This window comes from Panthera onca, chromosome A3 (genome assembly GCF_046562875.1).
Source record: "Panthera onca isolate mPanOnc1 chromosome A3, mPanOnc1 haplotype 2, whole genome shotgun sequence".
Taxonomy (NCBI): domain Eukaryota; kingdom Metazoa; phylum Chordata; class Mammalia; order Carnivora; family Felidae; genus Panthera; species Panthera onca.
In genome coordinates, this window is record NC_138341.1 from 114491975 (window position 1) to 114561389 (window position 69415).

Consider the following 69415-nt stretch of genomic DNA (forward strand, 5'->3'; position numbering starts at 1 on the left):
GATTAGCTAATATTTTGAGTGTAGCATTATTATTGACATCCAGAACTCTGATCAGAGGATGAAGACAGCAAGATGGTGTGTGTGTGGGGGGGGGGGTGCCCCCTAACCTTGACACTGGGAAGGGGCCAGAGTGGGCTTCACAGTGGGCGTGATGTCTTACTGAAGCTGGAGAGTCAGTAGGAAATAACTTAGGTAAAATTGCAAAGACAAGGAGGCAGAGGAGCTAGCATGTGCAAAGGACCTTTGTGTAAAGAGCATAGACTTGGAACTAAGTGTGACTTGCCAAATTCCAGCTCCTCCACTCACTGGCTGTGTGTTTCTGGGCAAGTTGCTCTAGCTTTCTGATCTGGGTTGCCCATCTGTAAAACGGCAGATGACCACATCTACCTTAAAGGAATGTTAAGTGTAAGAGTAACAGGTGCTTATCAAAGATGATCCTTTTCTCTCTGGGTAATTCTCACTCTTGTTCCTCCTGGTGTCAAAGTGTTAAGACAAGATGCTTCAGCTTTGGAAACTTGTTCTCTTGTGCGGCCTGCTCACTGGGACCTCGGCATCTCTTCTTGGAGACCTTAGCAACGACCTGAATAATGTTGTGGACAAGCTGAAACCTGCTGTTGAGAAAGGACTTGAGACCATTGACAATACAGTTGAATGTGAGTTATCAAGATGATTGGCCTAAATTCTATGCCCACATTACCAGAGGCTGCCACCAGGGGATGCTCTTTATGAGTGGTTTGCTGAGAAAGGTGGCTCTTCAGTTCTAGTTCATTCACTTATTTTTCTAGGAATAAGCAATGCTCAAATGAATATCCCTTTACACACTACATCATGGCAAACTTTTCCTAATATACGCGTCAGATAAATTCCTAAAAGTGAGATTTCAAAAGTTCAAAAGGTATGCACATTTTAGGGGCGGCTGGGTGGCTTAGTCGGTTAAGCGTCCGACTTTGGCTCAGGTCATGATATCGCAGTTCACGAGTTCGAGCCCCACGTCGGGCTCTGTGCTGACAGCTTGGAGCCTGGAGCCTGCTTCCGATTCTGTGTCCCTCTCTCTCTGACCCTCCCCCCATTCATGCTCTGTCTCTCTCTCTCAAAAATAAATAAACGTTAAAAAAAATTTTTTAAATAAAAAAAAGGTATGCATATTTTACATTATAGTCGTTGTTGACAAATAATCCCTTACATTAACATTCTCTCCGTTAGTCTTGGGAGAGCGCCTTCCCCTCCCCCACCCTTGGCAGCACTAGTATGGGCCACTTAAGTGTTTTGCTAATGTCATAGACAAAAGATTATGACTCATTTCACTTTGCATTTCTCCAATTATGAAAGAATCCACTCATTTTTTCCATATTTTATTAGCTGTTTACATATTTTAGCACATTTTGTTCATATTCATAGCCTATTCTGCTACATTGTTCAATGTTCTTATTAATTTGTATTAGTTCATTGGAAATTAGCCATACTTAAGCCCTCAGCCTAGGTAGCTTTTTTTTTTAAGTTTCTTTATTTATTTTGAGAGAGAGAGCACACACACACACACACACACACATGCACACACACACGTTTGAGTGGGGAGGGGAAAAGGGGCAGAGAGAGAGGAGGGAGAGAATCCCAAACAGGCTCCGGGCTAACAGCAATGCTAACAGCTCCAAAATGGAGCTTGATCCCACAAACTGCAAGATCATGACCCGAGACAAAACCAAGAGTCAGATGCCTAACCAACTGAGCCACCCAGGCACCCCTAAGCCTAGGTAGCTTTAAAGCTACCTAGCTTTATATTTATTTAATTTTGTCTCCTTTTTTAATTCTGATTTCTTTTTGTTTTTGTTGTTTTGTAAATGTTTATCTATTTACTTTCAGAGAGAGAGGGAGAGTGGGAGCCGGGGAGGGGCAGAGAGAGAGGGAGAGAGAGAGAATCCCAAGCAGGCTCTGTGCAGAGCCCAACTTGGGGCTCGATCTCACAAATTGTGCTCTGAGTCGAAAACAAGAGATGGACCCTTAACCAACTGAGGCACGCAGGCACCCCTTTACGAATGCCTCTAAATGCCTGCTGCCAAGCTCTCATCCTCGAACTCCCATTTGCCACTTTTATGAGTTGGAGCCATACTTTTCCCTTGATTCTGGATTTTCCATTTCTTAGTTTATTCTCTTCATTTTGTTTGACCCAGTTTCTGAAACGTGTGAACATCTCATTCAGAGCAATAGACCACCCCCCCCCCCACCTCAACTAGAAGCTGGTGTACAATCGATATCAATTGCCTCGTTCGTTGATCGATTGCTCTGGGTACGAATGATGAGTATGTATTAGTATGAAGGCAGCACGGAAGGAACAAAGGCTCCCCAGCCACACGACTTTAGGCACATTTCTTAACCTTTCGGTCCTTTATTTCCTCATCTGAAAATGCAGATAATAACAATATCTACCTCATTTGGGTTGTTAGGAAGAGTAAATAAAATAACATAGGCAAATGGTCTTACCTAGCGCCTCGTACATGGTCACTGCTCCATAAATGGCACACAACTCTCAATGGCAATTGTTTTTGTCAGCTATCCTTCAGAAATTGAAGGCTGACGTGGCGGTGCTTCAGGATTCCAAGGTTTGGCAGCTGGCCAAGCAGAAGCTGCAGGAAGCTGAGAAGTTGGTGAACAATGCTCTTTCGAAGGTCCTCTCACTTAAGGATGGGACTTTGAGGTGAGTTGATGCTTCAAGGTGGAGAGCTTTGCTTCAGGAAAAGGGAACACACATCTTTGGGGAGGTGAGTTTAAGATCAAAGACAGAAAGGTGGATAAACCTTGCTCCTCCTCATAGAGCTGAGGCCGTCTGAGGCCAGGTTCATCAGGGCTTGGGCAAATTAGAAGCAGGGCCGTGGGGCCAGTCCGAGCAGCTCATGGGTTGGGGCTTCCACATTCTGTAATTTCGGGATCCCGGTGAAGGTCCCTTTAATCCTCACCCCCACCTGCTTGCTGGTGCCTGAAGTCCCTCTTCCAAGGAATAAGACCTTTCTTCTCCAAATATAGCTGAGGGTAAAAGTCTGGATCCCCTCAGGAGAGAGAAAACTGGAATTCATACCACATAGCTGGCTCCACACATAGAGTTTTGGAGTCAGACGGTTCTGGGTTCAAGTTCTGATGCTGACACTTATTGCCCCCCGGAACCTGTGGGGGAAATGACATCCATCTGAGTGCCCGTTTTTGCTACGCCCCAACACGGAGAGGATCAAACTTCCGAGCAGGGCGACCGTGAAGGCCAAAGAAGGCAGGAGTGGTGAGGCCCAAATGCTCAGAGTGATGCTGGCGTCAGGGAAGCATGGCTGTCACGAGGAATAACAAAGGCAAACCGTGGTTTTTGCACAGCGTGAACATCCTTAACTCCCGCATCCTGAATATCAGAATTGAACTGACTCCTGATGGCGAAGGCATTAACATAAGGGTCCCCGTCACCGCTAATGTCACCCTGGCTCTGTGAGTATGCATTCGAATCTGGGATTGGGGAGTGGCAGTGCAGCATGGCCAGGGGATTCCCAAATTGGAACCAGGCACTTTTCCATGCTGCTATGTGGCCTTGGGCCTCAGTCTCCCAATCTGTAAATGAGGGGGCCTTTCCAGCTCTAAGATCTGAGCCCTTAAAATGTTCCGGTGAACTTTGGCCATCACCAAGTCTCTTTTAAAAGAACCTTCCAGGGGCGCCTGGGTGGCTCAGTCAGTTAAGCGTCCAACTTCGGCTCAGGTCATGATCTCGCGGTTCGTGAGTTCAGGCCCCGCGTCGGGCTCTGTGCTGACAGCTCAGAGCCTGGAGCCTGTTTCAGATTCTGTGTCTCCCTCTCTCTCTCTGACCCTCCCCCATTCATGCTCTGTCTCTCTCTGTCTCAAAAATAAATAAACGTTAAAAAAAAATTTTTTTTTTAAATAAATAAATAAATAATAAAATAAAAGAACCTTCCAGGGGCGCCTGGGTGGCTCAGTCGGTTAAGCGTCCGACTTCAGCTCAGGTCATGAGTTCGAGCCCCGCGTCAGGCTCTGGGCTGATGGCTCAGAGCCTGGAGCCTGTTTCCGATTCTGTGTCTCCCTCTCTCTCTGCCCCTTCCCCCATTCATGCTCTGTCTCTCTCTGTCCCAAAAATAAATAAACGTTAAAAAAAAATTTTTTTAAAAGAAACTTCCATTAAATATTTCTGAAATCGTAACATTTGTACGATTGTAAAATTTGTAAATTTTACAATCTAATTGTAAAATTTGAAAAATTGAGAAAACATGAGCATTCACAACTCTTTGGCAAAATTTCCTCCAGCATTATCTGCTCTCTTGAGACTCTCTTTGAATAGCAGGGACCACTGTGCCTAATGCATACAGTATTGTACAGTATATAATGAAGGACGTGTGTGACAAATACAATTTTAAGGTATATTAATGACTTTAAGAAAGATAGCTAGGAGAATGAGCATGTGTGGAAGCAGATAAACGGAGGACACGGGGGCTCCATCATTCATTGGCAATGAGATCTTGGGATGGTTGCTTAGCCTGTACCAGTATTTCCCCATTTTGAAAATAGAGATAATAGTGCTTTTCCCTCATGGTGTTTGTGTAATGACATGGATTAATCCAGGCATTTTAGAAATGCCTGGCATATAATTTGCCCTCGATAACTGTTAACTATTGTTATTATTTTAATTATTACAGTGGTGCTATATAAAAATGTCGTATGAGCCATATCCACGTGGCTAGGCAAAGACGCCCCTAACATAAATATGTCAGTCTCATAAGGAATATAGATGACACTGACATCAGCCATAGACATCTGGGTAGTGTGTACCCAGTGGAGGAAGCTTAGCAGGCCTTCTCGACTTGCATTCACTGGGAATCTTATTTCCTACAGGCCTCTCCTTGGCAAGAAGGTCAACCTGAAGGTTTCTTTGGACCTCCTGACTAGCCTCAGACTTGAAACCGATGCCCAGACTGGCATCCCCAAAGTGGTCGTGGGAGAATGCCTCAGTGACTCAGACAGCATCTCCATCACCTTGCTGGACGGGTAAGGCCCTTGTTCCACCTCAGCAGAGCTGGGCTCTCAGGGGAGTTGAGGACCCCTAATCTCAGCCCTATTCCTATACCCACGAGGCAGCACCATGTGGCGAAAAGGAGTTTCGGCTCTGGAGTCAGACAGATCTTGGTTCAAATACCGGCTCTGCTACCAGCTTGTAACATTGTGACCAACTTAGCCCCTCCGAGCCTCAGTTTTCCCTTCAGTGAAGGTGATAATAACGCCTGCTCCTCAGTTGCTGAGCCGACCAGATGGAAAGACACAAGTGTTTGGCACCCAGCCTGGCACACACTAAGCTCTCAGGGATCATAATACCCATGCGGACTCTGTCTCCTTGTTCTCTCCGTTACCGAGACCAGAGTGTTGACCTCTGAGCACGAATCTGTTCGTTCCACCTTACGGTGCTGCCAGGATTCTGCTTCCTGCTTTTTGAAGCTCTGTTGTTTTGTGCATGTGCACATTTAGGATTGTTACTTTTTCTTGAAAAATGGACCCCTCTATCATTATGTTATATCCCGTAATAACAACAACAACAAACTGTGTTCACCTTCTTGTCTCCATGTGGGGGTGGGGGGAGAAGAGAAGTCAGTGCTTACCATGGGCTCTAATTTCCGATTGCCCCCAGAGAGGCCTCCACCCACTGGAAAATTCCCAAAATGAGATCTTGAAACTCAATCCTCTCCATTAAAATCATCGATCCCTGTTAATCCACAAAACCTATGCCTTAAACTGTGCTTGAAAGGGCACGTTTGGTGGGGAAAGAGGATTGGGAGAGGAAGGGTGACCCTGGAGGTGGCTCATGGAGGAGGAAAGGCTGGAAGCTGAGGGCTGGGGCAGGTTGGCTTTGGGAGGAAACAAGGCTGGCTTCTCAGCTCTCAGCCGTGAGGGCTATGAGCAGAGGTCACTCTACCATACCCCTCTTGAGGGATATGACCGCAGGTTGCCTGAAGTTCCCTCCCCCCGCCCAAACCAAAGAAAGGCTCTCCTGCCTGATGTTATTTGGGAAGGCTGGGATACAAAGTGACAGACCTGAGCCCTGCTGGATACGGCCTTGTCTGCAGGTCCCAGGGAATTCATCCTGTCACTCTGGGTCTCAGTGTCCACATCTGTGAAATGGCATTCCTCTCTACTGCCCCCAGCCTGCTCACCCCAAGTGCTCCCCACAGCTGTCTGGGCTCAGTATGAGCTGGCCCCACCCTCAGATCACTGCACTCTTGCCATCACTCACTGCATTCCAGGCACCCTGGCCCTTACTCTGGGCTCAGAGAAGCTCTCTCCCACCTCTAGACCTGTCCTTGTTCCGGCCTCCTAGAACACCTTGCCCCTCCACCTCCATGTTCTTCTTAACCTTCAGGTTCTAGCAATGCTTCCTCCTAGGGCACCTGGGTGGCTTAGTTGGTTAAGCGTCTGACTCTTGATTTCAGCTCAGGTCATGATCTCATGGTTTGTGAGTTCAAGCCCCACATCGAGCTCTGTGCTGACAGTGCTGAGCCTGCTTGGGATTCTCTCTCTCCCTCTCTCTTTGCCCCTCCCCTGCTTGCACACATGCTCTCGCTCTCTATCTCTCAAAATAAATCAATAAACTTAAAAAAAAGATTTTAAAAAGTTTCCTTCTATTCTCCCTCGAAATAGTCTACTCTAGCTCTTCGGAGTACTTGTCCCAAGTTGTCCTTATATATTTAATTCTATATTTACTTCATTGCTTCTTTTAGCCAAAAATGCTTGAACATCTGCTATGTCCCAGATAGGCTCTGAACTCTGGAGAATTTTTGATGACAACAGACAAGGACCCTGTTTTCCTGGAGTTTATTGTCCTGAGGGAAAGGCAGGCAGACAAGCTTCCAGTCCATCTGTAAAGAGCCCTCAAAGAAAACGTCAGATTATAATGTCAGACACATAGCGGTCTGATGCAAAGCACTCTCTTAGGCGAGCAGTCAGGGAAGGCTGCTCGGAGGAGGTGTCGGGCATGCTGAGAGCTGAAGCTGGGAAGGAGCCAGAGTTAGCAAGACTTGTTTCATGCTTAGGTACCAGGAGGCATAGTGCTTGTGTTTTGCTCCTCCCCGTGGCCCCAGCCCAGCTTAGTGCCTGGCATGTAGGTGGTGATCTGTAAATATGTGTTGAATGAATAAATGAATCAATGAAGTCTTAAGGTTGTGAGGAGACTCTCACAGGTTGAGGTGAGCCTCTGGTCAGACGTGGGGTGCCCCTGAACAGCACTCTGTGGTTAGAAAGGCGTCACAGTGTCCCTGGGTCTATGTGACTTCAAGGTGCTACATCATCTCCCACCCTCCTCTCCGCTGCTATGTGGCAGTTCTCCCCACTTGCCTGGCTTTATCAGTTGCCTCTCTTTTCCAGCCACAGTCAACTGATCAACAAGATCCTGAACTCCATGACCACCATCCTGGAAAAGACTGTGTCCCACCTAATAGAGAAGGATGTGAGTCCTCCACTCCTGGGGGCCCAGAGACATGAGGGGGGCGGGGGGGAGAAGGGAGGCAGGTGTACCATTCACAGGCCTGATCGTATTCTCTGGCACCTTTTTTTCCAAGGTGCAAACTTCTCCTTGGGCTGTCAGCTGGAACCTGCACCCCTTTATTCAGCCTGGGGAGCAGGAGAGAGGAGCAGGGCCTGACAGTAGCTGAAATCATTGGGTCCCAAACTTGAGCCACTGGCCATATCTACCTGGCCTTTTTAGCTAATGTGTTCCTTTAAACAATGCAATTTTACTTAAACTTATTTAAATACATTTATCTTAAAAGAAAACTATATCTCCACCATAATTAGAAATTAATATCACTTAGATAATTAATTAAAGCAATAAACACCAACCTGTAAAAATAGGTATTTTCATCATTTTCATACGTACACACATATGTACACACAAAGTTCCAGAGATTCTGAATCAGTCATTCTGGAAGGGGGCTGGGAATCTGGGTTTGTGAAAGAAAAATCCTCCACGTGGCTCTGTGATTCACTGAACGGGAGCCTCACTACTCAAAATGTGGTCCTCTGACCAGCAGCATGGACCCTCACCAGGGAGCTTACTAGAAATGCAGGCTCTCAGCCCGCCCCCCTGCCCCATCATCACCCCAGACGTGCTGAGTCAGAATTCGCATTTTAGTGAGATCCTCAGGGGATTGTACACACAGAATGGTGAGAAAATCTGCTCTATGGTTCCCAGGGCCCCATTTGATTCCTTAAAATTCCAGGGTGCCAAGGTTCAAGATTTCCAAGAGTGTAGGGTTCTGGGATGTGAACATTCTAGATTCTCAAGGTTCTAGGGTTCCAATGTTCTAAGGTTTTAGAATTCTAACATCCTATTGTTCTCTAGTTTTAGACTTCTAAGTTTCTGTTGTTCTAGAATCCTAAGGATCAAAGGTTCTGAGATACTCCTGGGCAGCTGGCAGTTTCTCCCCAGCTGATAATGATTTGTCCTCCTTCCTGTTCCTGGCCCTCCTCCCCCTCCCTCCTTCCCTTCTGCCCTGTTTCTCCGCCCGCCCCCCCCCTCCCGCCCCACAGGTGTGCCCATTGATCCACCTCTTGGTCTCCACGGTGGATGAACATATTTTACATGACATCATTGGTAAGTCACAGCCTGGGGACGGTGGCAGGGGGGGGAGCTTTTCCCTCTGCAGCCTTCTAAGGTTAAGCATGAACCCTGCACCCACCCCACGGTAGGTCTGGCCAGGGGACCCTGGAGAAGCAGGAGGACCCAACGTCTGAGCAAGCTGGGGGAGTGTGGCTGGATGGAGTCTTTGCAGAACTGAGGGGGTTCTGTGGGCCTCTGAGAGCTCTCTATCATCCCTCTTTAAACCCACAGAACCTGCCTATGAGATGTGAGAAAGAAGAGCGGCCATATCTGGGTTCAAATCCTGGCTCTGATATTTAGCAGCTATGGGGCCTTGTTCAAGTGGGTCTGCCTCTCTGAGCCTGGGTTTCCTCCCGGGTGAACCAAGATTGTAAACACCGGAGGCTGATGAGTGGATTCAGAGGAAAAGCTGGCCTCTTTCCCTCCTTGTGAAAAGCCGTGGCTTCTCCTCCAGCCATGGGGGGTGGGGGAGCGGCTTTCTTTGTTCTCTGGGTCTCCAGGTGTGGCTGGGGTTGCCGAGCAGTAGAAGTGGGTAGGTGAAGGTATCAGGGTCCTGGAGGTGGCCCTTCTATGGAAACAGCCACAGGTCAGTTCCTTGGGCGATCTCTCTACACTCTGCATACACCATCCCGTTGGAGCCTTGCAACAACCCTGTGGGGTGGGTGCTGTCATTATACCCATTTTACAGATGAACAAACTGAAGCTCAGAGAAGTGGACTGACATGCCTGAGGTCCCATGGCTGTCAGACTGACCCGCTGGAGAGCAGCAGCCATTGGGGTCTGGTTTCTATTGGAGAATGAGGCCTGCTATTTATTTTGTCCCTTCAGATAAACTTCCAAAGGACAGCAAACCGCAAGCTGCTGCCTGAAGAGGGGCATGAGGAGGGCTGCTGTGATGCCCAACCAAAGGTAAGGGGTGGCTCTGTGCCCCATTCAGGGGATGAGGCCCCTCCACAGGCACCTGTGGTGAAGCCAAAGCAAGGCTTGGCTTCTCTCTTTTTAGCAGCAGGCTGAGCCCTAATTTTGGTCATAGACTGAGCTGTGACCCTGGCCCCAGCCTGAACCCTGACCTGGTCACACTCTGCACCTTGAGCCTTATTCCGACACCCAGAATGAGCCTGGATCCTAGTCACAGACTGAGCCCTGACCTTGATCTCAGACTGATCCACGATCCTGGTCATATACCGAGCCCTGAACCCTGGCTCTAGTCTTGGCCTCTGATCAGTCTTTTCACATCTGCCATTGCTCCTAAGGTGAGGGGAGAGAAGGGTGAGGGGAGGAGGATAGGTCCGTGTCAGGTGCCAGAGACAAACCCCAAACCACAGGTGCCAGTCCCTTCTCCAAGATGTGAGACTCTGTAGGATATTGTGGGAAAGAGTTCGGGCAGCAGGGTCTGGTGGCTGACAGGGATCCACAACAACCCCATTGCGGTCAGTGCCCTAAGCCCTTGCGGTCTCATTCCAGCTCAGTTCCCAGTGGCTTGACTGTGCCCCACGTAGCGTCTCCATCTGGTAAAGGTACAGCCACCATCCAACCAGAGTGACAGCCTAAGTGCAGCCAGAAGGAGCCCTCACAGATCCTTCTCCTCATGGTTGGGACAGCAGCCTCTGTGCTCACCGCCCTCCACCCCCTGCAATAAAAAAACAATTTCTGCACCCTCCTGTGTGGCTCCTTTTATTCCCTCCATTGGGATGGGGAGGGGGCGACTGGGGCGGTAGAGACCTGGGTGGGATCTGGAAGGGATATTTGGGACTATCCATCTTGTTTCACAAGGCACAGAGAGGGCAAGAGACTGACCCAGGGCCACACAGCCAGTCGGTGGCAGTGGCAGACCCCTTGATTCATCCATTTACACGCTCGGCAGGTATTTAGTGAGTCCCTACTGTGGACCAGGCAGGCAGTGGGAATGGGACAGTCACATTCTGGGTGACCCCACCTAGTGCTTTCGTCCCCTGCCCTCCAGGGACTCTGAGAGGCCTTGTGGAGGACCGGGGACATCTGATCCATGGGCTCAGGAGTACAGAGCAGAATGACGTAGGGTCAGAGGCCTGGGCCACATCCCAGCCCTCCCCTCCGTGCCCCCTGAAGGGCTGGAGCTGAGATCAATTCAAGCAACCCCTGAGAACACCCATGGTCCCCAGACTCCAGGGCTCATCTCCCCTCCAACTGCCAGCCTGAGACCCTGTGCGCCCACCTGCCAGGCTGCACAGAGGCCCAGCCAGCCTGGTGAAGCCAAGGGTCCCTTGGAGACCAGCTGCTGTCTCCAGCCGAGGTCCCTTCTTCCACACTCCAGAGCTCAGCTCACCCCAGGCTGTGCCAGGCCATGGTTGAGTCAGCATCGCTCTGCTTATGTTACCACCACTGCCATCCTGGGGAGCTGCCTTTGCTGGCCACATGTGACCTCACCAATTCTTAACAACAGCCAGGAAACACTGTTCTCGTCCCCATTTGACACATGAGGAAACTAAGGCTCACAGAGGGAAAGTGACTCATCAAGGTCACACAGTAAGCAAGTGGCAAATCTGGATTTGAACACACAACTATGAGAGCCTTTGCTCAGAGAAGTGACATCCCATCACCCAGGCACTTTGGCTGCCTCCTCGGCCCCCAGCAGGCACTGCTTTCTTCTGCCCTGGACACATGAGAGCCTCTCGAGGCTGCTCTTCCTCCCTACATGCAGGCCTTAGTTTCCCCTTTGCCCTGCAGGGAGGAGGATGCCACCCCATCCAAAAGGGACCGCCTAATGGGGTCCAGTCACCTCAAGGGACTCTTGAGTCCCTGGAGTGGCCTGGAGGGGCCTCAGACCAGCTCTCCTGAGTGATCCCGTGAGGACCTCAGTTCAGATGTGCCAAGGGGCTGCTGGGCACAGGGCGAGGGCCAGGGAGTTAGGCACATCTGAGCTCAAGATGGCCCCTGCCACTTTCTAGGTCTGAAATCTTGGGTAATTAACTTAGCCTCTCAGAATCTGGAGTTTCTCCCCTGTAGGGAATTAACAGTAAAACCTCGGTCACTAGGCTGTTGCGAGGATGGGAAGTGTTTAACTAGGGCCTGATAGCTATTGCGTCCCCTCTACACGCTGAAATTGCTATCACAACCACCCTAGTGTTTGTTGATTGACTGCTAACAGCCCTGATGTGGTAGAGAAAACCATGGTCCTGGGAGATCTTGGGTTTTCACCCCGTCTTTATCACAACACTGCCAATGGTCTCCCAGTGGTCATTCTCTCCCCTCCCCAGATTTTAACTGGGCACATCGTCCCCAGCCAGAGACTACATTTCCCAGCCTCCCTTGCAGTAGCCATGCGATTAAAGTCTGACCAATGGCATATCAGCAGAAATGATGTGTTTGAAAGGAAGGAGTTCCTGGCTGGCTGGCTCAGTGTGTGGAGCATGTGACTCATGATCTTGGGTTGTGAGTTCAAGTCCCACATTGGGAACTGAGCTTTAAAAAAAAAAAAAAAGAAGAAGAAGGGGGGGGTCCCTCTACTTTCTTCCTTCTATCAAGTTAGAAATGGGAATGAGCAGAACTGCCTGAGACCTAGAGGTGGAAGCTGTGTACTGAGCCAGCAGAGCTGCTCCTAAAGCCCCTGACCACCCACCTCTGGGCTCCATGGCAGTAAAAGAATGAGCTAGCTTATTTAAACCAGTGTGTTTTGGGGTCTCCTTGTCAAGGCTACTTTGTCTCTATTCCACCTGCCTCCTTCTGCCAATAACGTGCTGTGTGACATTAGCCTGCTAACTTCTCTCTGAGCCCTGTTTTCTTATTTGCATAGAGATCCCTAAAGGCCCTTCCTGTTCCAACAGGACAAAAGTTAGTGCTCCCTCCAGACTTGAATGGGAAAGAGAATAAACATTTATGGAGTCCCTACCACATGCCAGGCGCTGTATTAGACTGGTGATTCTTTGCCCCCCAGGGGCATTGGCAATGTCTGGAGACATTTTAATTGTCACATATTGTTGCAGATGCTACTGGCATGTCGTGAGTAGAGGCCGGGGATTGTCACTTAGCATTCTACAATACACAGGACAGCCTCTCACAAAAAAGAATCATCCAGGCCAAAATGTCAACAGTGTTGAGAATTCCTGTATTAAACCTTTATGCACATTATCTCACTGAATTCCGTTTTTTTCTGAGGGATGCAGTGAATGGGTCTTGGGGGAAGATGTGGCAACTAAGTAAGGCTCAGAGAGGTGAAGTGACTTGCCCAAGGCCACACAGCTGGTCAGGGGCAAAGCTGGATTTAATCCAAAGTCACCCTCCTCCAGAGCCGGTGCTTCCCTTCTGGCGGGGGAAGAAGGGTGAGTTTTCCTTTCTCGCTGTTTTGTGACAACCCCTCCTCCCACAAAAAATACACAAAGGAGGTCTCAAAATTCAGGGCTTCTTTGGGCAGTAACCAACTGGAGTCAGTGCCAAGCCTTTGTCCATGCTGTTATGTCTACTGCGGACACCATTCCTCCTCCCTCCCCAGCTGGCTAAATCCTGCTCAGCCTTAAAACTTTGCTCAGGGGCGCCTGGGTGGCTCAGTCGTTTAAGTGTCCGACTTTGGCTCAGGTCATGATTTTATGATTCATGAGTTTGAGTCCCACATGGGGCTTTCTGCTGTCAGCCTCAAACCCACTTTGGATCCTCTGTCTTCTCTCTTTGCCCCTCCCCTGCTCCCCCTCCCTCTCTCTCTCTCTCAAAAATAAATAAACATTAAAAAAAAAGGAAGAAAGAGTGTCAACTCTGGTTAGTATGGTTTTTCCCTTCTTTTTTTTTTTAATATTTATTTTTGAGAGAGGGGGAGGGGCAAAGAGAGGGGAACAAAAGATCTGAAGCAGGCTCCACCCGATGGGGGCCGCCAACCAGCGAGCCTCGAGATCATGACCTGAGCTGAAGTCGGATGCTTAACCCACTGAGCTGCCAGGCGCCCCGGTTTTCACCTTTCCTATTCATCAATCTGCCGCCATGAGCCCGTGAGCTCCTTGAGGGCAGGTACCTCGCTCCTCTCAACAGCCCCAGCGTCCAGAAAAGGACCAGATACAGTACAAGCACTAACAAATGTTGAATGAGTGAGTGAATGAATGAATGAATGAATGAATCTCTTCTGTCTGTATACAATCAGACACCATCTCCAGGACACCTGAGTGGGTAGGTGCACAGGAAATTTCTAGCAAGCCAGAACTGGGAGTCTTGTCATCATTTTCTGTCAATCGGGGCTAGATACCTGGGACTTGAGGACATAAGTGATGGACTAGGACCAAATGCGGGGCTCCTAGGTAATTTAAGCCAGAACATGGGGTGGGTGGGGCCAAGGCCACTCGGCCCCACCGGTGACTAATGTGGGCAATGGAGGTGAAAGGAAAGAGGGTGCAGAAGTGACGAGGGCTCTGTTGTCAGCCTGGCGCCCCTGCTACCAGCTCTGGCTCAGACCTCAAAGAGGGGTGAGGGCTTCCTGGAGACGGTGACACCTCATGAAGGAGGCTTTGGGGACAAAGAGGCCATACGGAGGAGGAGAGGGAAGAACTGGCCTGAGGGAATATATGAGAAGAAAGAAGGCAAGACCTGACTGGACCCCGAATCAGCCAGAAAACAGAGAGCAAAACTGTCGCGCAGGCTCTTTTAAAGGTTTAATTCAGTTAAATAAATGCTGGATCTTTCCAATGTTTGCACCATCCCTTCAGGATAACATCTCAGGATCAAAATTATTTACCTTATGCCTTGGAACAGTATAGGATGCCAGGAACACATCATAGAACTTACCAACCCGGATCTTTCTATTTACACTAGGATGAGGGAGTATATACATTTCACCGTATATTTGCCAGCAGATAGACACTTTTATTTTAAATATTTGTTCTTTGAATGGGAGTGGAATAAACTTCATCACCCTGGAAGAGCTGAAGGTCCCAAGTTAGGAGAGGCAATTATTCCATCAACTCAAAAGATTATTTTCTCAACTTTTTTTTTTTTAATTTGGGGAAATACTGTGTTTTACAGCTGAATGAAAATACAGCTCTGAGAACTGTGCTGAGCTGGTGTCACAATGATGCAAGAAACTGGGACTGGGTGGGGGAACTGAACGGGGATGCTGAAATTTGACAAATTTCATTTGTTGGGGTGACTCACTTCTGTGTTAATGTTTGTTCAAGAAATAACATGGATTTTCCAAAAGGAAGAGGGTTGTTGAGCACCTAGCTAAGCCAGGCTCTGTGCCTGGTGACAGAAACAGGACCCCCTGCCCCTGAGCACAGCAGCCTTGAGGGGATCCTGCAAAGCTCCAAGTCCACGGCAGGGGCTGGGAGTGAAGAGGGCAGGACTCAGGTTCATAGCCCCCTGGGAGGTGGGGTTGAGAGAAAGACTCGGAGGAGGGGCTTCTGGCCCAGCCTGGGGCTGACGGGCATCTCATTTTAACAAAATGACATATTTTATGAAAAATAACCCCATGTTCCAGAAAACATCAAAAGTGAGAGGAGTGGCTCTGTTTTACTTTCTTTCTTTCTTTCTTTTTTTTTAATCTCGCGGGGCGCCTGGGTGACTAATCAGTTAAGGATTCAACTCTTGATTTTGGCTCAGGTCATGACCTCACCGTTCAGGAGTTCAAGCCCTGCATGGGGCTCTGTGCTGACAGCATGGAGCCTGCTTGGGATTCTCTTTTTCTCTCTCTCTGCCCCTCCCCTCTTGGTCTCCTCTCTCTCTCTCTCTCTCTCTCTCTCTCTCTCTCTCTCTCTCTCACACACACACACACACACACACACAAACAAATAAATAAACATTTTTTTAAAAATCTCCATAACGACTGGCTTAACAGAAGACAGCTGGATCCTCGCATCTGCTCTGCCTCCAGTCAGTTCCAATATCACATGTCATGGAGTTCTCAGAAAAATCTGCTCTACACTTGTGAGATAAATGAGAGAGAAGAGGCAAATAATGTCTTCATATTAATTCAAAAATTTTTTGGACCTCGCAGACCTCCTGGAAGTTTGTTGGGGGCCCCCAGACTACACTTTGAGAACCACTGGGCTAGTTACTAGGAAGCCAAGGAAAGTTTCCAGACAGGAGAGATACAATCTCAGCAATCAGTTTCAGGAAGTTTCCTCTAACAGGTGATATGTTGGGTGGGTTGAAAGGAGGCAAAGGCCATGGCTGGTCCAGGTCCCACCCAGGGCAGGAGCTGTTGGGGTGGAGAGCTGGGCTGTGGACAGAGAGAGAGGGTGGCTTCCAGGGAGGAGGTGCCCATGAGAGAGGTACAGCTAGGGAAGTCCATCCTGCAACTTAATCATGCTGAGCCTTTGCTATCCTGGGCCCCCCAGACTAGGCTCTGGGGCCAGAGCTGATGGCTCAGGAGCCTACATCCCACCGTCCTCAGCTTAGGAAGGAGAGAGTGTTGCAGGAAGGCACTAGACCTCACCTTTGGTTCTGATTCTCTTTATCTCATATCCAAGGCCAGTAGGCAAAGTCACATTTGTCCCTGTTGTCCTGCAAGCACTTGCCCATCCAAGTGACCCTCTGCCTACAGACACAACTGCTAACTAGAGCAGCTGTACTGACAATGGTATCTGTGGACCCGCATTTTACAACCTTGATCGAAGCTTCCAGAGTGTCTCACCTCACCATGCCACAATCACACCCCTTGGTATTTACCCAAAGGAATTGAAAAGATGTGTCAACACAAAAACCTGCACTTGGAGATTTTAGCAGATTTATTCATAACTGCCCCAGCTTGGAGGAACCAAGATGCCCCTCAACAGGTGAATGGATAAATAGACTGTGGTATATCCAGACAGTAGAATATGATGCAGCACTAAAAATAAATGAGCTATGGGGCTCCTGGTGGCTCAGTCACTTGAGCACCCAACTCTTGGTTTCTGCTCAGGTCATGATCTCGTGGTTTGTGAGATCAAGCCCTGAGTTGGGCTCCACACTGACAGTGGAGCCTGCTTGGGATTCTCTCTCCCTCTCTCTGCCCCTCCCCTGTGCTCTTCTCTCTCTCTCTCTCTCTCTCTCTCTCTCTCTCTCTCAATAAATAAATAAACATTAAACAATTTTTAAAAAGAAAGGAATGAGCTATCGGGTCATGAAAAGACACAGAGGAAACTTAAGTTCATATTACTGAGTAAAAGAAGTCTACTAAGTGAAAAGGCTTCATACTGGATGATTTCAACTATATGAAATTCTGGAAAAGGCAAAACTACAGAGACAGTATAAAAAAATCAGTATTGTCAGGGGCTTGGAAGGAGGGAGGGATGAATTGGCAGAGCACAGAGAATTTTTAGGGCAATGCAACTGTTCTGTATACTGTAGAAGTAGATACACATCATTACACATCTGTCCAAACCTACTGAATGTACAACCCCCAGCGTGAGCCCTAATGTAAACTGTGGGCGTTGAGTGATAATGATGTGTCAGTGCAGGCTCATCGTCATAACAACAGCCCACTCTGGTGGGGGATGCTGATCATGGAGGCTGTGCATGCACAGGGACCAGGAGGTATACCAGAAGTCTCCACACATTCTGCTCAAATCTGCTGTGAATCTAAAAGTACTCAGAAAAAGTCTATTCAAAACAAACAAACAAACAAAAAAACCCTTCAAGGTGGAGGTTCCAAGCCTGGCATTGTGATTCCCTTAGAACCTGACCCCTGACTGCCTTTCTGCCTTCTCTCCTGGGCTTCCTGGCCTATGTTCTACAAAGAGGAGGCATGCAGTGATGTTTTGGTGGGTGGCCAGGAGCTCTCAAATGACCCACATTAGGATGGCCTTCTGGCTCTAACATGTATCCATAGGCAGAAAACATACTGGATAAAAGTGAGTCGTGATTAAGACCTTGGCTCTAGGATCTACCTCCTGGGTGTGGATCTTGGCTCTTCCAGGGCTGGAAGCACACCACTCAGCTTCTTGGAGCACAGCCTCTTTGCCAGTAATGTGAGTGTTGGAGCATCAACCCCTCATAGGGTTTGGAGAGGACGAAATGAGTGAGGTATGCAAAGCATGTGGTGTAAGGCCTAGGGAGGCAGAAGAACTTAGACACAGCCCCTAAAAGCTGACACATTAGCAGCAGAAACTGAAATCCTCAAACTTGGAACTGAACAGGGGGACAAATGGTCCCAGCTTTGGAGCCAGAGAGAGATTAAGTTCTACCAGGGAAATCTGTAATACCTTCTTGGTAAGGGTGAGTGAGATTAGAACAAGGCTTCAAAGAATGGCTCCTTAATTCATTCATTCTTTTCACACAGATCTATGGAGTATTTGCTACTTTCCAGGAACACAGGAATAGTTCGAACAAAGGTCCTGAGGTAGGAGGGGCAGGGCATAACAGGGAAACAATGTGTAGGCAGCACTGGACGTAGGCTGCATTTAGGGATGGTTGGCGAGAGATCAGCATAAGGTCCCCACAGCTTGGACTTTGTGGAACTGTCTGATCTTTGCCAGAATGGTTAAATGACTTAGTGTGGCAGACAAGAAAGTACTGTTCAGCTGTCCCTTCAAGGAGACCTGCCACAAAGAAGTTAGCTGGCTGGTTATTCTCCATATCTATGTGTATGTCCAGTTGCACAGAACAAAGACTAGAGAGCAATGAGCCAAAGTGCTAGTAGAGGTTATCTCTAAATAGAGATATTGTTTTCTTTGTGCATTTCTATATTTAAAAATGTTCCCTCGTGGGGCACCTGGGTGGCTCAGTCAGTTAAGCATCTGACTTCGACTCAGGTCATGATCGTGCAGTTCGTGAGTTCAAGCCCCATATTGGGCTCTGTGCTGATTGACAGTTCAGAGCCTGGAGCCTGCTTCAGATTCTGTGGCTCCCTCTCTTTCTGTCCCTACCCCCCCCCCCACAAACATTAAAAAATAATAAATAAATAAATAAATAAATAAACAAACAAACATTTCCTTGTAAACAGATCATGTGAATAATCTGAAATATATGTTTTAATATATTTTTGAAATTAAAGCTTGAGTGGGGTCCCAGTTTTTGGAGCAAATGATGAAGCATATCTGCCCTTCAGGCCTTGAGGAACAAGCCTTCTCAGTGTAACAGAGAACTGTTCCTCCTACCCAATAAGAAGGCCTCAGCTCTGCTCTAAAAGGAGGAATTTGAGATGTGGTGTCAAAGTTACAAGCTTGGGCATAAGGCAGAACTAGATTCACAACCTGATTCTACTATAGATTAGCTCTGTGATCTTGGGCAAAATTTTCCTCTCTTGAGTCTTGGTTTCCTTTTCTGTAAACTGGGGCTAATAACAGTTTTTACATGGTAAGGTTGCTATGAGGATTCCACAAGCATTTGTGAAAATTGCCTATCAGTGCTGGAATTATAATAGATGGGGGAACTGAGGCCAAGAAAGGGCATGAGGCCTGACCAGTATCAAAGAGCAAGGCATAGGTAGAGCCAGGCTAAAACTCAAGCCTCCCTGAACTGAAGCCAGGATACATCCCCCCTTGACTCCACTCAGAGTAGACTGAGTGGCTTCCTCCTTCACAGTCCTTTAGGTCCACCTCACTCATGGCACAAATGAGGAAACCAGCGGATAGGGCCATGAGTGAGAGTCATGAACGCAGCCTTCAGACTCTCTCAGGGCTCCCAACATTCTCTACACCTCTGCATTTGCTGACATTCGTGATGTGCAGTTTGAAATATGTTTTTGACACTTCCATCAAATGTCTTAAGTGAGTCCCTATCTCCTTAATCCTCTAGGACTTCTATGCAGGAATGTTTGCTTTGGAGGTATTGGATGGACGTGGTGTGATTGAGGACTTCTCATCAGTTTCCTAGTGCCACGTCTTCCCAGCAATGGGGCCATTCGCCATTTATAAAGTCTGCCCTACTGCAGAGCCATCAGGATTCAACTGACGGAGACCCAGGGCATCAGAGTGGTCCTGAAACTGACTCTACTTACCTGGGATCCCCACAGGTACTGCCCCAAGATGCTGAAAGTCTCAGATATCCTTCTCATCCTCTATAGGCTGCTTGCCCTGTTGTCTGCTCAGTATTTGAATAATTGAATGATGTGTGAGTCTGTTATATTGTATATTTTAATTTCTTGGATTTCAGTCCATTTGTCCTTTTGTGCATGTGTGTATGCCTTGTAATTTTTCATTAGATGCTGGACATCATGATACAAATTATAGAGGTTATAAACGATGTCATCTTTTTCCAAAGCCAACTGAAAGAAGATAGTCAAGAGATAGAATATAAGTGGATTGCTTTGATTCTGCTGAAGCTCAGATTTATGTTTTATGAGGGTGGAAATGTTTTGATTTTGCTCTTACTCTTCAGGGGAGCCTTTATTTCTAGGGCATGTCCCTTTCTCCTGCAGAATTGTCTTCTGAGTCTTAACTAAAAGACCAAGGTGTCCATTAAGGGCACTTCATCTTTATAAGGCTTGAATTCAAACCAGTGTCTCCCCAGCACCACATGGAGAGGTGCTGAAATCTGTTCAGCTTCTTAACTTTCAGCTGCTATTTTCTGCTGATGTCTCAAAGTCTAATGATTTTCACACCAAATATAATGTGCATTTATACACATTTATGCATTTCTATATTTAAAAATGTTCCCTTTCCTCCCACACCACCAAGAAATTTCTCTGACACTAGCTGAGTGTCCTACAGTTCACCTCAATTCTGACACACTCTACCCAGAGATGGCATTAGAGTCCGCAGCTTAAGAGCTCAGTCCCATGAGACTGCCCTCACTTCATATGCCACGTGCAAGTCCATGTTGGTTACCTGTGTTTCTGATTAACTGGCTATAAGTCAAAGGTTCGCATAACCCCTTCCTTGGGTTTGATTACTTTGCTAGAGTGGCTCACAGAACTCAGAGGAACATTTTACCTCCTAGATTACTGGTTTGCTATAAAAGAATACAACTCAGGAATAGCCAGGCGAAAGAGATTCGTAGGGCAAGGTGTGAGGAAAGAATCATGGAGCTTCCATGCTCTCTCTGGCTGCATCACTCTCCTTGAATCTCCACATGTCCACCAACTTGGAAGCTCTCTGGACCCCATCTTTTTGGGGTTTTATGGAGGTTTCATTACACAAGCATGACTGATTAAATCACTGGTCACTAATGACTCAACTCAATCTTCAGCCCCTTTCCTCTCCCCAGAAGACTGAAAGGTCCAACCCTCTAATCACCTGGCTGGTTCCTCTGGCAACCAGCCCACATCCTTAGGTGCTTTCCAAAAGTCACCTCATTAACATAACAAAAGACACCTTTCTTGCTCTCATTACTTAGGAAATTCCAAAGGTTTTAGGAGCTCTGTGCCAGAAACTGGACAAAAACCAAATATTTGTTTCTTATTATAAATCATAATATCACAAGTGTCACACTGCACAGGTGAGCTTAAGTCCAGTGAGTTGAGGGAAATCTGTGCACCAATTTCAGGTTTCTTTCCCTGTGGTACCTCCCTCTGTGGGATTTTGTTCCTCAAGTACCAACTACTCTGAAAGCTCCTACTCCAACTTCTGCCTCCTCAGCCCAGTAAGACTGGTCCTTTTGTTTGGACTCCTCTCCCCCATATGGCAAATTGGGAAATGACGTTAAGCAGAATTTGGGGTGAATGTGGAGCTCACCTTGAATGACACCCTTTTCTAAAGAATCACAGGCTCTCATATTGTACCTGCATAATTTCTCATCGATACCCTCAAAGCACTGTTTTATATATTTCTATCTTATATAGTTTCGATTTACTGGGAAGTTTAGTCTAGTAACTCTGTCATGACCAAAACCAGAACTCTGCAGCTAGAATTTGACCTTATATCTCACTGGAACATTGTAACCACCCATTTAGGGCTCAGGGTGAGAAGGTTCAACACAGGAAATGCTGCAACCTTCCAAAAACAACTTCAAGATTGGTTATTTCAAGAAAATGTTTTATGGGATATAATATGGCAAGTGAGCCAAAAAAAAAAAAAAAAAATCCAAGTATGTTCATCCCAGGGGTGTTGGGATTTGAATACAAAAACGGCCAAAAGGAGGAGACTGATTAAATAAACATTGGTCAATCCATACATTAGAATATTCTGCAGATAAGGAGGTAGAAAGACAGTCATGATGTGACATTATTTGATCAAGTGATTCTATAGAAGCATGGCAGGACAATCTTGGTTTTTCATAATGTTACATGAATGTATGTGCGTGTATGTACATGCAAATGTGTAAAGAAAAACTTCTGAAAGTAGAAACAGAATTTAATCTCTGAGAATTTATTTTTATTTATTTTTTTCTTTCTTTGTATATATCTTTTTCTAATTTTTCTACTGGTCTGAAAACAGATCATCAAAATTAAAATTAAACCAAATGGGCTACTTTACATGGGATTGGTAACCAGAACTGGGCTCAGACTCTTTCCTGAATCTGTCAGGTGTCTAAAGGGAGGATTGGGCCCTACCAGCATCTGCCTGTTAGTCTCAGGTCCCAAAAGGGGCCATTTGCACTGTCATTTGGTTGAAGCCCCAAAAAGTCCCATCAACATTTGCATGAATGTTTTTGACCCATAAGGGGGTGTGAGTAAGTGTCAACGTCCTGAAGACCTATCCCGGCCCATGCCATATAAGCAGAAAGTTCCAACCCAGAAGCACGCCCTCCACATACTCTAGACATGTCCATACTCTGAGGGACATGTCCATGCCATCGAACGTATTGTTTCCTGCCAACTCAGGAAGAGTTGAATCCCAAATGAGAATCATTATAATCATAAAACTCATCAGCATAATGGTGACCATTTATGGAGCACTTCCAATATGCAGAGTGCTGTGCTCAGTACTTACGACAAGGCTGAGAGGAAGGTATGGGTGTGTATCATCTACATTTTCCAGATGAGGAAATTGCCTCATCTGGGCAAAACTCTGCATTGCCCAGATTGTCCAGCAAGTAGTAGGTGGCAGAGCTGGGATTCCATCCCAGGCCTGTCTGTCTCTGAAGCCAGTGCACATCACCACCAATGCCTCCTGTAAAATGAGGATAAGATGCCCTCCATACAATGTCATGTGGTGAAGCAACTTGCCCTAAATCCCACAGTCCCACACCTGGTAATGAGTGGAGGGCTTCAGAGACTGTTCCTGCAACTATAACATTGTGCAGTCTCTCACAGCGGCAGAGGGCAGCTCTACTGGGGAAGACTGTGTCCCTGCAGGAAAAGCTGCATGTCCAGCTCCACTGGCCTTGGGGAGCTGACTTCATCTCTTGTACCTTTCATTTCTTGCTCTATACTATGTGGAAAAGCATGTCTCCTCTCTGAAATTCACTGGCCCCATCTGTAAAGTAGGTCCACATGAGTTCTGTAGCCACCATAGACCCAAGCTCTGGGGAGACCCCATCAGAGAATGACCCCATAGCTGACCCTCTCTGCCTGCTTCCCTACAGGTACCTGACCCAAGATGCTAAAGGTCTCCAGCCTCTTCATTCTCCTCTGTGGGCTGCTTGCTTCATCCTCTGCTCAAGAGGTCCTCTCCAGAGTTTCTTCCCACATCACTGATGGTGAGATTGTCTTGCCTTGGGTCATACCTGGACTGATCAAACCCATAGGCTTCTCCTAAAATTCTAGACCGTCAGCCAATGTGGGTTAAGTTCTAATTAGCATAGTGTCTGGGACACAGTTAACATAATGAATCATTAGCTGCTCTGATCATCGCATTACTATATTTAATCCTGTGTTCCCAAGATTCCCTCTTTCCTGTCTCCTTGCCCTGATTTATCTATTAAAACTCACCATCAAAAGACCCAGACCTACCTGGACTGGCTCCTGTTCACCTCTCCTACCACCCTCCCCGCCACCAATCACTGGCTCCCCTTCTGCCACAGTAGCCTCCTCCACACATAAAGCACATCCCAGGACCTTAGCACTTGCTGGTCCCTCTGCCTGGAACACTCTTCTGGCATCAAGTCTCCCTTCCCTTCTTTCAAGTCTCTGCTAAAAATGTTGCATTTGCAGAAGACATTTCTTGACCTCCTTGCATGAATTACCACCCTCACTCAATATTCTCAATTCCTCACTCTGCCTTTTATTTTTCCCTCATGACAGAAATAGCTTCAGTAGAATGCACAGTATGGCTGCAGTGGTTAAAATACTGAAAAATTTTTTCTAAGCTCCTTGGAAAGTAGCCCCTGCTCAGAGATTCCCTAGGTGGCCCCCTCTCATCACCCCAACCATCCTACCTTAATCCCAGGACTCCAGGCTTCTCACCAACCAAAATCTAATGAGTCAACACCTGGCACAGCCCGGGAGCCACAGAACCAGGCTACAGGACTATGGTTGATGTCCTCTCTGGTTGGTTGGTGCCTATGCCCAACTGGTTGTTGAATATTTTGAAACCAGCCCCCTCATGGCACTTATCTGCACTTGACTCACACATGTCCCTTTATTCACTACTTTATCATCTCTCTCCCCTCATCCCCACCAGAATGCTGGCTCCACAAGGGCAAAGAATGCTGCCTATTCTCACTGGTACAGCCTGGAATGGCCCTGGCACATAGTAGGCCTCTAAAAATATTTGCTGAATGATTGTGTTGGGAACTTGGCCCGGCACCAAGCAGACCAGGGAAACTAGGTGAATGAAGAATAAGCACCACATGTGGGACATTCTCAGAGGTCAAGGTTGCGTCCGAGAATCTTTGGCATCTAAATGTCTAATGGGGGGTGGGGGGGGATATGTTTTTCAGCTTTGACACAAGGACTCCTTGGTATGAACTTTCTTCCCACCCTGCAGACAATTGACTTCCAGGGGCCATTGAAGGATATCTTCAGCCTTGTCCTGGGCCACCAGCTCACCAATGGGGAAGCCAATTTTATGTGAGTGGCCTTTGATCACAAACCCCCATGTCCAGACTGTCCTGATTTGTTGGTTTATTAGCAGCCTTCTGGCATTTTCTTGACTCTACAGAGCCCCTTCCATCAACTAACAGCCTTTCCAACTCTAATGGACTAAGAACCCCTGGTTGGGAGAAATTCCCACTGGGAGCAGAGGCAGAAGCTAGGGAGGTGCTAAAGACAGGGGTCCAATCTCTTTGTCTGGGAAGAGAATGGCTGCTCACCAGCTGTGAGAGCACCACCAGTGTCTTCCCCTATCTGAGTCTCAACTTCTGCCCCTATTAATGGGGAACTATAGCATCCAACCCTACAGGACTGTTGTGAATATTAAATGAAACAACACATGAACCATGCTTACACAGCTCCCTGTCCTCAGCAAGCCCCCAGTCAGCAGAACCAATTACAACAACCTCTACAAATAACGATGTGGTAATCATAGTAATCAATGCTATCTGACAACCAGAGTGTAGAAGATGCAGGTCCCTTGTCTTAGCACGTTGAAAACTACTGATGATTCCCAGCCTCCCAGCCTGCTTCTCCTCCAGCCCAGCCCATTTTATTTTTTTATTTTATTTTTTTTAATTTTTTTTAACGTTTATTTATTTTTGAGACAGAGAGAGACAGAGCATGAACGGGGGAGGGTCAGAGAGAGGGAGACACAGAATCTGAAACAGGCTCCAGGCTCTGAGCTGTCAGCACAGAGCCCGACGCGGGGCTCGAACTCACGGACCGTGAGATCATGACCTGAGCCGAAGTCGGCCGCCCAACCAACTGAGCCACCCAGGCACCCCCAGCCCAGTGCATTTTAGCTAATGAAGCTCCATCCATCCTGCTGCTCTGGCCAAAACTCCTGACATTGTCCAACACCCCTCTCTTCACTCACACCCCCATGCAGCCTGTCTGCAAACTCTGTCAGCTCTATCTTCAAAACACACCCAGGGGTCTGACCATTTTCTCCACCTCATCTGGTGTGAACCACCAGCATCTTCCCCTGACTTGTGGTCCCAGATTCCACTGTTTCCACTTCAAGCACCCTCCCCCATTCCTTCCACCAGTATCCAGAAGCATCTTTCTGAGAAGTAGGCCAGACACTGTAACTCCCTTGCTCAAACCCTCCAATGTCTTCTAGTTGCTCTTAGAACCAAACCCAAAAGTCTTACCATTGTCCCACAAGGCCCCCTGTGACCTGGTCTTGACTGCCCTCTCTCTTTCCCCCTGCCCACCTGCCACCTGCCATGCTGAGCCTGTTGCTGATCCAGCCTCAGGGCCTATGCACTTTGTCTTCTCCCTGGTCCTTTCTTCCTCTGGCCATCTTTATGATCTACCTGTACCCTCACTCATTCATGACTCTGCCCTAGTGTCACCTCCTGTAAGAAGCCTTCCCTGACACTCTTTCTAAAATGTCACTATTCCCAGTGTTACCCTCTTCACCTGATCCCACCAGGCTTTTTCTTCACAGCACCCATCACCCGACACGTTCTGTATATATTCACTTACAGGGTTTACTGTTTTACACACACACACTCTGCCCAAGCATGAGCTGTCTATAGCTTTCAGTATTCTACTTTATTCATATTCCAGCCTGCTTGGTGCTGGCCAAAGGGCTAGACATGATGACCATTCTGTGATGCATTAAGGCAAGAGGTTTTTTTGTTCAGGGCTATATTCTCAGTGCTTATCTCACATAGCAGCTGTACGATAAATTACATGATTAATGAGTCAGTAACTGTCTTTGCATACATTCAGCCTCTGCTCTGTAGGGGACCTGCCTTTACACAAAGTGGGGCCCCCAGTGGCTAGAGCCACAATCTTCCCTGCTTTTCTCACACAGGGTACAGATGAAAGACCTTCGACTTTTTCAGGTCTTCATTGAGACCTCCCCTGACTTCAAGGGTATTGATTTACGGATGCCATTGGCGTTTTCTATACAAATAAAGTAAGTAACAGCTGCAAGTCACTGGTTCAATTCTGTATTTTTGCACAGGTGTGTGGGGGTTTGGGAAGTAGCCATAACTAAAGGGTGTCCAGTATAATCTTAGCAAGGCTCATTGTGTGGTTGGGGTAAAACACCCTCCCTCTCCAGGCCTGGGTCACTCTATGGGTAGAATTTGGAGCCTGCAGAATAACTGAATGCTTCCAAGCTGGGATCCCTCTAGGGAAAGCAGGGAAGGTTGAGCAGATTCCTTTCCCTGCTTTATCCAGAGAACCCCACCTTCATTTATTTGGACTTCATGAGCCCACTCAGCCCTGACTGAATACAACTTAAGACGAGAACACAGAATGTACTCTAGATGGCAATGCCCCTTGGCACCATTGACTAGAGATTGTCCACAGATGTGTTTTGTTTGGTCTGCACTGGTGTCTTCAGAGAGACCAGACATTCCTCAGTTCACCACAGTTGTCGCCTCTCCCTGTGAAACCAGCCCCTGCTCTATCTGATTCATTTCCATCTCAAGCCTGGTCCTGGAGGCAGTGGAGTTGGTGACCTCTAGAAGAGTACTTTGCAAATTCAGTCTCTCAGTTTTGATAAGATGCCATACTTACAATCAACCTTTTCCTTTCTAACTGTCCCCCAAGCCAGAGATAGTGGGTATTAGGTATACACCCCGAATGCAGACCTACCTGGCTTATCCACTGGCTGGATGGCCGACTTGGAGAAAGCCATTCCCATTCTCCAGTCCTGAATTATCTCTTTTGAAAGATGAGGAAATGATCTCAACAGGGTGATTTTGAGAGTCCTGTGCAAACCAGGGGAACCTTCATTTTAGAAACAAATGGGAGTAAAATAAGCTCTGAGGTTCTCCCCCACCAGCCTTAATACTTCCCTCCCACAGGTTTCCGGCTCTTAATCCCTACATATTCCATGTACGGACAGATATGAAAGTCCAACTTTACTTGGAGAAGGATGTAGACAACAGATACCAACTCACCTTTGGGCATTGCAGGATTGTTCCTGAGACTGTATGGATCCAATCCGGAAATTTGTGAGTTCTCCATTTTTCTCTCTCTGCATCCAACTGGTTGTGATGAAGTCCCAAGGAGGCTTCACCTGAAACACGTCAACACCAAAGCATACCTTCCAAATGAGTCTTTTGTGCATATGGGGATGTATGTCCTACAAATAGAACTTCGTAGAATTTAAAAATTTTTTTATTCTGAAAATAATATTTTCACTGACATGAAAAGAGGTTCACTGAATAATAGCACCAAGGACAAACAAAGCAGGCTCACTTGATTATTAGTTGACATTTAGGTTATTTCTGAATTATTTGCTATTATAAATAATCCTGAACCTTTTAGTGCAGGAAATTATAGATTCGTGAAATGATTGAAAAAGTATAAACAGTTTTATGACTTTCAAATTTGAAGGTATATAATAGTTTTAAGGCATTCCACATCACTTACCAAACACCTCGCCAATAGAACTGAAGTGAGGTGTTTCTGGCTGGCATTGGTCACTTTCACCCTATAGCCAATCTTGACCAATTACTCTCATGTTTACAACTTTTCTCTTCAGTAGGAAATTTCAGCAGAAAATCCCATGGGTGCCATTCTCTTGACTATCAGTAGAGCAAGGATGTCATCATTTGTGTATTAGTCTGTGACCTCTCCTCTTCAGAGTAACTGTTTTCAGAGGTTTGCCCTTTTACTAAGTTACCTTCTACATTTGTAATCTCTTTTTTACAATATTCTTTGTAAGATTTTTTAAAATTTAGGCTCACATCTATGATTAACTGCAGTCAAATGCTCTACCACTGAGCTATACCCCCCATGAATAACTGAATCCAATAGTCATCACCAACCTATTGTACACCGTGTCTTTTTCATTCATGAATTTTATTTTGATTCATTTCACAGTTGCTCACTGTTTTAAGAAAGATCTGAGTGTGGAATCTTTTCTGAGCCCTTACAGGTCTGGTAATGTCCTCCTGTTCTGTTCCAGATACAGTGTCCTTGACTCACAGCCATTCTGCCCAACTCTGTCAGTGTGGCTCCATGTCTTTTGATATGTTGAAGAAAACAAGTTTTTCCTTTGAGGGAAATCTGAGTCTTCAGGCTGGAAGTGATAGATCAGCTGATTTTTATGTAAGCTTTTTATAGAATAAAGACACAAACACTTTGCCTGAGAATGAGATTTACCCTCACTTGTAGGGATTACAAACTGAGCCAGGAACATGAAGACACATTTACACTGCTGTTTCCTGATTTTGTCTCATCTCCCCCAACTAAAGAATGATATTACACTATTCCTTCCATTAAAGCATAACTATCAGGCTAAGGAGATAAGTTCTATTGGAACATAGATAATCAGAAGAATGGGAAAGCGTGCCAGAAAGAGAGTGATCAGAATCTAAAAGGGTGGTAGAAGCTGAAAGCATTCCAGAAGAGAAGAATGAAATAGGCAAGGAGAGGGAGGTGATGGGGAACAATGATGAGGGCAAGGTGATTTAAATTGAAAGATTAATTTCAGGGACACCTGGGTGGTTGAGTCGGTTGAGTGCCCAACTCTTGATTTCGGCTCAGGTCATGATACCAGGATCGTGGGACTGAGCCCCATGTCAGGCTTCATGCTGAGCATGGAGCCTGCTTAAGATTCTCTCTTGCTCTCTCTCACTCTCCCTCTGCCCCTCTCCCCTATTCGTGCTCTCTCTTTCTCTAAAATAAATAATAAATAAATTAGAAAATAAACAGGGGCGCCTGGGTGGCGCAGTCGGTTAAGCGTCCGACTTCAGCCAGGTCACGATCTCGCGGTCCGTGAGTTCGAGCCCCGCGTCAGGCTCTGGGCTGATGGCTTGGAGCCTGGAGCCTGTTTCCGATTCTGTGTCTCCCTCTCTCTCTGCCCCTCCCCCGTTCATGCTCTGTCTCTCTCTGTCCCAAAAAAAATAAATAAAAAATGTTGAAAAAAAAAAAAAAAAAAAAAGAAAATAAACAAATTAAAAGATTAATTTTAAGGAGTCCTAAGAGGTAGGTTGGAGCAGAAGGGCAAGGCTAGGTATGGAGCGCCATAGAAACAAGGAGTTTAAATAATGCGGGGTCAACTAAATACATAAGTGATGTAAAGAAAGGAGGGTTTGGTGGGGTGTCTAGGTGGCTCAGTTAAGTGTCTGACTCTTGACTTTGGCTCAGGTCATGATCTCATGGTTCATGAGTTCAAACCTCGCATCAGGTTCTGCCTGACAGCACGAAGCCTGCTTGGGATTCTCTCTCTCCCTCTCTCTGTCCCTCCCCAATTGGCTCACTCCCTCGCTCTAAATAAATAAATAAATAAATAAATAAATAAATAAATACTTTCTAAAAAAAAGAAAGGAAGGTTTTGGAGAATTTAATCTGCTCTACTTTCATTCTTCATTTAGCATCACCCCAATGAAAAACTTTATTGTGGAAAACATAGAGAGAGCCCTGGGAAATGTGATAATCCATAATTTTGGAGCAAAAGTAAGTATACAAACCCAGACTCCTTAAGTTTTTGACTCTGAGACTCAGAGCTTGGTGGATTGTGTCTTCTTAATAAACTGGAAGGAAATCTTCCAGGAAGGAGAGTTAGGGAGAGAGGAAGTGGCATTTATGAAGCTCCCATTCTGCAGCCAGCACTGGTGAAGTGCTTTACGGATATTAGTTAATTCTTCAAGTCAAAATCAGCATCTGTGTGACTGGAGACAAGTTGATAAGCATCTTCAAGACTCAGTTTCCTTATCTGTAAAATAAGTATAAGTAATCACAAAAATTAACAGCTAATATTCGTTAAGCACACAGGCACTGCGCTAAGTATCTTACATGAATTTTCTTACCCTACAAACAGTCTCATACTCTAAATAACAATGTTCTTTCCATTTGCCAGATTTAAGAAAAAGTTCCAGAGATGGCCAATGACTAATCTAAGTCACATAGCTGCCAAATAGCTCAGCTGACATGTGACCCCAAGGCAGTCTGTTGCCCAAACTCCCCTACGTGGTAGTTCTCTAGACTACGTTGGCTTAGAAGGAGAGTTTGCCTTGATTGCCCCCTGAATATTCAGCCACCATTGGTAGAGTCCTCCTTCTGACTCTTGCATATTTCTTTGTCTTTCAGATGTGTCCCTTCATTAATTCATGGCTTTATAACCTGAATCCGCAAGTGACTAACCAACTGATTAGTAAGTGCTGGTGGTGAGAAGACATAGGAACACCCAAGGAGAAAGCTCAGACCCCTCCTTCACTCTTTTAATCTCCTCTCCCCTAACCCTTCCCCCAGACAAAACATCCCATCCCTGATGAAGCAGAATGGTCCCTACTAATAACAATCCTCATTAACTCAGCTGTCATTTACTGAGGAAGTCCTGTGCGCTATTCCCAGGGTTAAGCACTTTGCCTTCACTAGCGATTGAAGCTCCACCGCTAGCCAAGAACATGGTGGTTTCAATTCTATTCTGGTCCCAAAAGCCTAGAGAAAATGAGATATAAATGGAAGCTACTCTGGGGGAGAAAAGCTGCCTGATTCCTCTTAACTTTCCTCCTAGATTAGATGATGCTACATTATGAGCAGAAAATTGACCTGGTTTCAACCCAAAGACTGCTTCCTTCCAATAGTCTCTATCTCCAGGCACCCAAAGTTTCCATGTCTGCCAGAAGATAAAACAGACACCTGAAGCCCCCAGCAGGAATCTGAAAACCAACAGAATTTCTGGGTTGAAAGGACTCCCCCTTCATTCACTGAAGATTCACTAGTCCTTACCAAGTGCTAGATGCTGGAGTTTCTAAAGTTCCTTTAAATGTTTCTCCTGACAAGCGGTTTTCTGGCCTCTCTTCACATACCTCCATTGACAGGGAGCTCACTATTTATGAAGTAGGAAGTTTGAGGCAGTTAATCTGGATGAGTATTAAAGCTCCCAAAGTTTGGTTCCCAGATTCACCCAAAGTAAATGTGAGTGGGGCAGCTCAACCAATACTGATATTGGGCTAGCATTCTGGAGAGGTGACCAGACAAATGGGGACCCAGCTGCTATAATGCCAACTTACCCCACCATCTCATTTCAATGTACAGATCTTCAGTTATTAGTCTGGAAGGGAGTAGCTGTTCCCAATTTACGGATGAGGAAACCAAGGTCCAGAACTGTCACTGAAGTGATCAGAGATACCAGCAACTAAGCATAGCCTCCAGGCCCAGCCTTGTGACTCCAAGCATTTGATTCATTCCCTGACCCTGCTCTGCCCCCATTTGGAGCAGGAGAAAGCTCCTTTGGCCTCTCTGGTCCTCCTTTACTCCCACTGTCTAAGGTATCTGTTTGCCTTCTAGGTCTGCTGCTGCAGCACGGCACGTACCAAGCCACAGTCGAAATATCCGCAAAGTAAAGGAGCCATGTTTGCACCAATCTGGTGAGAGATCAGAGCATATTTCCATTCCTTAGTGATGACACTTGGCCTTTAGGGTCATTATAAATATGTCATTTGTTCATTCATAAAATTTCAATTAAGCATCTACTATGTGCTAACTGCTAGGAATATGGCCGTGAATAACACAAAGACTCTGCTTTCCTGAAGTTTGTATCCTAGTTGGGTGTGCTGACAATGAACTAAGAAATAAATGTATAGTCAGCTAAATTCCAGAGGGTGGTGGGTACTATGCAGAAAACAAAGTGGGGTGTGAGAGAGAGTGCTGGGTGGGGGCAGAGAGGGAGGCATCACATTAAGAGAGTATAGTCAGGCAGAGGGCTCTTTGAGATCTTTCAGCTGAGCCCTGAATGATAAGGCAGAAGTTGTGCCAAGACCCAGTTGTGCCAAGATCACAGACAGGAAGATAAGCATGTGCAAAAGCCCTGAGACAGGAATGAGTCTTCCTTTTGGAAGCAAGAAAGGGGAGCAATGTGGCTGAGATGTGGAAGGGGCTCAGTTACAGAAGATACCCTTCAAGGTTTCTGTAAAAGAAGATGTTATTATTCATGCATCATGTATTTATTTACAACTATTCTGTGCTGAATACACTCTGCTCAAGTATCACCCTCTTAGATCTCTCAAAAAAAAAAAAGCATATCTGCCACTCTCTTCCTTGCTTATTTTTCTTCATAAAATTCATTATTATCTGACTTTTTACTATATTATGTGTTTCTTTTCTGCCTCCCCTACCAGAATATATATTTCATGAAAGCAAGGACTTTTTCTTTTTTTAATTCTTATTTATTTTTGAGGGAGAGAGAGAGACAGAGCATGAGTGGGGGAAGGACAGAGAGAGAGGGAGACACAGAATCTGAAGCAGACTCTAGGCTCTGAGCTGTCAGCACAAAGCCCAACGTGGGGCTTGAACTCACAAGCCATGAGATCATGATCCAAGCTGAAGTCAGATGCTTAACTGACTGAGTCACCCAGGCACCCCAGCAAGGACTTTTTCTATTCCTTGTTTTATCCCAGGTGCCAGGATTACAAAAAATGAATTAGACTTGTCCCTGACTTCAAGAGTCCCAAGTCTAGTAAAGGATAAGACAAATAAATAGGCAATTTCGTATGCAGTAAGGTGTTCTGGTTGGAGTTCTCTGGAAGTAAGGAGGCAAGATCCAGTAGCACTGCCTGAGGACTTCCAAGAAGACTTCACAGAGAACACAGCATTTAAACTTGATGTTGAAGAATGGTTGAGAGTTTTTTTATGGGAAAATGCATTAAAAGAAGAGGATACATGATGTGCAAATATACAGGAGTAGGAAAGAACCTGATGCTCTAAACAATGGGAAGAAGCTTTAGGTGACTGGTCATAAGAGTCATGGAGGATGGAGGCATCCTCCTCTGAGGGCCAAGGAGAAGTGTATAGTGAACTATACATATGCTTTCTAAAAATGAAGGTTCACATGATGGAGTGAGCCACCGAGAAGAAGGTGAAATCCATGAAAGGGGCATAAAAAACTGAATGGCCAATACCATAATGGAATCTATGTCTTTGGGCTGATAGCTTAGTTATGTAAGATTCTAAAGTAATCTTGTCCAAATAGAAATATAACACAAAACACACATGTAGCTTAGAGTTTTCTAGAGATGAAATTTTTACAGGAAAAGGAAACAGATTATTATCAATGAAATGTTTTACATTCCTTTTTTGTGCTAATTCTTTGATATCTGGTGTGTATTTCATAATTATAACACATTTCAATTTGGACTAGCTGCAACTGAAGTACTCAACATCCATGTATGGCTAGTGGCTGCCATATTGGACAGTGCAGTTCTGACTAACTTGCTGCCAGTTGCAAAACTTTGAAAAGCCTAGAGCATTTCATTTGTACCCACAAAAACATCTAGGCTGCCATCTAACACAGCAGCTCCAACTGTGCCCCCATGTTATATTCAGTCGACAGACATATTTGGTTCAACCTAGAAAGTATTTTGTAAATGTGACTATGCTGTCAATACTAAAAGTAAGAAATATATCTTTTGATCAAGCAGGACATCTGACAATATATTACATCCTTGTGTCATGAAGTAAGGCAAGGTGAGAAGGAAGATTCATCTTATCTGACGAGAGAGAGCACAGGGAACACAGCAAATTTTTTTATCCAGGGATAGGCAGTGGATGGATGTCCAGACTGGAATATGGTTCAGCACCATGGAGAGTGGACAGCAGTGCCAGTGAGATCCGGGAGAAGAGGCTCTCAGCTCTGGTTTACAGCCTCCTTAAAAGGGGGTAGAGAAAAGGCGCCTGGGTGGCTCAGTAGAGTAAGCATTCAACTCTTGATTTCAGCTAAGGTCATGATCTGATGGTTAGTGGGTTCAAGCTCCACCCACCTCCCCCATGGGGCTCTGCGCTGACAGCGAGGACCCTGCTTGAGATCCTCTCCCTCTGCCCTTCCCCTTCTCTCAAAAAAAGGAAAGTATGCAATTGACTAATATCTTGATTATCTCACACAGAATCAGGTACTGCTTGCTGATCTCTTTGGAATATCCCCCACACTTCAGACCATCACCTGTATGGCGATGATCCTAGATGTTCATGTTGATTATTCAGCTGCTACCTGGAATTTCATTACCCACCCTGGACTCAAGGATCCCTACTTCTCTGGGTATGGAGGCTATTTCCCTGTAACTTCTCACCAGAATCCATGTGCTGATTCCCTGTAATATCTTCACAATAAAAATTTTTTTTGCAGCTCTGAGCTGTGGGCCGTCCTGCCTCCATAGTGCAATGTGGACAGGGGCACAGATAGCCAGAGATGGTGGTGGGTCTGATCGTGATGACAAAAATTTGCACAGTGGAGGAGGATGCCTAGGTTAATTTAATCTTTATATCAGAAATACTTCAACACTCTGGTCTGGAGATTCCCAAAAACTAAGGAATAAGTCTTCCTGTCTTGTCTGAGGTGTTTTCTGGAAGATTCTGTGACCTTAGGTAGCTCCCCTTTTTGGGCCACAATCTCTCCACTGTGAAGTGAGAATTTTGGTCTTATCCAGTAAGTCCTTCAGGCAACCTACAAAGTTGTGGCTTATGGAAGAAAACATATCTTGGCCCTGGTAACTCCATTTTTCTTCCCTATATCACCAAACTTCTCAAGAGACATATTGCTATTCATTCTTTCAAACTTCTCACCTTTATCTAGTGCTCAATTTTGGATAATCTGGCTTATTTCCCCAACTCAAAATAACTTACTTTAGGTCATTTATAACTTCCTTCATGGACAACACCAGTGAACCCTTATTCAGTGTTCATGTTCCTCAAGTCATTACAAATTAATTTTGGATGATCACTCCAATCTACTTCCCACCTGCTTCTGCTCCTTTTTTTTTTTCCCTTATCACTACCTTGATTCATGCCTGGCACTCTTCTGTGCGTACATACATTACATCATTTGCTCTTAAATAAATTGTGTTTTTATTAAGCTTTCAGCTCTTGGTTACAAATCTATCTTTCTGTACTCTGATTTGCAATGCTGGGTCTGGGACTCTGAAAACCACCTATCTTTTTTACTGGCTTGCTCCTTATTAGTATCCTTTACTAGAGGGAGATTGCAAGGCTGAGAGAGGAGAAAAGAAATCTCCTCTCTTCTGTTTGCTTCCTGTTCCTCTAACCATCACCCAGCAATGGTTTTTCACCCAATCAGGGAAAGGTGGATTCAGTGTACAAGTTGTTTGTCTGTCTGTCTGTTTGTTTGTTTAATGCTTCCAAACCAGCTTTATTATGTTCCTCAAAATACTGCACCAGCCAACAAGAGTCCCTTCCTCAGAAGTCTGTTTCCCAGTTCCATGGGGTTTCTCCTCCAAGATCTTTAAAACTCATCCCAACCACCCTTTGTTGTCACTAGACCCATAACTAGGTTCAAACCTCAGCATGCTCCAGGGGAGCAAGAATAGAGGATAAAATAACTTATATACTCAAAATAATTACCTTTTTTGCCAATTTATATCAGCAGACATGAGGAATATGTATAGCAATTGATTCTAAATATGTTAGACCAAGGAAGATAGAATATAACACTGGGTTGTTCCTAATTAATTGATGAGTGCTTTTATCAAAGATTCCGGGTCTAATATTAGATCACATAGTTAAAAATAGCTTTGATAGTTTACCGTCTTGGTTATTGGAAATTGAACTCAATAATGATCTTCATTCGGGGCGACTAGGTTGCTAAGTTGATTTAGTGTCTGACTTCGGCTCAGGTCATATCTCACTGCTCATGAGTTCAAGCCCCGCATCAGGCTCTGTGCTGACAGCTGGGAGCCTGGAGTCTGCTTCTGATTCTCTCTCTCTCTCTCTCTCTAATATAAAATAAAACATTTAAAAAATGGCCTTCATTGAATAAGGTTGAGAACTTTCTAGGTACAATATAAGTAACTAATCTAAAGGCTTGGGGAGATTGGACTGTTGGAGTGGATTGATCTTTTGCCAACACATATGTCCCAAATTACATCTCCTGAGAGGGTCCTAAGGACAATCTCTTCACTAAGATATTGAAAATTACATTAGTTAAGGGTACCCACATCCTTGAAAAGATCTGTGGTGGCTGTTTTCTGGGAGCCACCACATCTGGGAGATGCTGCCATTGAAAAGGATTCCCTGATTTCAATGGGGGACAGTGAGATACACAAGTAACAGAGAGCAAGTGGTGGAGCTTAACTGGCAGAAACAAGAGGGCATGCTTATTGTAATGGGTAGCAAGGATGAATTGGTAATCAGAATATTTGGCAATTGCTAATTGATCACAGTTTTCCTAGAAAGGAAATCGTTCACCTGCTAAATGTTAATTAAGAGGATCTCCCGGTTTGGAATCCAGAAACTTGACTTGGGTTGCCAAAATTGAAAGTCAGAGCCTTTCACCCAATTTGCAGTTAAAAGCCAGTTCAGAATCAAGAACCCCTTGATTGAAGGGGAGGCAAGGGATCCTGGAATATTGCCACAGCATATGCTGTAAATCTTCCTTCAAGTATTTCCCAAACTGGCCTGTTGACATTTAGTAGAATCATAGTGCACTGGGGAAAAATACCCGGAACTTTTGGGGATACAAGATACTGGATCTCTGAATTTATGCTATTTTCCAGGAACCCAAAATACCTTTATGGTCCAGCAAAGCAGGTTTGTGTTTGTCAAATGATAAGTGGAGTTTGGGCATAAGTTTGATTCAGAATGGGCCTGATAATTACACAGACCCAGTCTGTGATTATTTCTCCAATTCTTTAATGTCTAATTGGAATAGAAATAATTAGCAACTGGCAGAATCCCCACTTGGCTCTGTGATCCATGGAGGGAGAGCTTTCGGGAGAGGAAAGGCCAAGTGGAAACTCCTGGAGCTTTCTCTTGTAACAGGATAATAAACCAAAGCAATACTACACCACTGGGAAACTGGAGAGACAGAGACCATCGTTTTAGTTTGAGAGTCAAAAAGATGCTGATACTTGTATCAATCAGGATTAATGCAGAGAGAGAGAGAGACAAAGAGGGATGAGAAGGAATCGACTTACATGAGTATGGGGGTTGACTAAGCCAGACCAAAATCCATAGGTCAAGTTTTCAGGAAAGGAAAGTCAAGCACTGAAGCTGCTGCCCACAGGAAATATTCCTTCTTTTTCCCTTCCTCCTCCTCCTCCTCCCTCTTCTCTCTCTCTCTCTCTCCCCCTTTCTCCTTCTCTGCCCTCAGTATTGCTTTTAAGTCCTCTCAACTAACTGAATTAATCCTACCTGCATTATCTAGGATACTCTCCCTTACATTAAGTCATTTCATTATGGACTGAAAACTCCCTTCAGAGAAACACCTAGGTTAGCATCTGATTAAATAACTGGAGACTGTAGCCTAACCAATTGGACACACTAGAAAAAAAAAAAAAAACTCACAATACTTATCCCATCCTCATTTAACAAGACTGTTCACTGTCTTTAAAGTCAATCCAGCCTCTGACACCTGGGATTCACTGTTGCCCTTGAAAACATTTTTCCTTCTATTCCAAGATGTAGGGGCCATCAGAATTGGCTTGCCTTACCTGGCAGGGCTATCAGCACACCTTCATAGTTTTTCTCAGTGCTGTTCAGCAATCCTGCTCTCTACCATAATATAGTTTACAAAAATCTTGGTCATATTGACATCACAGAGCATCACATATGTCCAATACATTATTAACATTATGCTGATAAACTTGAGGAGTAGGAATTAGCAAGAATTTAAAGGCATCAGTAAAATACACACAAGCAAGAAGATGAGATGCAATCTCATAAAAGCCCACATTCCCACCACTTTGATGAAGTTTCTGCAAGTACAATGGTTTGGAGCATGCCAGGATATCCCTTCCAAGATTAAAAATAAATTGTTGTGCCATGGCAATGCTTATTCTTACAAAACGACACAAAGTTTCACTGGCCATTTTAATTTTTTTTAAACTTTTAAGGTAATATATACCACAATTAAAAGTATTATTCTGATGCATTTACTGAGTAACACTTAAGGGACCAGTCTGAGTAGGAATCAGAGCAAGAAAAGGCTTTCCAGCAAGCAGTGCAAACTTCTCTACCACTTTGTCCTTATGACCTAGGCAGAACCAATTATACTTTCAAAGTATCTATGGCAAGTGAGGATGTTTATGGATGTACTGGCAGCTCTAATAGGAGAAACACAGCACAGATCTCTAGGGCTTTGGATAAATGCCCTATCCTAGTCTGCAGATAACTGCTTTAACTTTGAAAAATAGCTCCTGTCTTGCTACTGAGTCCTGGTAGAGATGAATACCTTAGCATGGGATATCAAATAACCATGCAACCTTAGATATCCTTCATTGACTACATGAAATCTGATCTATCAAGTTTGTAACATGATGTATTACATTGATTGTCAAATGTTAAACCAACCTTGATTTCTTGAGATAAAGCCCCACATAGTCATGATGTATTACCCTTTCTATACATTTAAATCTGTTGAAATCACTAATATGTTATTGAGGATTTCTGTCTCTATGTTCATAACAAATGTTGGTCTGTAGAATTGATCTTAGTCTGTGTTTGGTATTAGGGTAAGGCTGCCTTCGTAGAAGGACTTAATAAGTATGCCCTCCTCTTCAATTTTCTGGAATAGCTGGGTATAATGTGGTGTTTGGTATGGAGCAATCTCGGCCTAGAGTTTTCTGTGTCCTAAGGTTTTTATCCACAAATTCAATATCTTTAATACATACAGGGCTTCTCGGGTTATTTATTTCTTCTTTTTTTTCTTTTTTTTTTAACTTGTTTTATTTTTTTATTTTTTAAAATTTCCATGCAAATTAGTTATCATATAGTGCAACAATGATTTCAGAAGTAGATTCCTTAGTACCCCTTACCCATTTAGCCCATCCCCCCTCCCACAACCTGTCCAGTAACCCTCAGTTTGTTCTCTGGATTTATGAGTCTCTTCTGTTTTGTCCCCCTCCCTGTTTTTAATATTATTTTTGTTACCCTTCCCTTATGTTAATCTGTTTGTCTCTTAAAGTCCTCATATGAGTGAAGTCATATGATATTTGTCTTTCTCTGACTAATTCCGCTTAGCAGCATACCCTCTAGTTCCATCCATGTAGTTGCAAATGGCAAGATTTCATTCTTTTTGGTTACTGAGTAATACTCCATTGTATATATATGCCAATCTTCTTTATCTATTCATCCATCTATGGACATTTGGGCTCTTTCCATTCTTTGGCTATTGTTGATAGTGCTGCTATAAACATGGGGGTGCATGTGTCCCTTTGAAACAGCACACCTGTATCCCTTGGATAAATGCCTAGTACTGAAATTGCTGGGTCGTAGAGTAGTTCTATTTTTAGTTTTTTGAGAAATTCCATACTGTTTTCCAGAGTGGCTGCACCAGCTTGCATTCCCATATTTATTTCTTCTTGAGAAGCTTTAGTAGTTTGTGCTTTTCCAAGTTCAGTTTTCCTGAATGAACCCAAATATATATATACTTATATATGTGTGTGTGTGTGTATACATATATATGTATGTGTATATATGTATACATATATATGTGTGTGTATGTATAAGCCTAAAACCTCTTATAAACCCTCTAGAGTGTATCACTATTTATTTAAAAAAAAAAAAAGTTCCTAAAAGCAGCAAGAAAAAAAAATTCAACTGATCTTGGCTCAGAGGTTTCATTCAACACAAGGAGCTCGGTGTGGTGAGTGTGTGGTGAATGGAGGATAAAAGGAAAAACAAACAGATGAAAATGAAAACACACAGTGCAGAGATGTATAAAGTAAACAGGATTGGCCTTCCATCACAACTGGTCCAAAGAGACCCCAGACCCCAGTCAGCTGGTCCAGCAGGACTGCAGGAAAGTCTTAGGAAATATATGCCTCCCTCTTTTCCAATTTCCTTTGCTGTTCTCACAATTCACATCTCCAAATGTTGTAGTATCAGTTGAGATAAAGTTATTCATAATATTTCCTATTTCCTTTTAATACCTGTGAAGTCTGGAATGCTGTCATTCCTCTCATTCCTGATGCTGGTCATTTGCATCTTCTCTCTCTTTTTCTGAATCTACCTGATTAGAGTTTTATCAGTTGTATTAATCTTCTGGAAGAAACAGCTTCTGATTTCACTGATTTTCTCTAATGTTTTTTTTATTTCATTAATTTCCATTCTAACCTTTATCACTTCCTTGCTTCTGCTTGCTTTGTTTTTAGTTCACTCCTTCTGTTCAAGTTTCTTACAATGGATACTGAGGTTGGATGTGCACTTTAAGAAGGACTGAAGCCCATTTCCTCCTCCCCACTGGCTGACTTTTAAGGCAGGCGTGCCTCTGAATAGCTGGTCACTGTGAATGGCCTGCCTCCCTCCTTTCCTCCTGAGAACATCTCCACTGGGTAGGACCCCGGGCTTCACGGGGCCAGTTCCTGCCCCCTAGTGGTTCAGAGCCTTCATGGTTTTGGTGAGACCTGCAGTCTTCAATCCCCCTGGTAGGTCAACTCCAGCTCACTGGCAATCTTTGGCAGTTGCCATGCGTGTCCCATGGAGTCGTCTGTGGCCTCTGTAGAATGCCAGAGGAAATGCCACTGGACAAGACAGGCTCACCAGGGCAGGCTCACCAGGCTGAAGGGCAAGGGCTGTGGGCGAATTTATCAGAGACGAGACAGAGCCTACAGAGCCAGACAGCCTGGCTTTGAATCCTGGCCCCACACTCACCAGTGCGTGTCCCCGGGCAAGTGAGTCCATCTCTCTGTGCCTCAGGCTCTGCATCTGGGAGGTGGGGCAATAACAACACAACCCTCCAAGGCTATTGGATTCATGAGATTAAGCTACCAAAAGCCTAGAGCAGAGCCTGGCGCAGAGTAGGGGCAAAATAGGAGTCTGCTGCTGTTCCTCCTGCCTCTCCTTGCAATGCCTGTGAGGGCCGTGGGATCGTGTTGGGGAGCAGAGTGGGGTGTGGGAGGGGGAGGCACAGGAGGAATGAGCGACAGCTCCTCTGATCTCCCTTCTGTGGGTCTGGTTGCCTCGCTCCTGCCCCAGCCCCACCTGCCCTGGCTGGTGACTTCAGGGATCTGACTCAACTTCTCTGTGCCTCTGCAAAGGGGGGCCAATCACAACAGTACCTACCTCAGAGGGCTGTGAGGGGGATTAAAGAAGCGATTAAAGGAAAGCACTTCGACTGCTCCTTGAGCACAGTCAGCTCTCAGCAAATGTTATCTGGCATCATCATTCTTATTTCAGCTCAGTGGTTCTCAGGCACCATGTACAGCAGAATCTCCCAAAAGCTTATTCCCAGGTCCCACCTCCAGAGGCTGACTCAATTGCTCAGGGGTGGCCCAGGAATCTGCATTTTTACAAGTCTCATTTGTCCTCTCAAAAGCACTGCAATGCACCAGAAACACCAGCTTTTCCACCTTCCCTACTTCTCGCCACTCCAGAACCCAGAAGAGACATCCTCATCATCCTTTTGCAATCCCGATGTTCCATTCAGATGGCACCACACTCCCTGCCTACCTTCCACATCCTTTTCAAGTAAATTTGTCTTTGGGTTAAAGTTCCAGTCGTAGACCTCTATGAATGTTAAAAATATATATTTCTACAAAAAGTGGAATAAATGAATGCCTACATGAATAGTGAATTCCATTCCACAGAAGAGTGATTCCCAAAAAATAAACCAAACCAGTCCACCCTGCTTCGTCAGGTACAGGAAACTTCCACCATTCTGCTTCCACCCATTCTACTGCCCCCTGGAGTTTCAGGAATTCTGCCTTTGGCTGGGGACCTGGAGCTGCCTTTGAGCCCAGAGAGCAGCTGTGGGAGGAGTCTGGAGTTGGTAGGGAGGGGGATGTCTTTACCCAGCTATAGGAGGGCGCTCACGTGCAAAAGCCTGCTTGGCCCTTGGTTCAGCCAGGGGAAACTCCTGCCTCCTTGTCATGCTGGACACCCCCTCCCTAGAGCCATGGACGTGAGCCTGGGCACCTGGGCACCAATTTCTAACCCAGTAGACCCAGCCACACCCATTTTCCTTTGTTCCTCCAATCTGCTGAGCCCTTTCCTATCTCAGGCCCTTTGACCTTACAGTACTATCTGCCAAATGTGTCGTTCCTCCATCTACACCCAATGCAGGCTCTGTCTCCTCCTGGACTCAGCTCAAATGTCACCTTCTTTTTTTTTTTTTTTTTTTTAATTTTTTTTTTCAATGTTTTTTATTTATTTTTGGGACAGAGAGAGACAGAGCATGAAAGGGGGAGGGGCAGAGAGAGAGGGAGACACAGAATCGGAAACAGGCTCCAGGCTCCGAGCCATCAGCCCAGAGCCCGACGCGGGGCTCGAACTCACGGACCGCGAGATCGTGACCTGGCTGAAGTCGGAGGCCCAACCGACTGCGCCACCCAGGCGCCCCTCAAATGTCACCTTCTTGAGAGACCCTCCCTACTCATTGCTCAAAGTGGCCTCCCTCCTATTCTCAATCTCACCCAAATTTTCCCCCTTGGTATACAATTTGTAATTATTCCATGTATTGTTTATTTTGTCTTATTCTGATTCTCTCCCCAGACTATAAGTCTCTAGAGAAGCTGTGTGTCTGTTATTGCCTAGAGCCAAGCACAGTGCCTGGCACATTGTAGGCCCACAGGAAGTAATGGCTGACTGAATAAATAAATTTTATCCAAGTCAAACTCCTTGAAAGCCAGTTACCAGGAGAGCAGGGGTTTTAACTTGTGTCAACGGTCACGGCTTAAGAGGGTGATGGAAATCCTGCTACTATCAGCAACATTTTTTAACCAGTTTTTACATTATTTTTTCTGGACAAAGTTGTCATCACATTTTGAAAATGCCCCCCAAAAAGGTAAAGCAGCTTGTTCTAAAGCAAGTTATTTGAAATAGTAAAGGAAAGGGCTACTAGCTGAGGTTTGGGGCAGCCAGCAGCTCCACCTTCCAAAGGAAACCTCTTACTCCTCTGGGCAGGGACAGAGAGCCAGAGAGCCTGCCGGGTGGCAGCTCGTCCTGGTCCCAGCCCAGAGCTCTGTAGGCCTCTGGGTTTCTCTATGTCCCCAACCCCTCACATGTGGAATGAGATCACACATGGAGCAGGCTTAGCACAGTGAATGAGGCCCACCAAATAAATGTCAGCGGCACCGTCCCTAGAGGTAGCTGCCTGGGGCAGGAAGGCAGGCGGTGGGGGAAGAGGAAACACGACACCAGCTAACTTGTAGGCTTTCCCTTGAATTCCACTCTGTCTCCTCAGGGAGGTCGTTTCTCTGATAACCCCCCTCCCCACTTGTCTGGTGTCCCCACCCGCCACACCCCGCCAGGTATGGGAGCACTACGAGGACAAGGAAATCCAGGGCTCGTCCCAGAGTGGTGCCTTTCTGCTCCCTCCTCATGCACCAGGCTTGGAAAGTCTACACCCTTCACCTGCTCATTTCTTTAGACTCAGTGGCCCTGAGCACCACATCCTGCAATGGGGCAGGACTGACAGCCCTCCCCACTCCCAAGTTCAGACCTTCAAAGAGCCAAGGACAACAGGTTTGTTCCTCCCAACGGTGCCCACTCTTCTCCAATTTTCTTGACAAAAAAATAACAAAATCCCAACTGGTTACACAAGATCAGGAAGACTGGAAAAGTACATTTTGAGGTAACTGATATTCTACAAACATCCCCAAGGGGAGTGTGAGCCCTGCAAGAGGACATCAATTCCGGAAAGCCATCACCCTGAACGAATGCTTTAGTTATGATCTCTTACAAAACTGGATGTGAAGTGCCCAAGGATGGCCCCAGGGCTTCATGAGATTTGCAAAGGACCCTGAACATTCTCGGGGGGGGGGGGGGGGGGGTAGGTTGCAGAGCATGGGAAGTCAAGAGTACCTTTGTCTTGGGATTTCACAGCAGCTGAATTGTGGGACCCAGACCATGCCCCCCCCCCCAGGCCTGTGTGGTTGCCAGGAGTGGGAGCAGATGAGGGACAGAGTGTTAAGAGGTAAGGTCAGAGAGAACAAACACCAGGGGACCCTGCAGGACCTGGGAGGCATTGCATGGAGTTTGACATTTGCTCTGTGAGCAGTGGGAAGCTTTAGAAGTTTTGAGCAGAGGAGGGCTGTGATCTGATTAATGTCTTGAAATGGTTAGGCAGGCTGCTGTGTGCAAAACAGATTGTGGGTGGGCAAGGAAAAAAGCCACGAAATCAGGTAGGGATCCCCATGCGATAATCCAGGCCAATGTAATGGTGGCTGAGAAGGAGTTATTAGACGTGGTCAGATTCTGGAAGTGTTGATAGGACAGATGGATAGTGGGTCATGAGGAAAGATGAGTTAAGAGGGACTCCAAGGGCTGGGGCCAGAGCAACTGGATGGATTATGGTGCCATTTCTTGAGATGTTGAGGACAGGAGGATTTGTGCTGAATTCTCTCTGACTCCCAACTTCAGAACAATGAAATAAGAGAGAGGCTCTCTGTCCTTCTCCTATAAATCTTATCCATAAACCATCCATCCATCCAATCATTCATTCATTCTTATCATTTAACAAACATTAGTAACTACCATGCGGTAAACATGGGAGGCATTGGACTCACACCCTGCCTTTATAACTTGATAGGGGGTTTAAAGATCAGCCATTCTCACTCATTCATGTATTTAGTCATTCAGTCACTCAACAAACATTCGTTAACACATAATTCCTAGCAAGCAAGCATCATGGTAGGCATTGTGAATAATCTTGCCCTTGAGAAAGTTCTAGTCCAGGGGAGCCTGGGTGATTCAGTTGGTTAAGCATCTGACTCTTGACTTCAGCTCAGGTCATTATCTCACAGTTCATGGGATCAAGCCCCGTCTCTGGCTCTGCACTGACAGTGCCGAGCCTGCTTAGGACTCTCTCTCTCTGCCCCTCCCCCACTCATGTTCACTCTCTCTCTCCCTCTCTCTCTCTCTCTCTCTCAAAATTAATAAATAAACACTAAAATAAGTCCTAGTCCAATTGGAGAGCCTGAAATTAGTCATCCTCAGTCACTCATTCATTCATTCACTTACTGTAGAATCCCCAACATCCAGCCTGTGCAGGGTCTGGGAGACAACTCCTGCTGGATGACCCAACAGTGGGCTCTCCTGGGCGTATCCAAGCAACAAGGTCCCCCTCTGGATCTCTGGCCCTCCCCACAGGGTTCCACCTTCTGCCCTCACCATGGGAGCAAATCCCAGTGGCAGCTGCCAGAGCCCATCACAACACCTCCCCACGGCATGCTCAGGGATAACTCTGGTGTCATCTTTCCACAGGAAACCATGAGTCCACTCATTCAGGCAGCCACCCCCACAGCCACCCATCTGGGTACCTTCTGACCCTTCTTGACACCCACAAGTCCCAGAACCTGAGATGTGCCCAATCTGGAGGCTCCTAGTTCTCCTCAGCTTGCTGTCTTTGCCCTCAGCACTGCACAAGCAGGGCCTGGCCAAAGCCCATGTGGACAGCAAACCAGCTCTGGCAAGAAGTAAGTTCAACCCATGCTCTCTGCCTACTGTCACAGGGTGGGCGGGGGAGGCGTCATCTGGGTCCCACCACTGACTTGCTGGGTGACCTCGGGTCAGTCATCCTCTTTTCTCCCTTTTTCTCTTAGACCTTTAAGTACAGAAAACTGAGGTTCAGTTGATCATATGCCAGTTCATAGCACATCATTGTTACTATGAAGGTCCTCTTGTGTTTTATTTTGTCATTTTCCCCTTTACCTCTTATTCTCACTCCCATCCCCTCTTCCTTGGCAGGCCCTGCGGTGTGTTTAATATTTGTTTACATATGCTCATGTCCTTATAAAACGTGCAGTGTTTTGATTTGCATCAATGGTACTGCCATGTAGATCTTGTTCTTTATTGCTTTCACTGGATGCTGTGCTGTTGACATCTGTTGCTTCAGGCTGGTACTTACAAGTCCATGAGATTCATCCACTTCACCATCAGGCGGCCATTTCCCTAGGGATGGACACTTGACTTGTCTCTAACTCCCCACTGTTTTAAACTACAGTGAGATGAACATCCTTGTTCATGTGCTCACGCATGTGTTCCTGTTAGGAGCTGTGGAAGAATTTCTCTGGGATATACCCATTTCTGGAATAAATATGATATTTTTTATAATTTACCATAATGATATATTTATCCTGTACTATTTTTTATAGTGTAATAGAATGTATTATAATGTATCATACTAAAAATATACTTTATAATGTAATATAATGTAGTTATAGAGAGCTAATGTACTACTAGCTATCTGATTTATTAGCTAATAATTTTACAGGATGTTAGCAAAGTTTTCATACATGAAAGTGTTGTGTAACTTTCTTTCCTGGTGCTTTTCTTGAAGCTAGGCAAGTTGTACTAGCTTCATAAAATGAATTTTGCATCTTCTTTTTCTGTTTTCTTTCACAATTATCTCTTTACAGAGTTCGGTGAAACTCTTCCCCAAAACCATCCAGATCAAAAACTTTTGGGGAATGAAATCTTCAACTACTATTTCTATTTCCTAATGGTTCTAGATAATCAGTATTTCCCATTTCCCTCATCACAACTTGGTATTTTATGGATTGCCACAAATGTATCCATTTCATTACATTAGGAAATATATACCACGTGTATTTGTGGGCCTGGGCATCGTCATGGTTACAATGGGTGCAGTTAGAATGGTATTTCATGGGGCTGCTTTTGAGATTTAAACAAAGGAAAGCACGTGCCAAGTGCTTTTTCAACTGTGAATATATTTATCACTATAACCACCTCTCCTATCAGAGTATTTAGCTGCACATAATAGAAAACCCAACTCAATATGGCCGAAACAATGAAAAAAATGTCACAGAACCAAAAATCATAGGTAGGACAAGCTCCAGGTATGATTCAATCAGCAACTCAAAGGTGCCATTCAGACCTGGATTTTGTCCAATTTTTTTTTTTTTTTTTTTTTTTTTTTTTAGCTCTGCTATCAGCATAGTTTCATCCTCAGGCCACTAGTTCCCAGTGTGGTAGGAAAATGGTGGCCAGTGGCCATCAGAGCTACAGCCTGCCTTGCTCCCTTCCAATAGGAGACAAGGAAAGAAACTTCCCCTCTAACATGAAACATAAGATCTTCTGTTTAGTCTGATTGATAGGGCCAACTTGGGTGATATGCCCACTTTAAACCTGAAAGAGTTACCAGGCAATGATGGTTCAGTTAATTAAAGGCTTTAATCTGGATCAGGAATTGGAGAGAGAGCATGAATCTGAACAAGGTTCAGATGAGAATGATAGGATAGATGAATGGGAGGATGGATAGATGAATAGATGGGTGGATATTGGACAGATGGCTAGATGGAGGATGGACAGATGGATGGATGGATGGATATTGGACTGGTGACTACTAATGTGTACTGGTCACAAATTTCCAAGTGTTGCCATCATCATTAACCCAGAACTGATAAGAGTTCTAGGCATACCTATACTATCACTCTATCTTTGAAACTGTGTGGTCAATGTATGTCTCTCTTATTAGACAGAAAACTGGTTTGTGTCTTTATTATGTACCGCAAGGCCTGATACCCAATAGATGCTCAATAATATTCTTGTTTGGATAAATTATCTCAATATTCCTTACAAGAATCCTGTGAGATGGGTATTATTACTGCCTCTGTTATACCAGTGAGGAAATCAGGACTCAGGAAGGTGACAGACCCAGGATTTGAACCCAGATCTATGACTCCAAACACGCTTTCTCTTTGCAGGCGACAACAGAAACATAGGATACTGAAAGGGGGTCTGGGAGCTGGAGGGAGGAGAGTGAGGTGGAACCATGGTTTCTGCTGCTCTGCAGTGTGGGTTCTGACCACAGGGAGGGTCAAGCAAGTGAAATAAATGTGTCCTGTGTACCCTCTGAGGTTCATCAGAGCTGGGCCCAATCCGGGGCAGGAGGGTCTAGCGCTGATAGGCAGGACTGAAGCATGCCCAGCACTTTTAAAATCCCCTTCCTTTTTGGAATTCATTCTTTTCTGCTGGTAGCTCCACATAGTCCTGCAGCTTGTTCTGGACACAGTGTGGGAGAGATTACATTTATTCTCTTCTTATTTACCCACCTATTTTTCTCTTCAACCAACATTTGCTGTGATGTACATCCCGTGCGTCAGGTTCTCTGTTCCAGATTCAGAGATAGAACACTGGGCGAACTTTCAACTACTATCATCTGTCAGACCCACTGCATGTGTGTCCCATCAACCCTGCAAAGCACAGGTTCCCAGATGAGGAGTATGGGTTTCAGTGTGGAGAGTGGAGTTGGAGGGTGACAAGCACCGATCACTCAGCAAGAAGTGGACGCCCCAGCCTGCAACGTAGGCCCCTTGACTTGCAGTGTCACTGGTCCCTTGTCCATTTCCAGTTATTGCCCAGGGCCTCATGAAGCACAACGCAGAGGGCCGAATCCGGAACATCCGCCTCATGGAAAGTCTGAATGCCTCGGGGCAGATGGCCCCAGGGATGGTGGGCTGGCTAATCAGCAGCATGAGCCTCCAGCAACAGCAAGAAAGCAGGTGAGGCCCTGAACCCTGTCCCTGGCCCTGGGACTCTAGAAAACTCTGGGTCAGAGGGCAGAGCCGAGGGGATGAAAGCACAAGGCTGTGAAGAGGGAAAGAAGGAAGATTGGAAGGAGGGGATAAAAAGTCCAATACAAGGAACGGGGTGGGGGAGGGGAGGGCACTATGAGGAACCACTGGGGAGGGAGCATAATTAAAGCAGGATAATGAAAGCAAAGTTTCAGGAATAAAAGCTTCTGCGTTTAAATCCTGGGGCTGCCACCAACCTTAGGGAAATTGTGGGACCACTCCAGCCTCATCTATAACGTGGGTACCCAGAGCACAGCCTGGACAAACATCTGGGGTGCCAAAGGAACCCAGGTCTAGAGTCAGACATTTGAACCCCACTCTACTGTTGACGGCTGTGTGACTCTTGGCAAGGTGTTTGAGGTCTCTGAGCTGCAGCCTTAAGCCCTCATCAGTGAAATGGGCATAATAACCGTCCCTGCCTCGGGAGCTGGGAGCCTTCTCTGCCCCACATAGTGGATGCAGAGGCAGCAGGCCCTCTGATTAACCCAGCAGAGCCGGCCTGGGCTGCTCACCTACAGTTTCCCTCCTTCCTCTCGAGGGACGCGGCCTCCTCAGCCTCCCAGGCTCCCAGCCGCTCCACTGTGGTTCCAGCTGGCTGGGCCCCTGAGCCCCTGTCTCCCTGATTCAGTCCCTCACTCTCACCATTGTAAGGAGCCAGCAGGGTTTCCCCTGATGTGTGTCCACAACCACCTCCCTTCTTTCATTCCCTTCCTAGTTGTTACAAGAATTCATTGAGCACCTACCATGTACCAGGACCTGGGCTGGGTGCTTGCAATATGGCCATAAACAAGACACATGGTCACTGCCTTTTTGGATCCTATATCCTAGTTAGTGAGATGAGGCACAAAAGGAAATAGCTAATTTCAGGGAGATGGACATGTTAGGAAGACAACTTCAGCAAGGTAAGGGGTGACAGTGAAGGGCTGATCAGGAAGACCTTTCTCAAGAGATAATCCTTAGGAAGAATGAAGAGAAGGAAGCAAGTGACATGAAGGATATGGCAGTAAGTGCAAAGGCCCTGAGGAAGGAAAGAGACCGGTGTGTCAGAAGAAGAGAAAAAGTCCTGTGTGGTGGGTGAGCAAGGCGGGGGTGGGGGGGTGGGTAGAAGATGTGGCTGTGGAGGCAGGTGGGGTCAGACTCTGCAGGTCTTAGAGGCCATGGTATGGAGTTGGGGTTTTATTCCAAGAGCAGTGAGAAACCCAGGCAGAATGTTAAGTAACAGGGCTGCCTATCGGCTGTCGTGTGGAGAAGAGTTCGTAGAGAGGCCCAGTTCATGGCAAGGAACTCAGAGAGAAACTAGAGCATCTCCAGACAAGAAGTGATGGTGACCTGGACCAGAGGAAAGGGACAGAAGTAATGAGAAGTTGCCAGATCCCAGGTGTATTTTGTAAGCAGAGCCAGTGTGATTCACAGATGAGTTGAAGGTTAAGGTGAGAGATGGAGGGAAGGCAGAGGCGGCTTCCAGGCCTTGGGCCTGGGCACCTGGACAGACAGCAGGGCCCTGTGCTGGGAGGCAGCTGCTGGGTCTGAGAACAGTCCCAGGATTTGGATCTGCAGTTGGCTGTGGGTCGTACACATTTGTTGTGTGGAACTGTTGAGGGCCCTCAGGGACAGCTTGCAGGCCAGGGCTCCTACAGGTGGCTCTTGCCCTCCAACCATCTTTAAAAGGATCTGACTCCAAAGCCCACTGTTTGTCAGCCTAAGGTCCTGATGTCCAGATTTCCTTACCCTTGAAGGGCCTCTGCTCTCTCCTTGTGTAGCGCCAACGTCACCAACATTCAGCTGGACTATGGTGGGATCCGGATGTCTTTCCACAAGGAGTGGTTCTCGGCCAACATCTCACTTGAATTTGACATTGACTTGAGACTGTGAGTCATACCGCAGCAGGGGTGGTGGGGCGCTGTTCCTCCCCAGCGGGAATCTGGGAGCTGGTGGGGGAAGGGTGGAATTTGGCAACCTAAGGAACCCAGATCTTTCTGACTCCAACCTGGTTCAAATCCTGGTTTCTGAACTCACTTGCTGTGTGACCTGGGGCAAGTCAACTCACATCTCTGAGCCTTGGTTTCTTCAGCTGAAATGTGGATGGCAATTCCTGGTTGGTGGAGGCAGGTCATTTGCTCATTTAAACCTATGTGAGTTCATGACACTGATTCGAAAGAAAAGAGAGAAACATTTTATTTCTATCATCACCCCTCCCTCCGTCTGTCAGACTATCCTTTAACATCAGCTGCCCCCAAGAAAAGGGAGGGCACAGCTAAACGGTAAAGATTTTTTTTAATAAGACTAACTCTCAACTTCTGAATTTCCAAAGGCCCCTAAGCCGGTCGAGTTAAAGAATTTTCAGAAGCCACTCTGTCTGACAGCATTTTCTCCTTTGTCGCCGGCTGCAGGAGTAGTTGTTGAAAAAGTTGTTGAAAGGGTCACTCTTCTCTTGGTGTTGGCTGTTCCACCTCCTCCTCCATCCCTGGCCCTTTCTCTTCTCCTCCTCTCTCTTGTCCCCAGGTCCTTCAATAACAAGATCATAAAGATACACGTATGCATGAACCTCGTTATGGAGTTCTGCCTGGAGAAAGACGAATTTGGCCGGAGGGATCTGGTGATAGGCAGTTGTTGTGTGGAGCAAAGCAGCATCTACACAACAGTTCTAACTGAGTAAGGTCCCAGCTGCCCTCCCCAAGGCCGGGCCCCTTCCCAATCCCCCCTAGGTGCGACCACATGTCTCCACCACCTCCTGGGTGAGCCCAAAATAGATCTCACCATTTCCCTAGGATCGACTTCTCTTCCTGAACCAGCATCCCAGTGATGGCGCGGCCACCCTCCAGGAGGGACCCTTCCTCTTTCCCCACACCCCGCAGCCCATCCTCCCTGGCTCCCATCAATGACCTTCTGGCAGCCCCTGCTTGCTCCCTCTCTCTCCATCCCTCAGCCACTGCTCCCGCTCATAGACCACTTCCTGGACCCCTGCAGGAGCCACTCTGACACTCCCTGACTCAGACCTCACCTCCTTCACTGCATTCTGCCCCTGCAGCAGAAATAACTTTCTAGCACAGAAATGTGCCCCTGCTCCAAACCCTCCAGGTGTTCTCCAAAGCCCTCTGAATGAAGAACAGACTCCTAGATGTCAGTCAGGGCCCTCCTCGTGCTCTCGCCTGCCCCACTCTGCAGCCCTTTGCCCTCTCGTGTCAATGAAGGCCCCACCTCTCCATCAACATACCATATATTTGCATACCTCCCTGCCTTTGCACATGCGATCCTTTCACCTGGAATGCCCTTCCCTTCTCTCAAGAACTCCTCCTCATCACGTATTCATTCAACAAATATTTACTGAGAACTTACTAGGTGCCAGACATGGCATACTTGATGTTAGCCATACAGTAGGGAACCAGACAGAGAAAAAAAAAAATAGAGCTATTTATATGGTGCATCTTTAATAGAGTGTATAATAGACCTATATATACTGGCTGACCAACTCTGTCAACCTCAGCAGACTATGAGTCCCTTGAGGGCAATATGTGGGTGTGACTTCTCCCTGTAATTCCAGAATGCTGAAAGCAACCAGGTCGTCAGCGGGTGTTCATTCATTTATTCATCAGACATTCACTGAATGCCTAAATCATGCAGGGCATTCATGGCTAGGACAGTGCAGGGGAAGGACTGAACTCTGGTGCTCTCCTGACCTGGTTCTAATCCAGTCAGCACCTACTAGCTGTGTGACCTTGGGCAAGTCACATCACCTCTCTGTGTTGCCCCCTCAACTACTGCTAACAGTGATGCTTCTTGTAGAGGGCTGGCCGATGATTAAATGTCTGTGTAGGGTGTACTCAAGCAGTCAGTCCCAGCACTGGGACTGCAGAGATTTATCTGTTCTGTTCTACACATCTACCTCTCTTTCCAGAGATATCTCACCAAAGATGAAACATTTTCTCCGCCACTTCAGGGAGAACCTGGTAAAAGTGACCCCGCACCTGGTAGAAAGTCAGGTAAGTTTGAGAAAAATATTTTCCCCTTGGGTATCTTTGAGTCTGAGGGTCAGGACGTATATATTGGCAATTCAGAAAAGAGTTTCAAATCTTGGGCTTCAGAACCTGAAAAATCTCAGTTTTGTCATCTACTGGCTGTGTGTCCTTGGCAAGTGACTTAGCCTCCCCACACCTCAGTTTCCCCATCTGTAGCATGGGAACCATCACAGTCCCCATCTCATGGAGTCGTCATGAGGATTCAGGCACACTTCTAAGTGCTGTGCGTGGCCTCTAGTTGGCGCTCAGCACAAGGGAGCTTGTGGAAATCCAGTGGAAATTCCTTGTGGAAATCCAGTGGAGTCTAAGGCTCCAGCCACAGGCTCTCTAGCTTTCTTCTCCTAGCCCCCAGCCTGACCCTTGTCTCTATGCTGGTGGCCCAGGTGTGTCCTCTGATCAGCGAAATCCTCAGACAGTTGGACGTGAAACTGTTAAAAAGCCTCATGGGTGAGTGTCTGCATCTGTCCAGGGAGGAGGACTCAGGGTGGGCAAGTAGAGAGGCGCCCAGCGGGGAGCTCCCAGGGAGGCCTGCTGGGGGGTGTCTCCATGTGCCCTGAGGACACTTAGAGGTGACCATATGATAATGACCGTTACGGTCTCCCGAGAGAGCTAGGACAGCAGAGGGCACCCCTACCAAGAAGACTGGGCCCTGCCAAGTCACCAGAATCTCCAGACCACCAGAAACTGTAACTCCTCCCAAGATCTCCACTCAGTCCTTCAGGGACCGCTGGCCCCACCCCATACCTGAGACCACCCTCCATCTGTAGACAGACACAGTCCCCAGGAAGCCAACAAGAAGTGCCTAACTACGTACCATTTGGAAAGAGTTTTAACGCAAATGCCTCAGGCACTGGCCCTTGGTCAGCTTGGATGGATGGGAGTCCCATTCGGGGGTTGAACAGGCAGTCACTCTGGTGACTGATCTTGTCTCTTCTCCTTACAGAACAGGCTGTTGCTCATAAATTCAACCAACTGTGAGTCCAGCCAAGCTTCCATGTGCCAGACTTGGAGTGTCCTCCAGCTACCTACTGATAATCAGAAGGAGATTCCACATGTTGAGATCTTAAGCCTCCCTCAGAGTGGGGCTTCCACGGCCCCAAAATCCTTTACCACAGGCCCTGCAGAGTCCTGTCCTGTCCCTAATAAACTCTAGCTCTGAAGGGTACAGAGGTTCCCCTTCCTGGGTCCTGAGGTTAGAGTTCCACAAGTCAGGCTTGATGAAGGTCCATCCTGAGACTAAATATGCCTGGGTTTGCTCATGAACCCAGAAATAGCAGAGAAATCACTTTCTTTTCCTGTAATTTGCAGCCAAAAGCCCATCTGGAGATTTACTTATCAATGCAGGGAGGGCCCTGTTGAGATTTCCCATTCCATCACTCACTCGAGCCATATTTGTTGAATGCCTACTATGTGCCAAGCACTTTGCCAGGCTCCAACAGAGTGGAGAGAAAGGCTGACACAGTGGAAAATTATAAATGTCGGCACCGAATGGATCTGAGTTCGAATCCAATTCAGCCAAATGAGAAGTTCCACGTGGGTATGAACCATGTGCATCAGAGTGACGGATGCCCCCTTCCCCACTGGCCACCAGTGTAGGGCTGGCACAGAGTGTGAGCCCAGCAAATATAGGTGGTTAAGTGGTGGATGAATCTGGTTTCAGGACCCACTCGCTGTGTGTGGGACAAGGCACTTTACCTTCAGGCCTCCCTCACCTGCAAAGTAGGGATAGAAGTCTTACAGGATGTGGGGCAACAGGAACCTGGGCACTGCTGGTGGGAGGTAAATTGCACCACCTCGTTATAAACCCTGGTGGCGGTTGCTACAGAAGCACAACATAGACCTGCCCTGTACCAGAAACACACGTGTGTGGACGCCACAAGACGTGCACGAGACTGCTTATAGCAGCAATGGTCATAATAGTCCCTGAGGAAAAGCCCTGAATGCCCATCAAAAGAGTGGGTAAATATCGTGGGATAGTCTCCCAGTGGAATGCTCTACAGTGATGACCTACAACTAAGCACGATCACATGGGTGGATCTTGTGAACATAACAAAGCCAGGCACCAAAGAGTACATGTTACGTCTCCCATTTATATGAAGTTCAAAAACAGCAAAACGAACCCATGCTGTCAGAGATCAAGATAGTGGTTACCCGTGAGGGGAGTGTTAGTGACTGGGAGGGGCTCAAGGGGGGCTTCTGGAGCCCTGTTTCTTGATCTGGATGCTACTTTTGGGGAGGCTGTTTAGTTTGTGAAAATTCACTGAGCTATTCACTTATGTGCGCTTTTCTTATGTATGTTAGACTTTAACAAACATTTTTAAAATAGAAAATATTTACCATGCAGGACATTTATGGGAGCATGTGAAAAAGCATTTGCAATATGTTTAGCATGTGCTAGGTCCATGGGAAATGCTTATTAAAAGTCATTTAGCTCATGGGGTTGCTGGGTGGCTCAGTTGGTTGAGCGTCCAACTTTGGCTCAGGTCATGATCTCACAGTTCCTGAGTTTGAGCCCCATGTCGGGATCTGTGCTGACAGCTCAGAGCCTGGAGCCTGCTTCAGATTCTGTGTCTCCCTCTCTCTCTCTCTCTCTGCCCCTACCCAACTCGTGCTGTCTCTGTCTCTGTCTCTCTCTCTCTCTCAAAAATAAACATTAAAAATTTTAAAAACAAGTCCTTTATCTCATTAATTATTTGATTAATGACTATTCATTTCTGCAATATTGATTCCCGCCCTCCTCCCAAGGGGAGGGAAAGAAATCAAGGGGAAATAACACACACATATTAATAATAGTAGCCCACATATATTAAGTACTTGGCATGTGCCAAGCTTGGTGCTCAGAGTTTATATTCAGCGTCTCATCAAATCATCACAGCAAATCCATGCGTGAAGACCCTGAGGCTCAGAGAGAGAAAGCCACTTGCCCAAGATCACACAGCAAGGAAATGATCAAGTCGACTGTGCTCAGGCAGCCAGACCCTAGAGCCAGACTCCATGCTTGACCACTGTGGCTCCCCCTCCAGTTCTCCCTCCCTTCCTCTTAACACCACTCCCCCCCAACACACACACACACACACACACACACACACACACACACACACACACACATACACTGAGGGAAAAATGATGAAACAGGAGTTCGGCTGGATTGACAAGCTCAAACAAGGAAGTGTCAACAGCTCAGAGATGAGAATAGGGTGAGGGAGCCTCAGGTCTCCTTCTTTCAATTCAGACTGCCTAATCCGAAATGCTTCGTTGGGGATTTGCAACCCTAAACGCCCATGTTCATTCACACAGAGGATTCCCCTTGACAGCCTCAAGTCTGGGGGAGGGGGGGGGTTCCTGCTCATGATTCAAAGAGCAAACAGAGGGCTGGGCCCCATCCTCTAGCGAGGGTGCCCGGTCTCTTGGTGAAGGCAGCTTTTGTCTGCCTTCCTCCTGACCCCTCCGGGGTGGCTCAGGGGCCTCCTTCCTCCAGCAGCCTCCTTGGGTTTCTCAGATTCTGTTTTCTTTTTGTTTTAAGGTTCATAGAGCCACGGACTCATCATGTTTTCTGCCGGCAGCTTGTTGCACAATGCGCCTCTATTATGATCATGGGGTCTGGGGGGATTTATGCAGAAATTCAGCCCCAAGTGGCCAAAGCTTGCTCCAGGTCCTGCCTATCTGTGCCTTGTAATTTTCACGCCCTTTCATTACAGAGTTCTGACTCTGCGCCACACACTGGGCTGCAAGCTACATTTGTTTCCCCCATTTAACCCTCTCACAGCTCCGGGAGGTGGGCGTCGTCAGCCACGTGTTCTAGATGAGGAAACCAGGGGGGCCAGAGGGAAAGCATCTTGCCCAGAGTCATCAGCCAAGCCGGCCTCGGCACTCAGCGCAGTCTGACTTCTCAGGAGTGGGAAGGCTCCAGAGAACACGAACAAGAATTTTCTGAAGATTCTGGGACACAAACTTGCCCTCAAAGTTAAGAGCACTGAAGCTGGATGGCCCAGGACGACAGTCTGACTTCACGTCTTCCCAGCTAGGCTGGCCCTAGCCAGGTCACTGTGTTCTCTGAGCCTCAGTGCCCCCACAGGGTTGTTCTGGATGGTATAGAGATGATGTAGTGCTCTAGGGTCTCATAAAAAACTGTTATTATCATTAACTGCAAAGGTAGGTGGGAAATTAATCTCCACGGTAAGTGGAACTTAAAGCAAACTCTGCTGAACCAAATATAGTTTTCTCACCACAGTGGGGGGCCCCCAGCTCCCTGTGAACCCTTTATGCCACTGCCCCTCAACAAAACCACTGGGGTTTCCAAGGCCACCTGAAGATCTCCCTTGAACCCAGCCTCCAACCTGATCTTGCTCCTGAGCCACAGAACCAGCACCCCCCTGATTTGTGGGAAGCAAAGGGCACCAACTACAGTTTCTGAGAAACACTTTGGGAAGGCACTGACATCACCAACGTGGAAAACACTGTCTTGAAATGTTAGCGGCATGACCTTCCACGTTTCTGATGCCCTACACCCCTTGCCCTCTCCAGGGCAGTGGGACATGCAGCTCCTGTGGCTTCAAGGAAGGGCAACTCCAACAGAAGCAAAGAGAAGGCTGTGAGTTTCCAAAGCCTGGGACTTTGATGAAAAGGTAGAGACAGAGAACAAAGCAGTGGTTGCCAACCAGTGGGGGGAGGGTGTGACACTAAAAGGGCAGCTGGAGGGTGCTTGGGGAACGATGGAGCTCTTCTTTGTCCTGATTGTTACGGTGACTACATAAAACTACACCCGTTAAGATTCATAGAACCATACACCAAAAGGAGAAAAAGCCAATTTTACTGTAGGTTAATGTTTTTAAAATTTTACACATGCACCCCAATGTTTATAGCAGCACTATCAACAACAGCCAAAGTGTGGAAAGAGTCAATCAACAGATGAATGGTTAAAGAAGATGTGGTATATATATACAATGGAGTATCACTCGGCAATCAAACAGAATGAAATCTTGCCATTTGCCACTACGTGGATGGAACTAGAGGGTATTGGGCTAAGCGAAAGTAGAGAAAGACAAAAATCATATGACTTCACTCGTATGAGCACTTTAAGACACAGAACAGATGAACATAAGGGAAGGGAAACAAAAATAATATAAAAACGGGGGGCGGGGGGGGCAAAACAGAAGAGACTCCTAAATATGGAGAACAAACTGAGGGTTGCTGGAGGGGTTGTGTGAGGGGGGATGGGCTAAATGGGTAAGGAGCATTAAGGAATCTTCTCCTGAAATCATTGTTGCACCATATGCTAACTAATTTGGATGTAAATTTAAAAAAAATTAAATTAAAAGAAAAAGAAAAAATACATAAAATAAAATTTAATCCTGGGCTTTTTCCTAATGTTTTTTTATTTTTGAGTGAGAGAGAGTGTGTGTGTGAGCGAGGGAGGAGCAGAGACTGGGACAGAGGATCCCAAGTGGGCTCCACACCGACAACACAGAGCCTGATGCAAGGCTGGAAATCACGAACCGTGAAATCATGACCTGAGCCAAAGTCGGACACTTAACCCACTAAGCCACCCGGGCATCCCAAGCCTGGGTTTTTTAATTTTGAAACTCAAGGCATAGAATCGCACATATATAATGAATTGAAGCAAGGTTTCCTGCCTCCAAGACTAGAAAATTCTCCATGTCAGGTTGGGGGAGTCTGAAAGCCCAAGAGAAATTGAAGAGAACACAGTTCTAGTGGGTTCTAAGAAGTAATTCCCTTGCTACTCCCCAGGCAAAACTTGGCATTGGAGGAGGGACAACAGAAACCCCCAGTAAGTGTGCTGGATTCAAGAACAGAGGACATCTGTGCCCTTCCAGAGCCATGAGAGGTGACAGGACCCCAGGGAAAGAAGGTTATCCAGAGAGGGTCTAGGTGGGTCTCGGCAGATGGTCTGGGGTGGACTCCCACAGTTCTGCCTGAGACCCAAAGAATTGAGAAACAGAAGAACTATGCTGAGTGTTTGACAGGGAATAAGAAGTAAATGCTAAATCTAGGGGGTAGGGGGCTTCTGGGCGGGAGGGAAGCATAGCTTTCCTGGCAATTAGGGGGGAACCAGATGGCATATGGATATCTCTCCATTTCCAGTCAAAATAGGGACAAGGCAGCCTCCTTTAGAGGACTTGATACAAATGAAACCCCTGGAACAGAAATAAAACTCCAGAGGAAAATGGCGAAGTTTCTGCTACCCAGCAAACTGACATTTGAAATGGTAACTAAGCTGTAGATACATTAGAAAGAAAAACACAGACATGTGAGTTTATGAACCGAGATTCATGCCAACTCCCCAGACATCATCTCCCACAGCCCTGAGAGGTAGATATTATCCTCCCACTTTACAGATGAGAAAACTGAAGTTCAAGGGATTAAAGTGATTTGCCCGGAGTCACAAGATTTGAATCAGGGCGATCTGCACCCAGACCCATCCCCTCTCTGCCATAAAATATATGTAGCCTCCTGGATCCACACCAGAGGCTGTTAGCTGTCCAGTAACTAGCTGCACAAACTTAAATCAGTCCCTCGACTTATCTGCCTCAGTTTCCCCACAAAGATAGCAACAACCTGACCCAACCCATAAGAGTTGTACCAAGATAACAAAAAACGGTACTTTGAGGACGACTGACAACATAGAAGCTGTGGGAAGAGTCTAGAAAGTGTTTCATTGGATATGTCAGTCCAGAGCCAGGGTCCTAGCCCCTTGGAGGCATCAGTCAGACTCTGACAGGAAGTGAGAGCAGATTCAGGGAGGGCCTGGCCTGGAGGAAGGCAGCATGGCTCACAGGGCCGAATCCTGACTCCACCACTCACTCGCTGTGTGTCCCTGGGAAGTAGTCCCCCTCTCTGAACCTCAGTCTCCTTATCTGACATTTGAGGGGCAACAATACCTACCAATGCTGATGAAGAAGAGGTTCAGGTGGGGAGAGCACCTGGCACATAGTAAGTGCTCAATAAATATGCATTTCCTCCTCCTCTTTTACTTTTGCTCTTAAGATGTTAGGATTTGCAGGACAAGAGCTGCTTTCACCAGTCTGCGACCTTGACCTCTCCACGACTCAGCTGTTTCATCTTCAAAATGGATTCAAAGGCCCAAGCGGTGGGGACAGATGCCTTATTACTTCATTTGGGGGAGGGAAGAAGAAAGGGTAAAGGCAGAGACCAGGATACCACAGCATCCTTCAGGCCTGGGAACCTGGAAAGAGTCTTCCAGGATATAAAAGTGAAATTTCATAAGAGCATGAGATGAGGGAAAGCAAAATGCGCAAGTGAGTGTGAGGAAGGTGTCTTCGTGCCTCAGCACAGTGACTCCGAGAACAGGCTGGAGTGTGAAGGCCTCGGCCCCGTGCCCGCTGTGCAAATCTGGACGTGTCCACTCGCACTCCAAGCCTCGGTTCTCCCCTTGTAAAATAGGGCTACTCCTTCCCAGCCCACACCCTGGGAGGATTCATGGGGTTGCTGAATATGAAAAACAATGCCAGGCTGGCATTCAGCAAGAGCTCGGCAAGTGTCAGCAGTCGAGAAATTCTGACTCTGCCCCATCCTCACTGTGTCTGGGCACTTGTCCCACTGTGCAAAGGAGCAGGGCGGCATCCTCTCCCTCCCAGGGTTCTGGCCAGGATGTGTAGCCCCCGGCACGTCGTGCAACAGGGACTCAGAAAACAGGAGACCCCAGATGTAGGAAAGTCAGAGGCAGTTTGAAACTTCTGACACTTTGGGAGCGAGAATCCTCCAAATGGAGAAGAACTGGACCAGGAATGGAAAAGAGCCTCATCAGGAGAGGCTTCTTCCCGAGCCCCAGCTGGCTGCCTCTCGCGAGTTCCAAATGTGATCTGCCACCTGGGCGCATGGGCCCCCAGCCTCAGCCCTGCACATGAAACCATGAAGTCTTGAGTAACATCCCTATCTCAAGTTTTTCTCTGTTTAACTTGTCCATCAAGTGGCTTAAGTGTCCCATCTACTAATGTGATTGGCAATTATTTACTTTGGAGAGCCCTGAAAGACACCACCGGATCGCAGAATTCTGAATTATCTAGAAACCCATCATCTGATCGCACATTTCCTGATTCGCACACTATAAAAGACACTACCTCCTGTGCAGGAGCAAGCAGGCGAGGGGAGAGGAGAGCAGGGAGAGCCGCCAGGACCTCCGAGAAGCCCAGGTGAGACCTGCCTGTCCCATGCCCGTCCCACTCCTGCTCGGCGGCCCTGGGTGGCCCAGGCTGTGGGGTGGGCACCGGCTGGCTGCACTTAGGATCACTCATTGGGGGTCTCTTTCAGAGGGATTTTCGGGGGAATGGGAATGGCCATTCACTCTGCTTCCCTGAGAGGGCAGTAACATCGATGCAAGGTTTGAATGTGGAAATGTAAAGAGAATTTGATGGCGAGGGGGAGCGTATGGCTGCAGCTGCAATTGCACACTGCCGAAATCCCATGATAGGCTTCACTCAGGAGCGTGCTCTTCATATCCTAAATCAAAATCTCTACAGCAGGAGTGTTAACTTGGGGTTGCCATTGTGGATTCAGACCAGCATCCTTAGCTAGGGTCCTTAGCTTCCACTGGATTCATAAAAGGCCTGTTTCCCAACAGAGTTCAGAGAATGCGATCTAAGTTTGAGAGCCACAACTGGCTCTTGGGACCAAAAAGCGTTTTCGATTCCAGCCAGCCACAGCAATGAGGGTGCTTTGGCCGCATCAGCCAGTTGATGAAATTTTGCCCAAAGCAGCTTTTGACACCTTTGCTGGCTGCCAAATAGCTCTGTGACAGGGTTGGTGATATCTGGGAGGGGACAGTCCAAAAGGCAGCCAGATGTCAGGGACTGCCTCCAAATTTTGTTCAGGTTAGCTTGAGGGAGAAGAGAAAGGTGTAGAAAAGATAGTGTGGATGTTTGGGGGATGGGGGCTCAGAAACCTATCTCCAACTACAACTCTGCTATCAAGTTGCTGCGTGACCTTGGGAAAGTCATTACCCCTCTCTGGTCCCTTGATTCTCCTTATGCAATGAGGACTCTGAATGGCCCCAGGATTTCCCCAGCACTGGATGAGATGATGGCCATGGCCACATGACCTCTGTGATTTCAAAGGGTTTCCACAAACCATCGCAAGCTGGACCTGGGCCAAAAGACTTCCTGGGGATAATAGCAAAGCAGTTCAGCCCCTCAGCCTTTCCATTCTCTTGTCTGGACAGCAAGAACTAGGGGCAGGCCACTGCAAGCAAGCCCAATTGGAGAATAAATCTGATGGTCACTTAACTTAAGGCCTTTGGGTCAGACAGATCTGGCTTCAAATCCCACCCCTACTGTGTGCTTGAAACCTTGGGGGAAGTTACCTACACTCACAAGACCTCCCTCTGCTCATCTGTACAGTGCAGGTAATATGCTCCCACATCTTAGGGGATGGTTAAGATGAAATCAGTTACCAGGTCTGGAGTGCCTACCCTGATGTCTGGGCCAGAGGAAACGCTGAGTAGTGTTGTTAGCTATTGCCATTCACTTCCTGGTGTTCGAGAGCCAGGAGGCAGATGGTGGGTAATTCCTCTCTGGTATCTGGGCTACATTAGACCCATTGTTCTATCCACAGATACCAAGACAGAAGATGTTTCAAACTGGGGGCCTCATTGTCCTCTGTGGGCTGCTGGCCCATACCACAGCCCAGATGGAAGTCCTGCCCGTGCCCCTGGACCAGAACCTGCTTTTGGCTGGGACTCCACCCCAGGCCCCACATCACACAGATCTTGCTGGAAGCTTAACAAGTGGTGAGTCTGTGACAACCTCTTTCAGGCGTGTGTGTGTGTGTGTGTGTGTGTGTGTGTGTGTGTGTCCAACTGTTCAGTGTGGGGAGGGAGACAGGGATGATTGGGAGAGAGGGGCTGAGGATCTGGAATTGTCAGATTTGACCCCCCAAGGACCTACCCCTACACCCATTTCCAGGTCTCAGCAGTGGCCTGCTCTCTGGGGGTCTGTTGGGCACTCTACAAAACCTTCCACTCTTGGACATCCTGAAGACTGGAGGAGACACTTCTGGGGGCCTGCTTGGGGGCCTGCTTGGGAAAGTGACTTCATTGGTCCCTGTCCTGAACAACATCATTGAGTGAGTAGTCATAAAATAGGGCCTTGGTCCCCACCCCCACCAGATAACCTCCATGGAGATCTGGGAGCCCCAGGCAGTGGCCCTGGAGGAGGAGGTGGGGGGAGGGTGGTCTGAACATGAGGCCAGGACTCATGACAGCCTTCTCACAGTCTGGTGAGGAACACCAGCCCTCCTGAACCGGGGATTGCCCCCAGTCCTGATGCATATCTTGAGTCCCCAGCATCATCTATAACCCTCACAACCCTTTCAGGTCGAAGTAATAATCTCCAGTTTACAGATGGAAAAACTGAAGCACGGAAAGTTGCCTGGGCTTACACAACTAGAGTGATGCTAAGCAAGAGCTCTAACTCTAATTTACTTAAGTCCAAAGCCAAGGCTTTCCCACCACACAGTGGTAATTCTGTTCTCCTCACCTGTGGGATCCTTCAGAACACAGGTGACCCTTGATGTAAGCAAGAAAGTGGATGCAACTCTCCTCAATTATGTCATCAGTGGATGTCCACTGAGCAGTCTGATGTGGGGTTCCCACGAGACACCCGAGAGCTCCCTAAGCGAGCGGCAATAATGGGAAGTTTGATGCCAGGGAGCTGGCAAATCCTGGGTCCTTGACAGGGCTGGATCAAAGCCATTTCCAAGATTCCTACCCACCCAGGCGCTTGCCCTGACTTGAAGACAGACAGATAGCCTTGAGTTTGATTTCCAAATGCACCATGTACTTGCTGGGTGACAGGAAACCAAGGCACGCAGTCTCCCTGGGCTTGGTTTCTCCATCTGTAAGATGAGATCATAGTACCCACAGAGAAAAACTGTCAGGGAGATTAGGAGAGATGTAATCACCTGGCACACTGGTTGTAAGATCGGCTCAGAGGAGAGTCTTGCTTCCATCCTCTCTCCATTCTCCCTGACTTCCTGCTCCTTGATCTGATTGTGACCATTGTTGATTGACCCGCCACTGACGGTTATGGCAGGAACCAGAAGCAGTAGGTGCTTCTTACCCATAAATGTTTGTGAGGGACTTACTCCACGTACTCTCATCCACTCACCCACTCATCTATCCATCCATTTGTCCATTCTCTCTACCATCTAACCAGCTACTCTCCCATGCATCCTCCCACCCATTCATCAATCCACAAAGTCAACCAATATGGAGTAGGCCCCTTCTTTGTAAGACTCTGAGCTGGTATACAGGATGCAAATATAATCCAGACACAGCCTCCACCCTGGAATACCTCATAGACATGAGATGCAGAGAGGGGCATGGTGTGTTAGGCTCTGACCCAGTGCAGAGGCTGGGAAACACTGATGTGTGACTCAGAACTCATGTGGCCTTTGCTGCAAGACTCCCCTCTTTTCTCCCCCATCCCATCTCATGGGTAGCTCCTCCTCTGGGATGGGTACAGTTTGGATTAAAGGTGGTTTCCAGATTTGGGGCTGAAGGAGCTAATATTCCTCCCTCCAATGTTGCTTCTTGGACAGTCTGAAGATCACTAATCCCCAGCTCCTGGAACTAGGCCTTGTGCAGAGCCCTGATGGCCATCGTCTCTATGTCACCATCCCTTTGGGCATGATCCTCAATGTGAATACGTGAGTGGACCCCAGGGAGGAAGGGGAGGGTGGCTCACCAAAGGAGACCCTGATGCAATGCATAGCCATAAAGGGGTGTTGGAGTCTAACAGATATGAGTTTTCAACTCAGATACAGATGCAGCAAACTGTTTCCTCTGCAGGCCCCTGGTCGGAAGTCTGTTAAAGCTGGCTGTGAAGCTAAACATCACTGCAGAAATTTTAGCTGTGAAAAATGAACAGGGGAAGATCCACCTGGTTCTTGGTGACTGCACTCACTCCCCTGGGAGACTGCAAATCTCTCTGCTTGATGGGTGAGGCCAGAGGGGTGGCTTCTCCTGCCCAGAAACAATATTGATGAGATGATGGACAGATGGCTGGGAAGACAGAACAATGGGAGTATGGATGAGTGGGAGGGTGGAAGGGTGGGAAGATGGATGGATGGATGGATGGATGGATGGATGGATGGATGGATAGATGGATGGATGGATGGATGGGTAAATAGCCACTCATCTTTTCTTTGGTGGGGCTGACCAGTTTTATGCTAGATCAGGCAATCAAAAATCTGAGTTCAAGCCCACCTACCAGAGGGGCATGTAGAGAAGTAGAGGGATTCTTGTGTGAACATGGACAGTGCCTCCCCAGTTAGAGTCTCAGCGTACTCAGATCACCGTACTACAGAGGCACTTTGGGGCTCTTGATTGAATCCACTAAGACAACATGTGCGAGAATGCTTTGTCCCAGTATGGGGTAAAACAGCTATGCAGCCGACCTGGTTTCCTTATTTCAGTTACCTGTCACAGGGAGACTGAGTCATGCATAATGTGCAGAAGCCGTCCTCAGCATGATTAACATTCACTGAGCACATATGTTGTATTTCACACATATCTCGTTGAATTCTCATGACAACAATGTACTAAGCACTGTTCATCCATTTATGGATTCTACAAAGTCTCACTGAATACCTACTGTATGCTGGAACTGTATGTTTATTCTATTCATACCTACTATATGTACTGCTGTGTAGGGTGCCACTCCCTTTGGCTGGACCCCCCGGTGTTCACCTGCATGAGGGTGTGAGTGGACAAGGCCCCGTTTTAGTCATGGAGTACTGAGACTGACACAGGCACAGTAGCCCCGCTGAAGGCTTCTCCATACCAACCCCAGGCCTCTGCACTGCCCCCTGGATTTTCTCTTTCAGATTTGCTCCCCTCCCCGTTCAAAGCCTTGTCGACAGTCTCAGCGGCATCTTGAATGAAGTCCTTCCTGAGCTGGTACAGGGCAAGGTAAGTGAATAAAAGTGGCAGCTCCTGATCCTTAGGTCATAGAGCTTCTCAGGATGAAAGAATCCCTTGGAGCGAGGTTTTCTGAACCCCTCAGTTTGATATGTCTCCCTGTCCGCTGAACCATGTGTCTGTGTTTCTTCTTTCCACCCTTCAAAATGCATTGATTGGTTCCTGCTGTGGGCCAGGCCCTGGGCACGTCCACACTACAGCTGAAATGGATTGGCCCCTGCCCCAGGAAGCTCCCAGGCCACCCTCACCAGGGCTGTAGGCAAGCACTCTTCCAGCCTATGCTAGGGTGCCTCCTATAACTAGAAACTCACCTCTCCCAGAGAAGCTCTAGTTAGAAGCAGGTGTCCTATCACACGGTGAACACTGGCTCATGTGATTGGGCGCTTCACGTACACACCTCCCTTTTCTCCCTCTGCCCGTGTGAATGTGTAAGCATTCATCTGTGAGACTGCTTAGAACCAAACACTCTCAGACACGGAAAAATGATAGAAAATCTCCCCCAGAGAATCCATCCTTGGGATACTGCTGCACCCAGGGCCTCCCTACAGGTGCCACTTTGCCTAATGCCTCTCTCTGCCCCTGGGTCAGGTGTGCCCTCTGGTCAATGAGGTTCTCAGCCACTTGGACGTCACCCTGGTACATTCCATTGCTGGTAAGTACCCACTTCCAAGGCCTATCTCCCTTTCCAGAACAGCGATTTTCCCCCAAGGAGCCCATCCCTGCACACCATAGGAGAGAGCCAGATCCTTCCAGCCTCAGCTCTCCCCATTGCGGGTTTTTGTTTTTTTTTTTTGCCTTTAATTATCCAGATAATGTCAATGGATAGGCCTTGCTTCCCCCACCCCCCCGCCCGCCTCCAGCAGACGGACACTGAAAACAGCTGAGCTGGTTGGTGGAAGGAGGTGTTAGCCCTGCCAAGCTTCACCCGAGCTTAGTGGGATCACCAGAGTTCCCAGTGCCCGTCCCCAGGCCTCCGGGGAGTATGGGATATCTCTGAACTCCTTCACACTGGGATCATCACTCTGGTCTGCAGTGGTTATTCTTTCATTTTCCAGACATGCTGATCCATGGGCTGGAATTTGTCATCAAGGTCTAAGCCTTCCGGGAAGGGACACAGCCTCTGTCAAACTGGTGAGTGCTGTTCCCCAATCCCCAGGATTTGGGTGTTGCTGCTCTTCTCCTGGCAGGGGACAGAGGGGGGCTTGGGACAGTGACTCTATTGGGACAGTGACTATCTCCAAAGGGAGACAAACAGCCACACAGAGGTACACAGAGATGCACAGAGAAGTCCACAGAAATGCTGACAGAGGTGGAGAGACACAGACAGCACCACAACACAGCTACAAAGAGAAATACACATGGCTATGGATACACACACACACCACACATAGGTACACATGGATACCAATGCACTCAAACAAATGCACAAGGAGTCCCCTTGGCCCCAGGCCCCAGAAGCTAGCCTGAGGTTCTCAGCCCCCTCCCCTTCCTTTGGAGGGCAAGTTTGATGATGGGCCAATACCAACAAAAGTCAGTGACTGCCAGTCTCCATTCTGACTGGGGGCTTCTCCCAACAGACCCACTTCCTGCTGCTCAATCCACTCTCTGCCCAGCTTCCGAGGGCTCACAGAAGGCTGACCCATGTCCTGGACAATGACACGGCCACTATGTGGGAACCAGAGCAGCCTTCTCTCCAAGGAAACTGCTCTCCCTCCTTTCCCACAGGCACGTGTTACAGCCCATGTTCCTCACCAAATAAAGTTGCTCTTTCTCTGCACAGGGGCCCTTGTCATTCTTCACCATCATCTGAGAGCTAGTATATTGGAAAGAACCCCGGCCTGGGTGGTTGGAGCCATAGAACAGAGTTTGGACTTTACACTATAGAACTTTATGGTTTTCAGCTAGACAGGGAGATGTTCAGATGAGTGTGGATTTCAGAGCGACTGCTCTGGGGTCCTTAGGATGGGTGGACAAGTGGTTGGGGATAAACGTAACACTCCAGGCATAGATGATGACGCACAAGTTTGCCATACAAGAAGTGAAATGGTATATTTGAGAGATGTTCAGGAGGTGGACCTGAGAGTGTAGGTGAGGGACCAGGTGAGGTACAGGTTGCTGCCCATGTACCAGGTTGGGGAGCTTGAAGGGAACTAGGGATGTGGGAGGAGTAGACTCCAGCAGGAAGATCATACCTTTAGCTTTGGGCATGCTGCGTGGAAGTGCCTGGGAGACCCTGAGGGAGATATCCAGGAATCTGGTGGATCACAAGTCATATGCCACTCCTCTTTGCTCACTGGCATCCAGTTAAACTAACTTCTTTTCTGTTTTCTCAGCAAGAGGGTGATAAGGATGACAAGGAGGAAGTATAGGAGGAAAGATAAACTGGTCCCAAGCGCTCATGGTTCACAGGCATAGAGGAGAGTCATTGGAGATGCATATGAAAAGATTATTGATGCCATAAGAGTCTTATTTTTGGAGGAAGATGCCTGGTTTTTAGAAACCAAGAAGAGGAAGAGATGAAAGGAAGTTGAGAGTGAGTGCAGATACAATATATGAAAAATTGGAGGCAAGAATGAAGAACAGGGCTACCCAGGCTGGGAAAGGTTGTCCCCTCAAATAAAAACTAATTTTGCAACCATTGTTTGAGGTCCTTAGAGGACTAGCCCAACTGTCTTACTCCACAGATGAGGGCACGGAGGCCATGGGGATATGTGGATGACTTGCACAGGTCATAGAATGACAAAAAGGCAAACTCAAAACGTCACAAAAACCTTGTCCTTTGTGCTTTGGGAGACCCCACTGACCTTGTGAGAATGACCAGATTCAGGCTGGTGTTTCTCAACCCCTGCGAAACATCTTTCATCAAGTCCAGACCTACCACCATACCCGCCTACTGTTGTCACTAACCAACATGGCATCATGGGAAGATAGTCACATAGTTCAGAACTTCAAGGTTTATTGTAGGAAACCAGCAGGTGTCTTCTGGTGAGGACGTAAGGAAGGAAACATCTTCCACCTTCACAGAAGTAGAAGATCTTTGAATTTTATAAGCAGATGAATGATCATTGTGAACATCTGTCTACCTAGTCAGTGCCCTAAAGTACAGAAGAACCTTCCAGACTGGAAACCAGCAATCAGGACCTGACTGGGTTTGAGGAGAGTCCAGGCATTAGTTACTTTCAAGTCCCTTTTTGGGTAGGCATGAAGTCAATACTGAGTGTCCCCCTTGGCTGAGGTCCCAAGAATCAACCTGAATAAGGATAGGCACACACACCTGGTACCATCAGCACTGGTCCTGCTGCCCTCTGGCCATGGCACCAAACTGCATTCCTATCTGAACACACATCCACTGCCCATCTCTGAATACTATTTTCCCAGTGCTCCCTCGGACTTCTTTCTATAGCCCACAGATGGGTCTTTCCCCTCTGCTAACAACTTCAATTCCTAACTAACTAGTCTAAGACTGCCCTGGATACACAATAGTCTGACAGGCAGCCAGGTCAATCAGAACACGTTCATGACTTTTAAATAGTGATAACATTTTCACATTTTAAAAGCTCTCTCAAAAGGATG

The 69415-nt window shown here is 46.8% G+C and overlaps 4 protein-coding genes and 2 long non-coding RNA genes across 8 annotated transcripts; 5 read left to right on the forward strand and 1 right to left on the reverse strand.

Moving 5' to 3' along the window:
* Positions 1–496: 496 nt before the first annotated feature.
* BPIFA2 (BPI fold containing family A member 2) lies at positions 497–7698 on the forward strand. The gene is made up of 5 exons (XM_078444149.2): positions 497–653; positions 2548–2692; positions 3355–3462; positions 4873–5025; positions 7390–7698. Exons 1-5 carry the CDS (start codon positions 497–499, stop codon positions 7664–7666), a joined length of 840 nt encoding a protein of 279 aa, XP_078300275.2. The 3' UTR covers positions 7667–7698.
* Positions 7699–8379: 681 nt separating this feature from the next.
* Positions 8380–10278, forward strand: LOC132687967 (uncharacterized). Its single transcript, XR_009614361.3, has 3 exons — positions 8380–8617; positions 9452–9532; positions 10088–10278. It is a non-coding gene; the product is annotated as an uncharacterized LOC132687967 (long non-coding RNA).
* A 9332-nt stretch (positions 10279–19610) lies between these two features.
* On the reverse strand, positions 19611–45365 carry LOC132667136 (uncharacterized). Of its 2 annotated transcripts, none has more exons than XR_009605002.3 (6): positions 45297–45365; positions 29858–30102; positions 27338–27456; positions 27030–27145; positions 22369–22548; positions 19611–19763 (listed from the first exon to the last, which is right to left on the reverse strand). It is a non-coding gene; the product is annotated as an uncharacterized LOC132667136 (long non-coding RNA). The 2 variants fall into 2 exon arrangements; XR_009604991.3 differs by having other exon boundaries at positions 27030–27164.
* Positions 22716–31735, forward strand: LOC132667122 (latherin-like). The gene is made up of 7 exons (XM_060615628.3): positions 22716–23077; positions 24260–24389; positions 26239–26343; positions 27242–27391; positions 29762–29843; positions 30477–30540; positions 31680–31735. Exons 1-7 carry the CDS (start codon positions 22978–22980, stop codon positions 31733–31735), a joined length of 687 nt encoding a protein of 228 aa, XP_060471611.2. The 5' UTR covers positions 22716–22977.
* Positions 45366–45421: 56 nt separating the features above from the next.
* LOC132667111 (BPI fold-containing family A member 3) lies at positions 45422–54052 on the forward strand. 2 transcript variants are annotated; one of them, XM_060615610.3, is made up of 7 exons: positions 45423–45751; positions 48649–48799; positions 50632–50739; positions 51374–51523; positions 52767–52851; positions 53271–53334; positions 53831–54052. In XM_060615610.3, the coding sequence occupies exons 1-7, from the start codon at positions 45637–45639 to the stop codon at positions 53863–53865; spliced, it is 708 nt and encodes a 235-aa protein (XP_060471593.2). In that variant the 5' UTR covers positions 45423–45636; the 3' UTR covers positions 53866–54052. The 2 variants fall into 2 exon arrangements, with proteins under 2 accessions (XP_060471603.2, XP_060471593.2); XM_060615620.2 differs by lacking the exons at positions 53271–53334; positions 53831–54052 and adding an exon at positions 53233–53259 and having other exon boundaries at positions 45422–45751.
* An 8350-nt stretch (positions 54053–62402) lies between these two features.
* BPIFA1 (BPI fold containing family A member 1) lies at positions 62403–67030 on the forward strand. The gene is made up of 7 exons (XM_060624161.3): positions 62403–62650; positions 62826–62985; positions 64462–64569; positions 64712–64861; positions 65749–65833; positions 66431–66494; positions 66898–67030. Exons 1-7 carry the CDS (start codon positions 62491–62493, stop codon positions 66936–66938), a joined length of 768 nt encoding a protein of 255 aa, XP_060480144.1. The 5' UTR covers positions 62403–62490; the 3' UTR covers positions 66939–67030.
* The last annotated feature ends 2385 nt before the right edge of the window (positions 67031–69415 follow it).

What these genes read in the sequence shown, in the direction of transcription:
- BPIFA2 (XM_078444149.2), top strand. Translation starts at nt 497, where the DNA reads ATGCTTCAGCTTTGGAAACTTGTTCTCTTGTGCGGCCTGCTCACTGGG. An exon ending in GCTAATGTCACCCTGGCTCT is followed by an intron (nt 3,463 to 4,872) that starts GTGAGTATGCAT and finishes TATTTCCTACAG; the next exon opens with GCCTCTCCTTGGCAAGAAGG. An exon ending in TCCATCACCTTGCTGGACGG is followed by an intron (nt 5,026 to 7,389) that starts GTAAGGCCCTTG and finishes TCTCTTTTCCAG; the next exon opens with CCACAGTCAACTGATCAACA.
- LOC132667122 (XM_060615628.3), top strand. Translation starts at nt 22,978, where the DNA reads ATGCTAAAGGTCTCCAGCCTCTTCATTCTCCTCTGTGGGCTGCTTGCT. An exon ending in AATGGGGAAGCCAATTTTAT is followed by an intron (nt 24,390 to 26,238) that starts GTGAGTGGCCTT and finishes TTTCTCACACAG; the next exon opens with GGTACAGATGAAAGACCTTC. An exon ending in GCGTTTTCTATACAAATAAA is followed by an intron (nt 26,344 to 27,241) that starts GTAAGTAACAGC and finishes TCCCTCCCACAG; the next exon opens with GTTTCCGGCTCTTAATCCCT.
- LOC132667111 (XM_060615610.3), top strand. Translation starts at nt 45,637, where the DNA reads ATGTGCCCAATCTGGAGGCTCCTAGTTCTCCTCAGCTTGCTGTCTTTG. An exon ending in TACACAACAGTTCTAACTGA is followed by an intron (nt 51,524 to 52,766) that starts GTAAGGTCCCAG and finishes CTCTCTTTCCAG; the next exon opens with AGATATCTCACCAAAGATGA. An exon ending in CGCACCTGGTAGAAAGTCAG is followed by an intron (nt 52,852 to 53,270) that starts GTAAGTTTGAGA and finishes CTGGTGGCCCAG; the next exon opens with GTGTGTCCTCTGATCAGCGA.
- BPIFA1 (XM_060624161.3), top strand. Translation starts at nt 62,491, where the DNA reads ATGTTTCAAACTGGGGGCCTCATTGTCCTCTGTGGGCTGCTGGCCCAT. An exon ending in GTCCTGAACAACATCATTGA is followed by an intron (nt 62,986 to 64,461) that starts GTGAGTAGTCAT and finishes CTTCTTGGACAG; the next exon opens with TCTGAAGATCACTAATCCCC. An exon ending in CTGAGCTGGTACAGGGCAAG is followed by an intron (nt 65,834 to 66,430) that starts GTAAGTGAATAA and finishes CCCCTGGGTCAG; the next exon opens with GTGTGCCCTCTGGTCAATGA.